This window comes from Carya illinoinensis, chromosome 5, assembly GCF_018687715.1.
Source record: "Carya illinoinensis cultivar Pawnee chromosome 5, C.illinoinensisPawnee_v1, whole genome shotgun sequence".
In the NCBI taxonomy this organism is placed as follows: domain Eukaryota; kingdom Viridiplantae; phylum Streptophyta; class Magnoliopsida; order Fagales; family Juglandaceae; genus Carya; species Carya illinoinensis.
Genome location: NC_056756.1, coordinates 27,443,679 through 27,515,767, shown reverse-complemented (window position 1 = coordinate 27,515,767; position 72,089 = coordinate 27,443,679). Strand labels below are relative to the sequence as shown.

General features: G+C 34.9%; 2 protein-coding genes across 2 annotated transcripts; both read left to right on the top strand.

The window, feature by feature from the left end:
- The first annotated feature begins 16,288 nt into the window (after positions 1 to 16,288).
- Positions 16,289 to 36,559, top strand: LOC122309969 (tRNA nucleotidyltransferase cca2). The gene is made up of 15 exons (XM_043123803.1): positions 16,289 to 16,631; positions 16,709 to 16,839; positions 19,778 to 19,895; positions 24,255 to 24,310; positions 24,489 to 24,538; positions 24,641 to 24,739; positions 25,551 to 25,660; positions 25,796 to 25,923; positions 33,471 to 33,537; positions 33,706 to 33,789; positions 34,390 to 34,452; positions 34,581 to 34,725; positions 35,188 to 35,355; positions 35,766 to 35,863; positions 36,027 to 36,559. The coding sequence occupies exons 1-15, from the start codon at positions 16,332 to 16,334 to the stop codon at positions 36,129 to 36,131; spliced, it is 1,722 nt and encodes a 573-aa protein (XP_042979737.1). The 5' UTR covers positions 16,289 to 16,331; the 3' UTR covers positions 36,132 to 36,559.
- A 20,124-nt stretch (positions 36,560 to 56,683) lies between these two features.
- LOC122310710 (inactive leucine-rich repeat receptor-like serine/threonine-protein kinase At1g60630) lies at positions 56,684 to 64,653 on the top strand. The gene is made up of 2 exons (XM_043124828.1): positions 56,684 to 59,267; positions 63,448 to 64,653. The coding sequence occupies exons 1-2, from the start codon at positions 57,953 to 57,955 to the stop codon at positions 64,104 to 64,106; spliced, it is 1,974 nt and encodes a 657-aa protein (XP_042980762.1). The 5' UTR covers positions 56,684 to 57,952; the 3' UTR covers positions 64,107 to 64,653.
- Positions 64,654 to 72,089: the final 7,436 nt, after the last annotated feature.

Here is a 72,089-nt window from a genome sequence, read left to right as displayed (position 1 = left end):
AGCATGTGTCATTGAATTAGAATAAGTAAGAAATACCAAATCAACCTTACCCTTAAACTACTATATATATAAGGAAAGAATGAAACATTTACAAGAACCACTTCAAAACTGGGTTTAAAACAAAAGCAAGCAATTATTCTATCACCAGAGGTATCCATCACTATTCACTGACCTAAAATAAGAAAACTAACACTCCCGTAAGGAAATTTCATTTCCAAGCTTGGTAGCAGCCTAAAGAGGGAAAGAGAGACTAGATTTAGCTAACTAACCAATTTCTAACACAAGTCAATAAATATCTACAACAACAAGAAGGATAACTATAACCCTTCCCTATAAATGGTTAAGAGTGTCACTTACTTACGTACATGTAGCCAGGCAAGAGACTTGCATAATTTGTGGAAACATTGTTTATTACTTACAAGAGTTTATAAAAAACACATAACTCAATTTCTCAAACTAACTGAATTGGAAATTCCTTTATATTCATGGTCTCTTCCTTCTAAACTTGGCTCGCTTGCTCGTACTGATCATCATCTTGACCTAGGCAGAGTTTTAAGAAAAACAGGAATAAACTAAAATGAGTCGAAGACTTAGTAAAAAACTCATCACAATGCAACATAATAACTATAGGATTTTTCATAAATCATTTCATTCATGTTGAGAATCTTTAAAACATGACTGATTATGCTTATGGTTATGTTGTACATGACTTGTTTTGATTATCTGAATTAACTGATTGTTCTAACATGACTGACTGATATGGTTTTACTAAGCTGATTGGCAACACATTTAACCATGTGTGCAAGATTATGCACTAAGTTTTCCTATTGCAGTACAAATGAAGCCGATTGTGCAGTACTCTAGCATACTATGGTGGACCACGCTTGAGTCTGTGACTTGCACATCCACCCTGATCTGAACTGCATTAGTATCATGCATTTGATTATTCATCTGATTTACTGATAAAATGATCTGATTTAATCTTGTACTTGAACTTAAAATAGTTTAAGTGTCCTATCCAACATGAGATGTGTGATATACATACTGATATAAATAATTGTAAATTATTGAATTTGAACATGATGCTGAATGATATGATCGTGTGCTATGCTGGATGACATGCTTGCATATGACATCAGTGGTACATAAAAAATGGTTGTCAATGAACTAGTCTTAATAATAACTTATTTAAGCTGAACTGTGATGATCCTAATTTGTAATCAAATTACTTACCTCGTTGCGTTGCTTCTTGAATTTCACTTCGTAGCTTGTCACCAATAAAGGCCAACGGGATGGAGGCTGGCTGAAACACTATTTAGTAACCTCCCAGAAGAGAGGGGTGGAGCACAGATGGTGCAAGAGTGCAGTGGTAACATGGCGAGAATATCGTGGTCTCAGCTTCCGTTATTGGTGGCTAAAAGGAACTACAACGACCGAGAATGGCCTCTGGTCGAGCAACACCTTGAGAGCCCAACATTCTCTATTTTAATCGGCAAAAACAAAGGTTTCAAACCATGAGATGTGGGTGGCTGGTCTCGTGGTGTTGGTGAAAGAGGTTTGTGGTTATGGGACAGTGGTGGTGACTTAAGATGGAGCTGGCAGTAAGGGCAACAACATACACTAGGGGTGACGAGGAGGTTGTCGTGCATGTGCAGTGCTTCCTTCTTGTTGGTTGTAGTAGTTTGGATTGGCCTCCATCAACTGCTTGGGCGGTGGCTTGCATGAGGTGGGTGCTACGTGAAGAGTCTATTGCCGTTTGTTGCTCACCTATGGAGGTGACATGGTGGCTTGCTGGGCATGCATGGAAGCTTGCGGTTTTTTCTCGTTCTTGTGCAATGACCAATGTGAAGGGTTGCTGGTCATCGTGACGTGCTATGGCTTGTTGGAGTGTGGGAGGAAATTCACGAGAAAGAGAGGATTTAAAGGTGGAGACTGCAACATGTAAGTCGGTTAAGAATTTAGGAAACCCTTCAACATAGGAAATCTTAATGGGGGAGAAAGACGTGCATGTTTGTGAGGCCATGGGCTTTGTGGGTATATGCTTCCATACGTGTGAGTCAGTAACCAAAAAGGGAAGGTGTTTCAACTTTCAACTCAGTCAAAACTGAAATACATGTGTAAGTCGGTTACCATTTAAGAAGTCTTCCGGACCAAGAAATTACCTTAAAGAAGATACAATACTGCTACAGGTACCCGCCGCTGGAATTTTTATCGCTCACGTAAGTCGATAAATTATTATTTAAAAAAATGAAAATCGATTAAAACAAATTTCAAATTTGATGAAATTTACAGATCGAGCTGCAAGGGAGCAAAAAAAAAAAAAAAATCCCTCTCTGAAGAACTGCATAAAAATCATCGTCGAACCTCCATCCCAGTGATTGTTCAGCTACCAACCAAATTATTCTTCTGCTTTTGCATTTCTACCATCCCAGTAGGTTTTTGAACTCCTGTTTGAGCTATAAAATGCAAGTCTTGTATATGGGTACGCAGTTTTGTTGAACGCCTGCTCCTCTTTGCTTGATCTATTGTTGAAACAGTGAGTTTGGGGCTCTTTTATTTATTTACTGCAATATTTTTATTTTTCCATTCATAAAACTATGTATGCACATTGTTTATAATTTCTAGTTCGAATTTAACACTAGTTGGTATATAGAAAACCTGTGAGGTTGATACTGCTTCATAAAGTATGTTAACATATGTTAAACACAATGTTTTATGTTCTCATAAGTAGTTGTTTGTACTGGTAGTGATGCATTTGTTAGTAACTAGAGCCTGCTCTTTTTGAGAAGCTAATGTGTTAACATGAGCAAGAAGATGAAAGATACAAAATTAGAGTAAGAAAAAAGATACATGTGGTGGATAATAACGTAAAAAAAGAACAGAGCACTCAATGTGCTTATTAAAATGCCTCAAAGGACTGCTTTCATGTTAGATTATTTTCACTACTGTTCTGTACAATATTTTAACTACTCAATACATAACAACCTATTCAATTGGTCAAACTAAGGCCCAGTCTTCATTACGTTGTTTGTTGATAATAAATTCACTAGGAAAAACAAGTCAAAGTAGACCATGTTGCCTCCCTTAACTCGAACATTCCTTTGTAGCCTTTAAACAAAAATGTTATTAATTTGTTTGAGATGACATGTAATAAAATAGCAAAGAAATATTAGTCATGCTATCTTTCATTGTTGACTGCCCTTCTTTGTTTGAAGCTAGTTGGCAAGAAAAAGGAATTTTCTTGTTTATGTGGAGTAGTAGCTGTATTGAGGTCCCTATAAAAATAAAAATTAAAAATTAAAAATTAAAAAAAAAGGTAGTTGTATTGAGGTTCTTAGAATCCATGTCAAGTGCAAGTAAGTTACTGATTTAATTGTTCTTTTTCTTCTCTTTCCTTGCCTTTTCTTTTATTCGTTTTTCTATCTACTTGTTCTTCTCTTTTGTTGGCATTTGAAGGGGGTGAGTTTCTCTTCTTTTTTTTTTTTTTCATTGCCTTCATGTTTTGGATAGTAGTTCTACACCTATTTTAGTAAAACTAGGCTCATATTTTCTTGGAAACTTTCTGGATTATGGCATATGATATAAGAAATTACATAATATATACATCCATCTAAGATAATAAGAGCAAACTATTTTCCAGAAAATAGTTGCATTAAATAATATATACATCCATCTATATAAGTTTTAGAGAAAATGTCTAGAGACATTGTCTCATTTTAATAAGCTCCTAATTAAAGCTCTCACGGGTGAACATTGAACATGATTCCCTCTTTGATCTTAAACTCTAATATAAATAATGACCTATTTCCTTACCCACAAAAGCTTTTGCATTATTGTATCTACACCATGTCTCCTTTAACAAAGCACAAGAAAGTAGCATACACGAGATCAAATGTACGAGAAGAATAAACAATGAAGCTGTCGTATAATTCCATATCTAAATATTGATTTATTGGCCCCTTTCTTCTTTAATGAAAAGGGAAAATATATTATGAAGAAGAAGAAACTCTGAGAGGAAGATGTCGATTAAAATGTATATATATATATATATGGCCTAGAAAGAAATGATATTGTATTGTGTGTGGTAATCATTGAAAAGGCTCATGCAAAGGTGAGTTTGCACCCGCGAGGATTTGATAGTTAATGCTGAAAGCATCAAGGCATCAAAATGTGTTGTCAATCATCCAAGGAAATGTGGTTTGTTTTGTATTTTGTGTGGGTGTTGCTGGGTTTGAGAAAATGATTTTGTTGCTTAATGGATGAATAGTTCAGTTTCGTTTATTTTCAAGTTTTTCATTCAGGATGTACTACTTGTAAGGCCAGTTTTAATTACTCTTGTGAAATTATGCAGTTCATCTTGGAAAAAGTGGAAGAACACCCATCTCCACTAACACCATCTAGCTCAAATCTCTCAACTACAGTGTGTTATATTTTTTAAAAATTTGTAGAACTGTTTTGGTTGATATCTATGGATTTTGTACATTAATAACTTGTGTAATAACATATTAGGGCATATTATCAACTTCTATAAACTTCGAAAATTACATACACATGCACAGTTAATATGGAGAACTTCCTGCATGGTCACCAGCTCTTCTGCAATATCCAGATGACTACCAATATCCAAGCAACATTCAAGAGGCGATACAACTGTGTTCTTGAATTTTTTTATAAGTTGGTTTTTTTTAAAAAAAAAAGATTAATGTCATCGATTTTTTGTTCTTTTAGCACAATGTTGGTTACCCAACTTCTCTCATGACTATTGGATTCGCCGCAAGCGAAAGAGTTGATATAGAAGAAATAGCCGATTATAGGAAAACTGATATTTCATGTACCTCCGCTAGAGTTGAAGAAAGCAACAAAGATAGACCAGATTCATTGGAAATCGAGAATGGAATTGCCATGACACCTCAGTTAGAGGATGAAATTGGCGGTGATACGATTGAGGAGCCAAAGTCAAAGATGAATGTGACGCTCCCAAATTCCGTTTGGGATCGGACGGACATTTGAAGCGTCGAGACATGCAACACAAGGTTACCTGCCCCCGTTCATGACATATAAGATGCAATATTCCTAACATGCATCTAACAATATGCAATATTCGCAGCGGATAAATTTTTTCTTTAGCAATACTATGCACCAAATTGAAAATATCCCAAATGTTTAAAACATATTTCATACATAAAAATCCATTGAACAACTAAGATCACAACACTAGTCCAAAATGGTTATGATCCAAAAAGTAATAGAGATACAACTCAATCGTACAAGTAGTAATTTACGTTAATTACTATATCAACATTTATGTCGCACCGTCACTTAGTCAACTGTGTCTAGTTGATCAGCTCCTGATTCTCCTTTAGGTCCTGTAACAAGATCTACCATTCGGGGGAAATGGTAGTTGGGACTACCAAAGTGAGATTTGATTACAAATCTCAGTAAGTTAACAAAAAACTTCCACACAAGCTAATGATGCATGGATGACAGTAAAAGCATAAATGCATAATCAAATTCATAAGTAATTAAAGCATAACTTGGAGTACAACATAGCATAATTGACATAACTTAAATTGAAACATGAACTGAACTTGATCTGAAACTTGACTTAGCATGAACTTGCTTTGAAACTTGAATTAACATGAAAAATACATACTCCACAGTTGTTGTGGCCCCATGTATTCTACGCAAACTTGAATTAACATGAAAAATACATACTCCACAGTTGTTGTGGCCCCATGTATTCTACACAAACTTGACTTAACATGAAAAATACATACTTCACAGTTGTTGTGGTCCCATGTATTCTACGTGTAAATATATACTCCACAGTTGTTGTGGCCCCATGTATTCTACGCATCACAATTGTAGTTAAATACATACTCCACAGTTGTTGTGGCCCCATGTATTCTACACAAATATAATATACTCAAGATGAAACCTGACTGGAATACAAAAGGACTGAAGCCCTGACGTAACATAACGTGACTTGAACATAACTTGAAATACATGACCAACTTGAGATAGAAACATTTCGTAACATGGCATAACATATAATAGACAACATATTTAACATGACATATTTGCAACAGTGAATATTACATGACTTGACATACATGTAATAGATGGCATACTTAGCATGACGTACTTGTAATGTACAGTAATACATAACAGAATATATTATGTAATAGATAAAAATTGATGACAGAATAAATTCTGTATAATAGACAATTACGTGATAACTTGGCATGGCATGACATATATGATAACACACATACATACACTGTAGTTCTTTTACTTAGCACACATACACAGTAGACTGCTAGTAAGTTAAAAGCTAACTTACCTCGATCTCCGCGTTTCTTATAAAACTTCAAGTGCGATCACGAGGAACTGTAATTAGTGATTCTAAAAGTTAGAACTAAATCACTAATAATTTGAAATATGGAAAATACTAACTTAAAGAGTAAAATTTTCATTTTACTCTCTACATGTGGGAAAATGACCGTTTTACCCATAACTTAAGGATTTTGCATACTAACTCCAAAAGTTTCTAAAATTTACATTCCTCATGTAAATTTTGTCCTAAACTTAAATATCAACTCAGAAAAATTTAAAACAAAACACAACTATGGAAAACACACTATGGCCGAAACATCCATAGGCCATTTCCTTTGATTTTTTTGTTGCAATTCTTTTCAACTTCAAAACTCATGCTTAAACCAAAATTTTGCAACAAACATCTTCCAATCCTAAGTTCAAAACCATACTTAAAACATCCATTTAGAAAAAGCTAATAATCAACACCAAACTTTTTTATAAAAAGATCCAAGCACTTGAATCACAAGTTTTGACATTAAATCAAAACATCTCCAAGAGTTTCAAAAAATCAAATCTTACTTCTAACATATTCATAATATCATCCTAACATCAACCATGCTTTAAATCATCAAACCAAAGTCACCAAAATCACAAAATAACATTTGGAGTTTTTGGTTTTACACTTAGTCCAAAAACAGAAACTTTTTCCTCAACTAGTTTTGATAAATCTCTTGATCTATGACTTATAAATATATGATCTTCAAACCAAACCATCACATGGTTTAAAAAGATGTCCTAAAACATATATAAGCTTCTAATTCAAGATTACATGGTTAGAAATTAACCAAAACATAAATTTAGCCAAGAATATCCACACTTTGGCTTGTTTGAATATCTCTTTGCATAAAATTTCATATCTTTGAAACTAACATCAAATATCTTCAAAATAATAATATAACATGTATATAAGATACTTAGGATCCTCCAATAAAATTATTAAAGTCATTAGAATAGGTTTAGACCACCAAAGAGTTAAACTTTCTCAAAACAGAAACTGTTTTTCTTCTTCCAGTTTCTAAGTTTCTAAATCTAAGTAAATCTTTCATCAAAACCTTTAATCATGCAAAAATCCTCAACCAGTAGTCACATATATATGTTAACAATACTCCATAAAAATTTCGGACCAATATCTATCCATTAGCTTGGTCAAAAACTCCAAACTATAACATATTCTCCAGTTTATCTCCCAGAATGACCTTTTTATAGTTTACACAATATTTGACTGACCAAATAATCTTCAAATGGGGCAAATAAGATATCCATGTAAACTAGACTAAAAAAGGAACAACTTATATGAAGGAGACTTTATGATAAAACACTTACAAAAGCTTCGAAATGGGTGTACAAAAGACCTCCTAAAAGCTGTCCGAGAGAGAGTGTTTGATATTATTTCAAGGGAAAGTGTAAATGAAGATAATTTCGTGGGAAAAGGTGGCTGAAGATACTTATGGATGAGATATGGAAGAGATAAGGCTGGAGTTGAGAGTTGAGTGTAGTTTTCTCCTACCCAAAAAAAATCTATAAATGATTATCTTATAATATTCTATCCAATAATATCTAAAAAAAAATCAACTTAAGATATTTTTATCTAATAATATCTATCAACTCAAAATATTTTTACCCAATAATATTCACGAAAATTACCTCAAGATATTTCTTTTTATCCAATAATATCTACAGTTTTGAACAGACGTTTTGTCCGAAAATATGAAAAAAAGTTATTGCGCCATAAGACTTTAAATAATCCTCCGAGTCTAATGGCACAAACTATAATACATTTTGACACTTCTAACTATCTCCAATAATCAAAAATACACTTATGATACCATAATAAATAATAACACTAACTATATAGTTAGACAAAAACCTATACGATTAATGGATTCGTGAAAACTTATGAGGTTTTCACGAGGTTCCTAAAGTTAATAGAAATTTCACAATTGAATTTCTAGCGGGCTGTTACAATGAAATTTATTTCTTTTGAAGAATTAATGACTTATTATAAGTAGTATGCTAAGAAATGCGAATTCGGGGTGATGACAAGAATGACTGAGAAGGGAAATATGGGACCATCATATATGCCACTCTCGGTTGTGCCCGTGGTGGGAAGGCCTGTAATAGGACGTTGAATGTCGTCAGACCACGTCTGGCAATAAATACAGAATGTAAGGTAAAGATTAATATTTTAAAAGTTGACGGAAAGTTTTAGTTGATAACAGTTCATAATATTTATAATTACGGCCTCAGTCCAAAAAAATCTCACTTCTTTCAATGTAATAAACAAGTGAGTGATTTCGTAAAACGATTTGGCTGGAATCTGAATGAATAAGAGTTTTGGATCTCTTGTCATTGGCGGGGAAGGTTTCAAGAATCTCCAATTCTTGAAAAATGATTGTCGCAATTACATCAATAAGGTAAGACATCTATGACTTGGCATTGGTGGTGCTGGAGCCCTTTGAGAATATTTTTTACAGATGCAGTATAAAAATCTTGGGTTATTTGCATTGATGGATTTAGATGATGATGAGAGGTTAAAGAATGTCTTCTGGGCAAACCCTTATAGTAGGGCAGACTACCAAGATTTTTGTGATGTGGTTACTTTTGACACCACATATCTGATGAATAAATATGAGATGCCCTTTGCATCATTTATTGGTATAAACCACCACAGCTAGTCAATTTTTTTAGGAGCAAGATTGATATCTAGTAAGGATACGGCGACATTTGTATGATTATTCAAAACCTGATTGTAGTGTATGGATGGTATAGCTACAAAAGCTATTATCACAAATCAGGATAGAGCAATGAAGAATGATATTGCTATTGTCTTTCTAGAACGTCGACATCGATTTTGTTTGTGGCATATATTGAAGAAAGTCCCTGAAAAGCTTGCCTCCTATATTGCCTACAAAAGTGGGATGAAGAATGCATTGATGAAATGTGTGTATGACACCCAAAGTGTTGAAAAGTCTGAAAGCTCTTGGAATAAGTTAATCACCACTTACAACTTGCAGGAGAATGCATGGCTACAAAGTTTATGTACTAAGTGTGAGCATTGGGTACCGACGTTCTTGAAAGAATTTTTTTGGGCGGGGATGAATACACCGCAACGGAGCGAGAGTATAAATGCTTTTTTTAATAATTATGTTCATGCTAAGACAAACTTGAAAGAGTCCATCAACCAATTTGACAATGCATTGAAAAAGAAAATTGAAAATGAAAATAGTGCTGATTTCCACTCATTTAGCGTCATCATTCCCTACATATCTAGATCTCTGATTGAAAATAGGTTTTAAGAATTGTAACAGAATTCAAAAATTCAAGGAAGTTCAGTGAAAACTTACCTGCCTTGTAGATCTGGCTCTAGAGTTATTTAAGAGAGATGGTGCAGTAAAGAAGTATCTAGTAGATGATGAAATTCATGTGGAAGACTTCACTAAGCTAGTTACATATTCAGTGGACTTTAGTGAGGTGGATACAGCTACAAAGTGTTCATGTGGGTTATTTCAGATGAGGGGTATATTGTGCAGGCATATTTGGGTTGTATTTAAATGTAACGGTATAAAATCTTTGCCAGACAAGTATATTTTAAAGAGATGAAGGAAGAACATCAAGAGGAGGTACATGTTAATCGGCAGCAGCTATGATGTAGGGGCTCAGCGGGTAGATGCTAACTGATATTCAACTCTATTGAATATCCATTATAAGATGATTACTCACGTAGTGAGTTCGAGAAAACATACTGAGGATGCAACACAAAAGTTGTATATAATGATTGAGTTGTGTAGTGACAACCAAGAATTCCCATCAGGAACATGCACGGGTTCCAATGTTGTTACTTGTATGACACATGAGCTAGCTATAAGTGGTGGTTCACATAAAGTACTCAATCCACTAATAGTAAGAGGGAAAGCTAGACCACCATCTCTGATGAGAGCATCCATGATGGAGAAAGAGGTGCGAAAAGTTAAAGCGAAGGCAAAGAAAACACCAGTCAAGGGAAAATATAAACAGGTACGTCATTAAGCTAGTTACAACTAAAATAGATGGTGTTGCAGTTTTATAAGTTATTAATGCATACACTTACAAATGGGTTTTGTTACTCGTATATTTTAGAGAGATGGGGGAGATACACTATTGCTGAACAGGTGCAGGAATTTATTTGGCCCATCAGAAAAAGATATATCTAATGTTGGATTCTTGCAGGTATATTAATTTCCTAATATTTATATTGGAGCATGTTCTAGATATTTTGACATTTACTGATTGTTGCCTAATTTTTTTTTTTTTTTGTTATCACCAACATGTTGAAGACAACTCAGCTGTTGACATTAGTCGAACCTAGCGCCGAGAATCAATGATTGGGAGTCAAGAAAGTGTAATATTTTTGCATTTTTCAGAAACAGTAATATTGACATTACACTAAGATTTGCACATTACTCATTGCAGATGCTATTTGGGTTAGATGGATCACAACTGATTGAAGATTTTTGAGGTGGATGGATCACAACCAATGCAACCTCAATGACTTTTAAGTTCAATATTGGTAAAGTAGTTATTCAAGCAACCATGGGGTGATGCTTTGGTAATATTGGCAAAGTAATGGATATCCCATTGGGTTTTGTCGTGTCCATGTTTTAGTTGTATTTTCTTTTTTGGTTGTTGGATATGTATGGTAATGTAGTTGTACAGAAGAGGTTATAAGATGATTTAGTTGTGTATCTTGTGGCTTGTAGTCTTGTAGAACATCTGTGACTTTAGAGTTGTTGAATTATTAATGGTTGTAGTCTTGTAGTGTTGTGTAGGTACTAAAAAATGATGAAGCAAATGTATATGTCCTTGTACAGCATGCTCTCTTGCATGAAAGTATGGAGAAGTACAACTTCAAGAAGTACCATTCATCGCTTGGCTAAGTTGGCAATGCTAGAATATTGGGTTTTATGTTGATGTTGAATGAAGTATACCTTCTATGTGGAACATTCTCATGAAGAAATCAGTGTTTTGCAATATTTTTGTATGTTTTGATACTTCATTCATAGGTCATAAAATTTTTGGTTCTAATTTGGTGCTAATTCTTTATCTTTGCTGACCCTCAGAGAAGTTCTAATATTCCCTCGATAATCATTCTTCTTAATTTCTATCTATGCTAGGTTAGTAATATTTACCAGATACAGGTTAGGTTGACAAGTAAATGCCAAAAAAACCATTGAAGTTGATGTTGTATTTTCAATATCTAGCAGGCCGCATGCATGGAGCTTGTAAATCTAGAGAAATTTGAAATTGGATTGCCAATTACTGTGTGCAACTTTTATGCAAAAGCCCAAAACACATGGAGTAGTGTGCATGAATGTCTTATTTTAGCTTCACATACAACATCACCAACTTCTTCAGTAACTCCTCATTTCTATTAGATAGCACCAACTCGATCTCATCCACTCTCTTATGCAAATCAATAATGATCGTTGAGTATCTTCTTTAGCTCTTTCTCCTTTCTTAATGGTTCATTGTGAGTTTTTGGACGATCCGACATCTTGTATTCATCCCCCTCTGCCCACTTGAAATACTTACAATAGGGTAATTCTTGTGATTTTATACTCATTTTTTGCAAAAATGTTAAATGAACATAATATTAATAATTTAAATAAACATGAATTTAGTTACCTTTTTGTTGTACTTTGGACAACCTAAGAAGGGTCGTCTTGGATTTTTTCGAATATTTGAGTATCTCAATTGGGTTTCAATCTCACATAAGCATAATGGATGACCCAGAGTTCGTTTAGCAAAAGAGGAAGACAATGTCGTCGACAATGTCGTCATGGATGATGACATATTCTTATATTAATCCAATGCTACAAAAAATGTTGTCAAAAAAATAGAACAACCATTGCCCTTTGATTGAATGTTAAAATACTATGGTTTTGAATACTTGATTGAGATCATGCATCTACGAAAGGAAGTTTCCTAATATGTATCTCTTTAACAATGCAGTCTCACCCTAGTTCGGTATCAAAATAAGTTTAGAATCTTTTAGGAAAAAAATATTGAATTTCAATCCAAACATTGTTCACACATATACACAAATTTTCATTTTTCAAAATGAAAACCAAATCAGATAAGCATTAGTCTGAATGCTCATGAGAGAAAATAGAAAAACCAAAACATCTTTATCAGGAACCAAAAAAATGACATCTCACAAAACTTATACTAAAAAATGTACAAATTTCTCAACATATGAATGGAAACCAGGATGAAGTTACTCTTAACACTTTCTCTGTTAGAATTCTAGGTCTCATCTCATATACCCAAGGATGGTGACCAAGGAATTATAGGTCTCGTATGAATCCTTGGTTTTAAATTTTGTAACGGGTAAGAATTGTAATAATTATGAGATATTATCATCTTCTTAAAAATAATTATGAGTAATGAAGACAAGGACTCTGCCTCATCACCATCATTATCCTTGTCTTCATTCTCGTATATATGTTGTACATAGTGACACCAATTCTTTTATTTTATTTGTTTTCTAGTTTTTGCACATTGTAATTGCAGCCACTCACTACTTTAAAAGTTGAAATTCTGTGCATGCCCATCAGTACTTATCAAGGCTGCTGAGATATAGCTAGGCAGACCCACAATGAAATAATATTGTGTATATAATTTAGCATTTGTTTAGCTTTATGAATTGCCATGATTATGGATTAGTTCCCCCTATTGTTACTTCTACATTTGAGCTGCAGATTCTTCCGTTATTGAAATGAGAAAATAAGATTATACATTAATAAAGAAATTAAAAGGTATGCTTACCTAAAAGAAAGCATGCACATTATAAGTAGTTATTTACATCATGTACAAGTGGCCACCACACTTTTACACCAATTAAATCTAAAATCAGGTTTTTTCTACATGAAACATCCATCATGCATAACCTTCATATAAGAGTCCCAAATCTTTTCCATTGTTTAGATTTACGATTAGGGTTAGGGTTAGGGTTTCCAAATTTCGAAATCTGGTTCAATTTTGATGCACCTATATTTTGGGCATTGGGGCATTTCAAAATCGTGTGTTCAAGAAACACTACAAATGAGAGATTCGGGTTTATGGCATGTGAATAAATTGTTGGTTGAATAAACACTAATAATGGTGCACGGCTTGGTCATAAATATTTTCCAAGACGAAGAATATGAGAAGAAGATGCAAACCAGTAGATCAGAATAACCTATCTTCGTGGTCGTGTGTGGGGAAGCTTGCTCTTGAAGCCTAATCTGTTCCGTGGGTATACGAAAGGGAGTGCTGCATTTCAAATGAGAAGTAGATGAGGGAAAGATTAGAAGAAGATGAAAACGATTTCAAATGCGAAGAATGGGAAGATTTTGGATTACCTGCGTCTCAGTCGTGGTCTTCTCTACCTTCGTATTCGATTTTTCCTTCTTCTTAAGATGCAATGCTTGTACCCTAATCTTAGCTACCTTCTATATGCAAGCACGAATAAGGAGAATGAATAAGGGGATGGCTTCTGTTAAATGAAACGCCCCGTTTCATTAATTATTACACGTGGACACGTGTATGCGGGGGTTCCCCAACGATGTGTGGAAATAGAGTTTTCCAAGAAGATTAGGGCATGAAGGGGAAATTAATTTGAAGAAATAGAGGTATAAAAATGGCGAGAATTTCGGCCCTTGCATTCTATTTAATACTTAATGCTCAAATTAACGTTGAACGTTCGAGAAGGTGAAGATGTGAAGGACGACTGAAATCCAAGAATATTTAAATTAATTAGGAAAGATTATTATTAATAAAAATGAAAATATTAATAATTAAAATTAAAATACTAGCTATAATAAAACTCCATATTTAAAATTTAAATTACTTATTAATCCTCTAGAATCCAATAAAATTAATCGTACTAATAATAACAATAAGAAATCTTAAAATAATATGAAAAATTGAAAGACAAAATTATTCGCATTCAATTCCAAATAATATTTGAGTCTAGTTGTTACAATAACAACATGTCTAAGCATGATTTGACAATTTTGTATACTAAGGCCCCGTTTGGTTACACAGATGAGATGAGATGAGATGAAATGTTTTAAATAGTAATAAATAAAATATTGTTATAATATAATTTTTGAATTTTAATTTTGTATTGGGATTTGAAAAAGTAAGATTATTTATTATATTTTGTATTGGAATTTAAAAAAGGTATAATGATGAGTTGAGATGAGATGAGATGAGATTTTTGATTTTAGTTAACCAAACAAGACCTAAGAGTTTAAAAGTGGTTATGTAAGCCAATATGAAGCTATAAAATACTAAATCAGCTTAAAAGATGTGTAAGTTCTACACAGGCTTATGGTATCCACCAACCTGCCACTCAAACAATGTTATCTATATTGCCATAAAATCGCTAAAAAAAATGAATGTGTTTTAAATAGTCATGCACATTGGACTGGCTTTTAATCATCTTGCATATTAGCATGATTTGTTTTCCAAAATAATAATTATCAGACAGCTGCATGCATTGGTTTGGGCATTTTGTGTATATGAATGGGGACACATTGGTCCTTACTCGTTTTCTAACATTTCTTTCCTTCTATTATGAACAATAATCTAACCTTACGAAGAGATTTTTTCATAAACTTTATGAAGCATAGTATAAAACAATCTAAGCAAGAATCTTAGAAAAGAAAATCGTAGAGAGGAAAATTGTGGGGCTTACCTAGCAGGTCAGGAGGGTGGTCAACTGTGTGAGGGTGACGGCAAACCTGGTGTGATTTTGCCCAAACCTGCCAAATGAGAGAGAGAGAGAGAGAGAGAGAGAGAGAGAGAGAGTTAGATAGTAACCTCACCTTCGAAGGGGCCGTTGAACGGTGGCCACCACAAGAGGCGTGACCCCAAGAGTAGAGGAGGCTCGGCCAGAGAGATAGAGAGAGAGAGAGAGAGAGATTGGTTTTGGGAGTGGGTATGTGGATGGGTATCTCACCTTCGACGGTGTCATTGTTCCCACACTAGGAGAGTAGGCTCTGCCTTGTTGGTTTGAAATGGAGAGAAGCAGAAAAAGGAGCTTGGCCTAGTGGGTTTTGGAGAGGAGAAAAAGGAGTTCAGGTGGGTTCTAAAGAGGGGCTTGGTTGGTTCTGGAGAGAAACAAGATTAAAATTTTTGTTTTTGAATTTCAAAATGAAAACGAAAATGAAAGTTGAAACATTGGTATAAGGGAGAGTACTGTAGCGCTCAGCTGCCATAAGAAGCATGATCGAAATTTTAGAAGAGATAAGGGTTCACTACTATAGCGTTCAGTTGTTGTCAAAAGAATATGAAAAGAATGTCCACGTAGGACAAGTAGTAAATCGGTAGTGAATAAACTGCAAGGGTGTTATTACCATTACTAATAACAGGCTTACTATCCTTGTACCACCATTTTGTTATTTTAGTGTATTTGAAATTTTTATTTATTTTTTTTATTTTTTTTAAATATTTTTTTAACATTCTTAATGATTAAGAAAAAAATTAAAAAAATATATGTAATTTCAGTAATAGTCACTTCTTTAAATATCAATTAAAAGAAAAAAAGAAGAATAAAAAAATAGTAAAAAGACGATAGGAAGGTAGTAAGTCTATTATTATTTATTTTTGTTACTAACAAACAGCTAGAAGTGGGCCGGTTTGATTACAATAAATTAAATTATCTCATCATTATAATTTTTTTAAATTTTAATATACAATATAATAAATAATTTAATATTTTAAAATTTTAAAATAAAAATAATATTAAAAAATAATATTATAATAATATTTTATTTTACATTATTTTTAAAAAATGAGAGAATTTGGATAAACTGGAAACTTCTTTTTAAAACTCTATTTATTTTTCAATAATTTTAAATCTTATTATTAATGCATTGCCAGAATGTATTCTTGGAGTCGAGTCCGCTCCAAGACTCGAATAAAGAAGCATGAGAAGTGTATTGGGAGCGGGAGTCGGAGGAGTGCAGCATTTTCTTCTCCCTTTCCCAACTTTTCGAATCGCCAACTATTCTTTCAACTTTTGCACTCCCCACAAGCGAACCCCAACCGTAGGGTTTCTGCGTTGCACATCCATGGCGACTGTCATCCCTGCGCCAGTCGTTCAAGTCAAGGAGAGGATTGAACTGACCGTCACCGAGAGGAACATCTTTGACAGGCTTCTCGGCACTCTTCGCCACTTCGGTCTTAGCAATCAACTCCGAGTTGCCGGCGGCTGGGTCCGCGACAAGGTCAGTGGTTAAGTTCTTTGGCTCTGTTTGTTTTGAAGATTGGTTTCGAAGTTGATGGGTTTTGAATTGTCTTGCAGCTTTTAGGAAAAGAGTGTTACGATATTGATATCGCGCTGGACAATATGTTGGGAAGTGAATTTGTTGAGAAGGTGAGGGAGTACCTGTTGTCTACTGGGGAACAAGTACAAGGGGTTGCTGTTATTCCAAGGTACGTGAATTCGAATTACATTTCGATTTTTTCACTTCGTTTCAGGATAAATAGTTTTGAAGGGCTTCTTCGTTACCAAACCCCCTTTACCTCGAGGGAGAAAATTTATCGGAAAATACTCTCAGGCCCTGGTCCCCCAAAATTTATTTTAGATAATTGAAACTCGAGGAAGCATTGACCTGGAAGAAGTAAAAGATACTAAAATAAGAGGTTTTTTTCCTCTCTATTTTCTCTATAGAAACGAACAATCGAAAATTATTTAGTTATCCATTATTTTATTTTCTTCACTTTATTCTCTCTTCTAAACAGTGAACCATTAAGTTATAACATTGAAGCTAGGGAGCGTACATTAGATGAACTTAGAAATCTTTTTGTGCACACCTTATGTAACAACCCTTCCCGTAGGTCAAGAATGTTATGTACATTTGTAACCTTACACCCGGCAAAGAGATTTAACATCATAATAGTACCTCATTTATTAAAATGAAGACAAAAACATAAGCATGTAAGCATAAACTAGTCCTATGCGACAATAACACACTTATTCGAAGGTCTAAGACTTCGAAAAAAATAAGTCTACTCCTGGTCATGAGTTCAAATTTCAATTGGTGAAATGGGCCAAAATTTGCTCTCCCATTCAAGAAGGAGGTTTGAGTATTCGGAACTTGCAGTTTTTCAGCAAAGCATTGCATGGTACGTGGCTATGGAGATATCACAATGAGAGGGAGGCTTTGTGGAGAAGCGTCATTGAATTGAAGCATGGGGAATATGTTGCACTAAGGAGGTGATTGGGCATCACGGCGTGGGGCTATGGAAGCATATAAGAAGAGGTTGGGACTATTCAAGATATGCTTGCTTTAAAGTGGGTGATGGATTAAAACTAAATTTTGGCATGATTTATGGTGTGGTGATATGGCACTCAAGGAAACTTTTCCACAAGTTTATGGCATAGCAAGCATGAAAGAAGCCTTGATTGCAGACCTCTTCATACTCTCTAACGGCACTCCACAATGGAATGTCACATACCTTAGAGATGCACAATATTGGAAAATTGAGGCTTTTTCAGATTTCTATAACCTAGTATACTACACCCGGTTGTTGGCGGCAGTTGAAGATACGATCTTTTGGTGCCCTTCTAAGATAGGGAAGTTCTCAGTCCGCTCCTTCTACAAAGCCATGACAATGCATGGTACAAATTCATTCACATGGAAGAGTATTTGGAAGACAAAGGCGCCCCAAAAGGCAAAATTTTTTGTATGGACGGCTTCCTTGGGGAAGATCCTCACTCTAGACCGTCTAAGGAGATGTCGAATCATAGTCTTGGATTGTTATTGTATGTGTAAAAAAGAGTGGAGAGTTGGTTGAACATCTACTACTTCATTGTGAGAATTTCAGGACATTGTGGAATGAAGTTTTTGCTTGGGTGGGATTAGCTTGAGTGATGTCGAGACGAGTAGTGGACCTCCTAGCTTCTTGGAAAGCCATTAAGAGTAACTCTCAAATTGCCTCTATTTTGAAGATGGTTCCAATATGTTTATGGTGGTGTATTTGGAGAGAGAGGAACGAAAGTAGTTTTGAAGATCAAGCTTGGTCAATGGAAGAGCTTAGAATTCTATTTTTCAATACTTTGCTCCATTGGTTGATTGTAATTGATTTTCATGACTTGTCATTTCATAAATTCCTTGTTTCTCTAAACTAAGCACGCATAGGTGTTGATCTTGTATATGTCTTGTATACTTGGGCTTTCTTTTCCCTATTCTTTTGATTAATAAAATTTTGTTTACGGATCAAAAGAACAAGATGAAATTTGGATTCCTTATCCAGCCCATCCCGCAAAAATCTCTTTACAGCTTCTACAACTGATTAGCAACACCAGGTTGGGGTAGGTATTTTTAAAAATATAAGAAGGGGCTGAATGGTACACGAATATGATTTTGGCATGCTGGGTGGTATGAAGATCACTCTCTCAGGGAAGCTGTTCAAGAATTGTTTGGTATTGCTTGTTTTAAGGATGCTTCTATGGTAGAGCTTATACAATTGTTTGATAATTCTTGTTAGTGATGCCTGTTTTTCGTCGAAAACATATGATCAGGAGGTCGATCTCTTCACTACATTCTTTCATTTATTATACTGCAACAGGTTGAGACTGGGTGGCATTAACAACCTTTTGTGGGGCTCTTTAAAGTGAGGGGTCTTTGAAGTAAGATTGTACTACAATGCCTTATAACCCCCCCTGTCCCTCTCTTTTCCCTTAGAATAGTATTTGGCAAACTAGGGCCCCTAGAGTGGATTGTTTGTTTTGTTTGGACGATCATTTTAGGGAAGATACTCTTGATGGATAGGAAGCAGCATATAATAGTAATCGATTGAAGCTGTATGCATTGGAAAGGTGAGGAGTCAGTTGACCATGTCTTGCTTCATTTTGAGATAGCTAGTGACTTGTGGAACTTTATTTTTAGTCTTTTCGTGGTAGCTTAGGTCATGCATCGATGATGGTGGACCTCCTAGCATGCTGGATAGGGTAGTTTCACAATCATCGTAAGGAAGTTTGTGGAAATTGATTCTGTCTTGCTTGTTGTAGGGAATATGGAGGGAGAGAGAAATTATCAGAGGTTCGAAGATTGTTAGATATCATTGGTGGAGCATAAGGCCACTTTCTTCAAAACCCTTTACAGCTTTACCTCTGGGTGGCTGCTCATAATTGCTTCTTTGTTACTAGTTTTGAATATTTTCTATTCTTTTAGCCTTTTCTACTTAGGCGTTGCTCTTGTATACTTTATGTGTACCGGTGTAATGCCCTATTCTTTTTCTGTTTCTAGCTAAGTGACTTTCTTGTACACATCTTGTTGTATGGCGGCTTTGTGCTTATAATGAAATTCTTATTCCTTATTAAAAAAGGATTAGTGTAGCCTTTATTTGTTTTAACTTTCATTTTCAGCAATCCTGAGCAGTCCAAGCATCTAGAAACAGCACGAATGCGCCTGTTTGATATGTGGATTGACTTTGTAAACTTACGGTGTGAAGAGTACAGTGATAATAGTCGCATTCCTACAAAGGTATACACTTATCTTAGCGATTGGTCTATAGTTTGGTGTTGTATGCATTCATCTATTTTTTTTGTTCTAAAGGTCTAAGCTTATGATTAGCAGTATAATCAATAGAAAAAAAAGGTTTTATGACTGCAGAAAACTCTTGGGTCCAATACAGGTTATGATCTTTCTTTTTCGTTCCTCCTAGATTAAAAATATATTGTTCCCCTTCCTTTCTCATAACTTTTTTGTAGTTACCTTATCAAAAGAAAATTGATTTTGTAGTTACATGCTTTATGGTTATTGCTAAACAAGTTATCTTCTAGAGGATAAGAGAATGTATATGAAATAAATTGGGTTTTGTTTGATATAGTATTTCCTTGTTGTGTCTTGTCAATTTCAATAAAAAGTTCTAATGGGTGCATCATGTTTATAAATCATATGATGGGTTCATTTGGTTAGAATATAAATTATATGATTAAATTCACCTCTTCCTGTCAATTTAAACTTTTGGGACAAACGATAATTTAACATGGTATTAAAGCAGAAGTTTTGAATTCAAATCCTAACTCCAAATTTCACCCAATTTGGTTAAAGTATTCCATGTTTTGGGGCCACTTATTAAGAGTGAGTTTGACACACATCACATGTAAGGGAGAGTGTTAAAATATAAACATATGTCTTCTAATCCACTAAAGCTTTTGGGATCAATGGTGATTTAACACATTATTTGTTTTGCTAATTTCTTGGTCTCCGCTAAGGGATTATGTGGGAACTTTAGTAGTCATGTTATGCTTGATTTTTTTTTTTTATAAGTCATGCTATGCTTGATTGATGTTCTATCATCTTGCTTTCCACAAGACAGGGTTGGCATAGGTTTTTATTCCTCTCTTTTTCTAAGCTTTTGTTGCTTTAATTCTTAGTGCTTGTGTTGTGTTGCGACTAAACTTTGACTCAAATTAATGAATCAAAAATCTAGTGCAGTTTTACCTGCAAGTATACAGGCGTTGTAGTATCTTACAGGATCGAATCCACAGGGAAAGGTTACTTAAAATTAAACTTGTTGAAAAATGTGAAAAACTTCACAAAGAGAAAATAAGAGGATGATATGTACAATGGATGGAAAAGTGCAATGAAAATCAAAATTTACTGGTCGTGAACCAGATTCATGTTTGTTTGTTGGATTTAAGTGCAGCGATGAAATGTAAGGAATTAAAATGCAAGAAAGTAAATTAAAATTGCTGAAATTAATAGACTGAAATTTAAAGGAGAAAGAAAAATAAATGACATTGATTTAAATAGAGGAATTAAAGGTGCAAGGAAAACTAAATGACAGTAATTTAAATAGACAGAAATTAAAGGTGAAAGGAAAAATAAAAGATATTAAACTGAAATTAAATAAAAACGGGAATTGTAAGGAATAAACTTGATGTTTGGAAATCGAGACTGCGTTCTCCAATCCAAAAATCTGAACTTCCAGATAAAATGATTTCTCAAATAAAATGAACTCTCCAAATAAAATGAATCCTAAAATAAATTGAACTTTCAAATAAAATACACACCAAATTGAAGTAAAACAAGTAAAAGAAACTAAATGAAGTAAACAAGTAAAAGAAACTACCCCTCCCGTGCTGCTGTTTCTTGCTTCTAAATGAAAGTAAACCAATTAAAGAAACTGAAATTAAAACTGCCCTCGTGATGCTTCTACTTCTTCTAAACAGAAATAAAACAAGTAAAGAACAAAAAAAACTGCCCGAGCACCAATGTTTTTCCCCCTGGTTTGAATGAAAAGCATAAGAAACTTTAAACTATGGCTGCTGCTTCCAGCTTCTAAAAATGGAAGGAAAATAGGTAAAAACTAAACTAAAAACTGCTGCTCCTTCTAAACAGAAAACAAAATAAGAAAACAACTGAAATAAACTGCTCCTTCTAAACAGAAAACAAAATAAGAAAACAACTGAAATAAACTGCTCCTTCTAAACAGAAAACAAGATAAGAAAACAACTGAAATAAACTGCTCGAACCCACAACTGCAAAGTCTGAATGAAAAGCATAAAAACTTTAAACTAAGCTACTGCTCCCGAAAATCCCTAGAAGAAAAACTAACTACTGCCCGAGAAGAAGGCGTGGTCCCTCTAGAAGAAAAACTAACTACTGCCCGACTCCCCCCTCCGAACGAAGACAACTTCCCCTTTTATATCCGTGTGATTGGCTGCTGCATGTGTGTTGCTATTGATTTTTTTGCTGTCCATATGATGTTGTCGAATTGATCCTGCTGTCATGCTTGTGTGAGCTGCTGTGTTCCTGCATGTCCGAATGATTACTGCACTTTTCTGCATGTGTTTTGTGTCCAACGTGATGATGCTTGTGTGCTCCTGCTGTTGGCTGTCCGAGTGCTTGGTTCTGCTGCTGTGTTCCTGCTGTTGGCTGTCCATGTGTCCAGGCACGTTCAGGTTGCTGTCTTGGTGATGCTTTTCTGCATGTGCTGTGTCCGAATGGTCTGTCCATGTGAGCTTCTGTGTTCTGCATGTGGTGAATGGTCTAAGTATGTCCGAGTGAGTGCTTTGCTGCTGTGTTGCATCGTGTGAGTCCTGCTTGGTGTTTGGCATGTGAGCTGCATGTGTAATTGTCAAAGTATGTCCGAATGAGTGCTTTGCTGCTGTGTGAGCTGGTGTCCAAGCATCTCGGCTGCATCTTTAATGAGGGCCCACGTTCATTCCACTCATTACTCTTCCACTCATTACTCTCCCACGTTCAAACCCTCTCTACTTTCCTTTTATACTTTGTCGTCCAGCACTATATATGATGAATACTTTAAATGTTGACAGGTTTGAAATGTGCCTCATGTGCCTCTCGGCTGGCTGGCTGTCTTCTTTTCTTTTACTTTCCGAATTCTCCTTCACACCCCTCTACGTTTCCACCAGCTCCTGCTTTCATTTCTCTTCTTTCTTCCAGCTCTTCTACTTTTAATCTCTCCTTCAATCACGGCACAACACACTAATCAATCAATCTCCATCTAATTCCACAATTGCTTTCCACCTCCATCTCCCACGTAAATTTTATTCAAGCTGAAAATAATTAGATGAAAATAACACTCAAACATAAATTAAAATAAAAAAAATAGATTATCACAAATATGTTATATATGTGAGGAAATATTGCCCAATTACATTATAGTTATAAAATTAAGCATAAACATGATATTAATCAATTAAAAATCACAACTCGTATTTATGCTTATTAACTATTTTTCCATCTAAAACCAATAATAATGTCATGATGAATTTAAAAAACATTGGTTTTAAATAGCTAAAATATGCAATATTTCAGTTCAATCATGTTGATCTTGAACTAGTGTTGTTTCAGAAAAATTTCAGAAAAGCTGCTGCATCATATTGATAAATCATTTAGGCTTTCCTCAAGGGTTGACTTGGTTGATGAATTTGTCATTACAAAAGGTGGTGGGGCTTAGTGGTTCATATGTAAAGCATTTCTTGAGTAACCAAGCTTCTTTTACTTTGTCAAGTAGTCAAATTCCCTTAGGTGATACCTTTCTAAGAAGGAATATGGTTTATGCTGTTCATAAGGCATTTCCAAACGCTAGTTGATTGTTCATAACAGTACGCTATATTACAGCTCTGACAAAAACAACACAGATTATTCGTTTTGACTGACATTTAGAACACTATAACCCCTAGGGGTTGGCTCAAGTGGTAAAGACCTTGGTCTTGGTGGTATGCTCCCTCCAAGGTCTAAGGTTCAAATCCTCTTGGCCCTTGGGTGCAAAAAGTCTCTAGGTGCCATTGGATTGGAAGACTTTCCCCTTGAATTACCCAAGGTGCACTTGTGGGAAACTCCTTTTCCAAGGGCTGTGCACCCAAGGGATTAGTCGGGATGCTGTCCTCGGACACCCGATGTCAATAAAAAAAAGAACATTTAGAACACTATTATCGTAAAAAATTATTTCTAAGGGCAGTTCAAATCCTTGCACATAGGTGTCATTTATTTACAGGAAATGGTTAATGAGCTTTGTCAATTTCTTTGTGACATGTATGCTTATGACTCGTGCTTGTGTAAGATATCCATTTCCTCTAGGTGTTTCATATGGAGTCTCTCTCTCTCTCTCTCTCTCTCTCTCTCTCTCTGTGCTGTTTACATGCATGCATATGCCCAGACATATTTATGGAGCTCTTTCTGCTGAACCTGTTGGAAGAAGTGTTAGTTTGCATAAACCGGTACATGAATATAAGGATACTTTTCTAATTATATGTATTGTCCAATGATGTGGTATGTGTGCTCTCACTTGGGCAATATCTTCTTCTCTGGCTTCCAATTCTCCTTTCTTTTTATTTTTATTTTAAAAGAAAATTTACTTATGGCCTACAGCAAAAATTTGGCACACCAGAAGAGGATGCTTACAGAAGGGATCTAACCATCAACAGGTAACTCTCTAGGCCATGTGCACTTTACTGTAACAGGCATGCCATCATGATGGTAACTATGCTGCTTCAGGATGATCTGTTATTCTATTCTCTCTTTGCATGCATAATCCTTAAATTAACTTTATATTGTTAATCAAGAAATTGTATTCTTATTCGGCAATATCACTTCATTATGCAGCTTGTTCTACAATATTAACACTAATACAGTAGAAGATTGTACTAAGAGAGGTAGTGTACAGTTTATTTGTGTCTACGCCTTTCTTCTTTTGAACTGCTCTGCCCACAGTATTATATGTGACTTTTGTGTTATGGCCTTTGCTTCCATTACAGGCATTGCAGACCTAAAATCTGGAAAGATAGTGACGCCATTACCTCCAAAGGCTACTTTTTTGGATGATCCATTACGAGTTCTTCGAGCTATCCGTTTTGGTACTTGCTTATATTTTCTAATGCATTTATTGTAGCTAAATTGACATGGCTTGATATCAATACTTTCCTGCCATCTTATTCTTAAACTATTCAGCTCTCTTTATAGGAACAAATTTTTGGTTAATTATGGTCATTTATCTTTCCTTGTAGGCTTAATTTACCTCCTCCTCCTCCTCCTCCTCCTTCTTCTTCCTTTTTTTTTTTTTTTTTTCCCTTTTGTGTGTGTGTATATATATAGATTCCTCATAGCACCTATGTTTCATTTTGTTTTCCTCCTACCTTGTAGCACATTTGTCTTTATTCGAATAATTTTTTGGTTGAAAACCTCAAGTTGATCTTTTTTTCCTTTCATTTTTGTACTGGGTAACTTTGTTTCTTCCAAATATTTAAGATGTACAACCTTTTTGATTAATTTCATAATTGACATGTACATGCTCATTTGACTACATAGAAAGTTGAGCTAGGTGCATACCAAGTAAGCAAGATAACTCCGCTCAAAGTAACAAATGCTTATAATGTTGAATAATAAGTTCACAGCATTGACAATTTTTAACGGCGAAAAAATGAGTTTAATAGCAAGGCATTTTTTTTTTTTTGGTGGGGGAGAAGGAAGAAGCATTAGGCATACCTACGTTCATGAGAAGCCAGGGGGGACTCGAAGACAACGAATTTTTTCTAGGATTATCCCTTGTTCCCCTGGTCAATTGTCCAGGTGTAGATTTGGCACTATTGCTACCAAATTTATGTTGTTATACCTCTATATCTGCACTTTGATTTTTGCAACACTATTGTCTCATTTTTGGTCATTTAGGAGCAAGATTTGGATTCATATTAGATGAAGAACTAAAGGAAGCTGCTTCCTGTGATGAAGTGAAAGATGCTCTTGCAGCTAAAATCAGCAGAGAGAGGATTGGAGTTGAAGTATGTGTATTATTTTGCCTGCTTTAGCATTCTTGAATATTTATGATCTCATGGAATACAAATTCGGCTTTTTTTTGAGGGAAGAACTCTTATGCTCATAACACAAATTATATCACATTTTGCTCCTTGATGCAGATTGATCTCATGATCTCTGGAAATCAGCCAGTTAAAGCAATGACCTACATTTGTGATTTGATGTTATTTCCAATTGTCTTCAGCTTTCCTCCCGAGTTTGAGCCTTCCAAATCAGAAAGCTGTGATAGGTATTTTCTAATTATATTTCTCAAGGCCATTTTCTGTAATTGTCTTGACAACAATTAAATTTTGGCTAGTAAAAAAGAAAGGCTTGTAAACAGAAAAATAGTAATTTTTTACAAAAATTTCCACTTAGATCCTTTTTTAGTATTCCATCCTCATACCTAGAGACTTCGTAGATTAATAATAATGAAATATTATTTTTGAAAACCAGTAAAAAATACCTGCAAACTCTAGGTATGTCAATGAGATATCAAAATGACTATCTTTGACACATTTTTCTTACAGTAGTTGTTTAATTATATTTTCTTACAAGTAGATCAAAACATTTTCTTCCTAATGCTTTGTTGATGAACACTTTTAAAGTCAGTATGACATTTGGCCTTGCATTTTTTTAAATCTCTTTCTCAAGAGAAAGGTAGAACCCTGCTGAGGGTATCCAATTGTTGTGAGTTCAATTGTCTTATCTGAGAACCAACAAACTAATACTTTTCATTCTCTCTCAAGACAATAGAAACTTGCTACCAGTTGTACACTTCTGAATTTGTTAAATTATCTTTTTTGAGAAACTGATGATGCAATTTGTTTCTATATTAGCATTTCTAAATTCAGTATCATCGGACTTTCAATCCCTTTTTCTCTTTCTTGCAATACATTTTGAAACTTGCTAATTGGTGTCCAATATGGGGTCTCATTTTTTTATATGAGCAAATATGTCATTAATTTAAAAAAGAGAAATACAAAAGGAGGGGTACACCTTTACAAATATAATGCATAGAAAGAAGAATAAAAAAGGGAAATGGTACAAAAAATATGGTCTGGGCCCATATTCCTCGACGAAGTGAAGGAAATGACCATTATAAAAGGCAATTTGTTATGCAATCTCACTAGATTGAGATATTGTGGCTTTCACCCGCATTAGGTGATGATGCACTCAACTTTTTTGGAAAATTCAGTAGAGCTTCCCATGACCTCATCCCCTCATCCTTCATATTGCTGGGAAAAAAAGTAGGGGTGAGCGCCAACATTGTTGAAGTCAGAATCCAAAATTCTGACTCCAACTTTGACTTAATCAGAGGCCGAATCCGGCCTCTGATACTCCTACAATCCGCTCCGCCTCCCACTCTGTAAAACGGAGTGGATGTCAGAGTTAGACTCCGACATTTTTAGTTAAAAAAACTGACTCCGACTTATTAGAGTTGGAGCAAAGTTTGTGCAGAGTCGGATTTTTGAATTTTTGCTCATCCCTATGGTAGACCCTACATCTCCCTCAAGCCTCGGTGATACACCATTTACCTTCAGCTCCAATGAGGGTGCCATCGTTTCTTCGGGGTGAATGCTGACCCATGGCAGAAGGCATTCCATTTTGGCTGTCTTTATGCTGATACCTGACATAGAACCCACATCAAATGACCCTGTTTTCCTTTTGACCCTCCACACTCTTCTGGATTTGGTTATAGGGACTGGGCCGAACCCGACTTTCTATATTTTCCTTTATCTGATTTTAATGGATTTGAGCCTATCTTAGACTCCCTCTTATTGGGCCTTACAATCCTGTTACCTCCAGCTGAAGCAAGTCTATTTTCGTAGATAAAAAAGCAACTGCTGCCTCCAACTCGACAAGTTGGTTTTTCTTCTCCTTTAATGTACTGAGCATCTCTCTTTCAGCCATATTGCCATAGTTAGACTCCTATTGCTGGTTCTGACCTTGTGTGGCCTGCAGTCTTTCAGCCACTTTCACAATTCCCCTTCAAATTGAGTAACCAAAGGGTGGCCCGCCTTTAGAGCTGCCGCACACGATTGTCTCGCCACCACGGTTGTGCTTGGGTCTGTTTGTTTCACCTCCAAATTAATGTTATGATGACTGGATGTCTTCTTTTGGCTTTCTCACCATGACCCATCATCAGGAATGGATAAAAACATAGCAACGGCTTTGGTAACTTGACAGAAAATTTCTCCCAACCTAGCCCTTCATACCCTTCTGGAATGACTAGATCACTCTGCTTGCCTCCACCATATTCGGTAACTGTCTGGTATTTACCATGTACGTTGGAGCCTCATTGAGCCACGAAGGCTCTATTACCTTCGTGCAAGTGTTTTGTGAATTCCAAATTTCTCTCCGCCTGTAACACTGCTTCCACTGTAGCCACCAGCCACCCTATATTACAACGATGCATAACTATGGACCTCCAAACCCTTTTGCTCTTTTCCACAATTTTTATTGAGGACCTCCATGTTTATGCTGAAAGCTCAAAAGCCATCAATTCCACCCAAAAGCGTACAATCTGACCCATCTCAATCATACCTTCGATTTCAAATGCAGAGGCTTCCAAAGCTCCATTCCTCCTTGTTGCCTCGACGAGGAGAGAGAGAGAGCACTCCAGATCTGAACTTCCAGTGATGCAGAAGCTTTGTCGGCGTAGATCTTCACTATGTTCTCTGTCTGAGTGTGGAGAGCTTCAACGACGAGAGAGATAGCTACGGATCTGAACTCCTAGCGACACAGTAAGCTTTGTTGGCTCAGATCTGTGATTTACCTCCACGAAAGGACTGACGATAGATAGATCTTGTCACCGGAGAAGATCTCGGTGCCGGAGCACTCCCAGAAGAGTCACTGGACACCATCAACTCTTTCTGTGTCAACAATGTGCCAATAGAGCTGTCGGTTGTTTGGGATGTGACACCATGCACTTAGGGCTAATGGGACAGACAGATCTTGATGCCGGAGTACTCCCAGTAGAGTCACTGGATGCTGTTGACTTTCTATGTCGACGACACGGCCAATGGCGCCGCCGGTTGTTTGCGCCACCAGTGTACTTAAGGCTCACGGGGCTAGTACATGACTCATATTTAACAAGTGCTACCCCTATATATGTATTAATACATATACTTATTTTTTGCTAAGTAAGAAAATTTATTGATCTTCATAATTAGGCATAGCTCAAGTATGCAGGTAAAGTTAACCCCCTCCAATACAATAGCCTTAGCCCAAAGTAATAAAGAATTGAAAAATAAGTCTCTAATCCCCCCAACGGACGTTCCCTATTTTATGTCCATTCCTCTCATTCCATATGCACCACATAAGACATAATGGCACCATCTTCCAAACAGCCACTGTATGATGATTGCCATGAATTCCACTCTAAGAAGCCAAAAGATCCACCACCCTCCCAGGCATCACCCATGCAATATCCAGCCTAACAAAGATCTCAGCCCATAAAGCCTTCACCACATCACAATGGAGAAGAAGATGATCTGCCGATTCACCATTCCTTTTTCACATAAAGCACCAATCCATAATAAAAATACCGCGCTTCCTCAACTTATCGATAGTAAGAATTTTCCTATGAGAGGCCAACCAACAGAAAAAAAAAAAAAAAAAAAAAAAAAAAAACAACCTTTAGAGGCACTTTACTTTTCCAAATGCACTTTCAAGGGACAACAGTAGATGAATGGGTCGCCTGTACAGGGATCTGACTGAGAATTTCTTATTCCCAGGGTGAATCCACAGCAATTTATCCTCCCCACCACACTCTAAGTTCAATGCATACAAGGTGCTGTAAGAATCAGAAATGTCCACTTTCCAATCCTCAACAGCTCTAATGAACCTCACATTCCACTGCACCAAGCCATTCGAATTGTCCATGTAATCTGCTAATAAGCTTCCTTATTCAATGCATGCCTGAAAAAAAAAGGAAAGGCATCCTTTAAAGCAACATCTCCGCACCAAACATGATGCCAAAATCTGACCCTGGTTCCTTGACCCACCATACCACATACTCAGCTTCTTACCCCCAAACCTCCACTAGATAAAGGTGTTCAAATCTTCTCCCATTTAATCAAAGGAAAGTTTTTCTCATCCCCCAAGCTTCCCCACAAGAAAGCACGAAAGATCCTTTCCATTCTATTAGCTAAACCTGCAGGCACCAGGAATAAATTTATAAAATAAGTAGGGTGATTAGATAACGTACTCTAAATTAAAGTGATTCTTCCCCCTTTAGACAAATACATCATTTTCCAACCGGTCAATCTATTCTCTTATCTTTTTAATAACACCATCCCATATTGCCTTGGATTTACGAGGGGTCCCTAATGGAAGACCAAGATACTTAATCAGCAAAGACGACACCTTACAATCCAAGATTTCAGCCAAGTCTTCAATATTATTTACCAAACCAACTGGAACCATTTTAGATTACACAAATTCACCTTAAGGCTTGACACAGCTTCAAAGCAAAGCAAAAGAGCTCTCAACAAACGAATCTGATTAGGATCTGGCTCACAAAGAATTAAGATACCATCAGCAAAGAGAATATGAGAGACATTTACGCTCCCAAGTGAAGAACCACCCACTGAAAAACCAGACAAAGAAGACACATCCACCATCTTCTGCTCAACACATCCATGACTAAAACAAAGAGAAAGGGAGATAAAGGATCTCCTTGTCTTAAACCACGGGAATTGTTAAAGAAACTCACAAGAGTGCCATTAACCAACACTTAGAATCTAACAGTAGTACGACAATGCTTCATCCAATTGCACCACCTCTCCCCAAAACCATACCTACCAAGGATATACACCAAAAGTCCCAATTTACATGATCAAAGGTCTTCTCCATATCCACTTTATAGATAATACTAAGAACACCGGATCCGATTCTACTATCGAAACATTTATTTGCAATGAGAACTGAATTGAGAATTTGGCTCCCCTTAACAAAAACATTTTTTGGCTTCAAAATAATCTTTTACATAACCAAGCTCATATGATTGGCAATGTACACTCCACTCACAAGACTGATGGGACAAAAGTCTTTCACCTCCACAGACTTGGCCTTCTTCGGGATAAGAGCTATGAAAATTGCATTACTAGTATGACATAAATATGAATATTGACATACATGAGTGATACTTGAATATATTATGACATAATTATTAACACTTGTACTAGTATAGTATTGAATATGAGTATAGACTTTAATATAATTGTATGCTATATATATGATTATAAAATAATTGTATAGAGTTAATATATATTTTATTACACATGGTTAATGATGTTGGAAGTCGGAGTTGGAGTTGGTACTTCAATCGGATTTAACAGGAAAAATCTTACTCTGACTCCGTTTTGTCGGAGCTCCAACTATGATTGTGCGGAGTTGGACTTGGAGTCAATGGGTTGGATTTTTGTACACCCCTAAAAAAAGTAAGGATGAGTGTTTGCTTTTGGAAAAAGAGGGAGCGAAGATCTGTCCCTTGGCATCACCACATAGGTGTACGGGGGAGAGGCATGTGGCCCCACATGCAGTCATAGAGGCACTGTGTGGGTCTCACTTGCTTCGGACTTTGAGTTGGCAGTGTCAAATGCCTGATGGGCATGTGACCAGATAGCAGCAGATCAAGGTTTTAAACTTTTGGGCAAAATGGAGGGAAAAAGATCGGAAAATAAACTGAAAGCTACCCAGCAGAGGCTGGAAACAAAAAAGCCGGTGAAAGGTCCAGAAACTACAGCTTTGTGGTAGCGCATAGTGGCCATGCACCGATGGTTTGGGGACGCTAATGGCTGGACGTGGTGGAGAGAAGGATGGCGGCTCTAATGGTAGTGGGTGTGGTATTTTGGTAGTGTTTTTTATGGATGGCATTTTTGTAGGGGATGATGGTTCTAATATGTACTCTCATTTGAAGTTTTGGTAATCACATATGCTTTTAACTCCATCCTCCTTACCCAGCTGGTGTAGATCTAGTGACATGGCGAGTTCATATTGCTTTCCTCAATGCAATGCACTAGAGCTTAAGGTTAGATTTATTGGGATATATTTATAAGATGGACAGTTTCAAAATATAGCAAACAATCCTGAATTGGACCACTTCAATTCTGTCTAATATATAACACATAAAAGAGACAGCCTGAATTGATCGTCCTTTGTGTTAAAAAATTATTTAGTTATTTGAAGCAAGTTGATCTTAAGGATGAATTGATTAGGGACATAGGATAAGATTGGATATGCATAGTTTTTGTCAGTTTTATGAAAAGGTAAGTGCTGTTTTTTTACTTTTATAATAAGTGCTAAAGAAATGCCAAATGTAGTGAGGCACAAGGCAAAACATTCTTAGCTGCACCCTTAAGTGCAAAGTAAAACACAACATTCCATTATGCTCTTTCAAAAATGTTGAGATAACTTTGAATGGGTGTTTGCGGGCATGTACTGGCCGAATGTGGACGGTGAGAGGGGACGCTTATGGGATGAGTTGGTTTGGTTGAGGGTTGGTGGACAACCCCAACCCCTTGGTGCATCAGGTTGATTTTAATATTACATGGTTTCCACTCTCTAGTCATCAACAACTTAGTCTCTTCAGACCATACGGAAGTAAGTGTTCATGTTGTACAATGTTATAAGTTTCTTTACTTGGAATAGTTCGGTTGGTGTCCAAAATTAGAGGTTTTAATTTGATGCTACGGGAGAGAAGGAAGCTAGGTGGATGGAATGACAATTCAAAGAAATTGAGATTTTTGATGTCTTGCAAACACTAAATGGGGTGAAGGCTTTGGGTCCAAATGGCTTCTCAATTGCCTTTTTCCATAAGTCCTGGGAGTTAATCAAGATAGATTTAGTGGAGGTTTCTCTCAAATTCTATCTCGAGGGAATATTTGATTGATGTTTTAATGCGACCTTTATTGTGTACATTTCTTAAACATCTGGGGCTATGGAGATAAAGAACTTCCCCCTCCCATTTTTCTTGTGTGTGGTGTTTACGAGACAATGTCTGAAGTCTTAGCGAGCAGGATGATGAATGCGTGGACAGCAGAATCCACTCAAGAATCCCAGGTCTTCTCCTCCAACTTCTCCAAGTAGGTATCTGCACAGAGAACCCTTTTACTGCAGGAAGCGGCAGAGTGAAGATCATGCTAGAGAAGTCCCTTGTGGTTTCTGGCATATCACATTAATTATGAGGTTAATATTGATTGGATTGCAAGTTTGATTCCACCAACCTTATTCCGACTTCTCACTTCACACAGATTTCAGTTGGGTCTTCCGTTACCTGAGATCAGAAGCCCTGGAAATTTGAACACCTTAGCCATACATGTTAGGCATGCCCCACATTCTGTTACAGCTTGCACCTTCACCTTGGCAGTCGGAGTCTACACCACCTTTAATGTACCCTTTAGCTTCAAATGGTTATGGCCATTCCGAATGAAATGCATGGACACACAATTTTCCAGCACATAATCAATCGTTTTCTTTTTGTTTTCTTTCAGCTTTTGCTGTGTTGTTTTACTTTCTCTTCTGTGGTACTCAAATATTTTTTAATGGTTATGGCCATACCTTAGGAAAAGCAAAGGCATTTTTGTTTGTCATACTTGCAATGAAAAAACAAAAGTTATTTTCTGTGTCATGCTCAGTTTGTTTTTTTTTTTTTTTCTGTGCCATACTGTTTTTTAGTAATCGAATGTTATATTGTTAAAAAAAGGCACAGGCATGTTTTTCTGTGCCAGAATTGAATTAAAAAGAAGTTCGTCTATTTCTGCTCATTTTTTTTCATATTCCTTTATTTAGGCTTTGCAATGCCTACTTGGATGCTACATGGAACCTTATTCAATTAATTGGAGGCTCTGTTTTCAGTGTAAGTGTCTAGCATATTAACCTTACGTTTATCTTCCCAATTTGCTTCTGTTACCCTCATTTCGTTGGAAGTTGTGTGGTAATGTTGGTTCTAGTTCATCCCCTACTCTTTTAAGTTTATTTTCTAATGCAATATTTGGTTATCATCTTCTGTAACATTTATTCTTAGGATGAACAACGAAGACTTTCATTGTATGCTACCTTGTTTCTCCCATTTAGAAAGACCATATATAAAGACCACAAGGCGAAAAAGGTACCTTCTATATCCCTTTTGTTATTTATCACGTCTATGGCTTCCATGTTATGTGTTAAATCATACAATCGTACTAGCATTGTCCCCTGTGCATATTATTGCACATGGGGCATTGTGCTTTTTTCTGCTGGTATTGTCAATTATTTTGTTTTGACTACAGAGATCATTTGCCTCCTTTTTTTTGTTTGATGTCATGTTCTTGTTTTCCATTACTCCCCTATCTTTTATGGGTGTAGGAAGACCCTGTGTCCAACTCTCTTGGGTGATATTGCATAGCAGAAATGATTCACTTTGTCTCCCTTATAGGAGGTTGAATGTTGTTTGTCCACAAAGTGGCCATATTTTCTGCTGTCACTGCAGCAACTCTCAATCTGCTTGAACTGTTAATAGCTATGCCTTATTGGTTGCATATATTCTTATGTGTCCTAATTGGTGCACTTTGTTATGATACTGAAGGAGTGAGAGTTTGTTCCTTCACAACTTCAGGACCCAAGCAGTTGCTTATGCTTTTAAGTAGTTGATATTGATTGTTGTACATGATCTCTGTGCTTACATCTTCTTATGCGTGTCTTCAAAGCTATTTACATTCCTGAACTGCAGATGCCTGTTGTCAACTACATTTTCCGGGAGTCTCTTAAACGAAAAGCCAGTGATTCTGAAACAGTGAGCTTAAACCACTTTTAACAGTACATTTGTTATTTTAACATACTATGTTTGAATGTCATTTCTTTCTGGACTTCCATAGTCTGCAGAGATTTAAGAGTTCAGTCACAATTTCTTCTTCATCGTAGGTTATAAATATACATAGTGCAGTGGACAAATTCTTATCTCTGATTCCTTTCCTTGTGTCTGATGGGGACATTGAACTCATTGAAGTTGACTGGGGAAGGGGATTGGATGATGTCCCTCCTACTTCAAAACTTCGGGTACTAACAGGTGTGGTGTTCAATTTGCTGCATTGTACATTCTCTGTGATTATCTGCATAATGAAGATACAGTTTGTACCTTTTTTTGGTACAACGCTTCATGCATTCCCTGTTGTTAGTTCATTACCTAAGATTACATCTTTCCTCAGCTCCGCTTGCAGAATGGAAGTTTAGAAAATTTATTTTGAATGAATGATCTCTGGCTAACAACAATGACAAGGAGGTCTGTGGCATCTAAAAATTGTGAAAACATCAAGGTCCTCTACACCTCATTCCATCCATGACATCCCACCCTTATGAACAACCAACATTGTTTTCCTGTTCTGCATCATATTTTTCATAATTTGTTTAAACAGCGCTCATATAACGGTTTTTTTTTTTTTAATTTTTTTTTTTATCATTCTTTTCACTTTGTATAAAATATTTTAACTTGCGTTACTTTATCATGTCTAAAACTTTCATCTCTATTCAGGTTTACTTCTACGAGAAATCAAAGATTTTTGGCGTGTGGCCTTGTTGTTGTCTACACTGTTATATCCCACCAATGTTGATCATACTGAAGATTTTTTAAAGCAGCACTTTCAATTGGACAAGAGAAAAGATCTATTTAAGGCAGTTGAAAATGCCATTACTGAATTAGGTACGGGGCAGTACTTTTTTAGTCTGTCAAGATGGTGAATTTCCATCCTTCTTAGTGTGAGTTGACTATGTAATGTCGAAGAAACTGTTTGGTTTCAGAACCATAGAAGTATCCACCTGTGCTCTCAAGTCTTTCAGTCTAGCCTTTAATTTGCATATATTTGTGGCTGGCAGTGCTGACGAGGGGAGTTTTTGATTTCCCAATTGTCAGTCACTGCCTTTTAATCGGATATCATACCTAACCTTGCAAAGGGCCAGTACCATGTATTGATAGCAAAGTCCAGAGGGGGCATAGAAATCACCGTTTAAAAGTGAACCTTGTTAGGAAGCATGAGTTCCCGCCAACCCAGAGTCTGGTCAAGTGTTGGGAAAGATTATTGGCAATCTTTTTATTTATTTATTTTAGTGCAGGTCTTGAGAAAGTGTGGGATGTAAAACCATTGCTGAATGGGAAGGGTATTATGAGTGTCTTGGAGCTTAAAGCTGGAGGACCACTTGTTAGGGAGTGGGTAAGTCATTCTTAATCATTGCTATTATTACTACTACTATGAATTCCCTTTCCCCATGATGAATGAGTTTAGCCATAAGGAAGGGGGAGAGGGAAGGGTTATATTACAGAACTTAACAAATCTGAGTTGGTAGAAGCTCTGATTGTTTCATTAAAAATGGCAGCAAGATAGACAGCTAGCATGGCAACTTGCCCATCCCTCTGGAGCTGTGGACGAATGCCTTGATTGGATGAAGCAGACCCATTCTAAGCGTTTAAAGATGGAGTAACCATTGACTCTCTGTGGTCCACATCCACTCATGGCGAATCTCTCGGCTGCCCCAAATTGGTTACACACTTCTGGTTTCCACTGAGAGATCAGCTGCTAGTTGCCCCAAGTTGCTGAGACATTGTGTGGTTAGGAGAGAGAGAGAGAGAGAGAGAGAGAGAGAGAGAGAGAGAGGAAAGGGGGGGGGGGGGTCGTTCTTGGGTTCTTTTCCATGATTTTTGGTAGGGAAATGCATTTATTTTTCACCTTCTTTTTATCACTTGTAGAGGACATTCCAACAGAAATATTGTGAATGCTCCATTCCCTGTATATGGTGCACTTTTTTTATAGGGTTGGGATCCAACTTGGACGGGGTTTATTCTATCTCCGCTCTGCCTACTCGGTGTTTGAAGTATAATAGTGAAGCAATGCATATGGTGAGAATAGCTATTGGAATGTCTAAAAATTCAAAATCAAGTGAACATTTTATGCATTACATAGAAACCTGGGTCTTTTCCATCTTGGGTTTTGTTGCTGTGCAGTCCAAAATCATTTTTGCATATACCCCCTAAAGAAAAGACAACCAGCGTGCCTGTTCCGTTATTTAGTTTTATTTAGGACTCGTTTGTAAATTTGGAGTAGAATTTTGTGAATAGTGAAATGGTATGTAAATGTAGTGAAATAATTTGAGTTAAGATGCTTTATTAGATTTTGAAAAAGAAAAGAAAAAGTTGAATACAAATATTATAAAATTAAAAAAAAAATTATTTGAATATAATTTTTTAATATATTTTTTGTTTTGAAGTTTGAAAAAGTTGTATTGATTTTTTTATTTTGTTTGGAAGTATGCAAAAGTTGTAATGATTAGGTAATGATTAAATGAAAAATTTAAAAATTTGAAATTATAAGGTGTTTTGTGTTTGAGTATTGGGAAGTAAATTGCGAGAAGTTTTGATAAATTTTTATCTCATTAAATTTAATTTGCCAAACGTACCCTAAATATTGGGTAGTTGGCGTAGCTATAGTAGATTTAAGGAGAGATGCTTGGTTTATAAAGAAATTTTACAAAAATAAATTGACAAATTGACGTTGCTAGATGTGATATTTAGATTGTAAAACTCATTTTATTATAAAGTAGATATGATATCTCAAATTGAGCTAAATCAATTTGTATATTTGTTGTTTATTTAGATCTTTTTGTTGACACAGCATCTCTCTTTAAAAATTACCAAGTAAAAAATTTATCAATAGAATAATAATAATTTCTTTAAAAATTACCAAGTATTCAAGTAAAAAAAAATCAATAGAATAATAATAATTGCGCGAACCTCTAATATAAAGAATATTTCTATTTAGCATCCTTACATATCAAATACTACATTTCTTTTATTTTTATTTTTCTTTTTCTCCCTAACAAGTATATGTTATATGAATGATAAGTAGAACAACTCAATTAATTTAATAAAAAAAATAAAAAATAAAAATATATATGATATGTGGTGTGAAATGATGAGTAACATAACATTATAAAGAAACCATATAGTCAGCAATGGTTTCAATATTCTATGCAGTAGTGGCATTAAAAAATGTGAGTACCTCTACACATTTGCCTGATTTCGCAGAGAGACCAAAGTCTTGATCCACAAACTTGCCTGCTACCTTTGAAATCGCAATACCAAAAATCAAGTGGTTAAATATCATGATCAGATTGCATGAGTTACAAAATTGTCAATTGATCTGAGTATAAATATGGCTTTTGTTAATTTTGTTGAGCAGGCCCTCAATCTTCGTAATTGCAACCTCATTCTCTTCTGTTGTGCAAAACAATGAAATATATTCATATAGAGTTAGGCCTGGTTTAGAGAATGGGATAAGATGATAAATCTGTAAATAATAGTGAAATGATTTGTAAATAGTAGTAAAATAGTTTAAGTTAATATATTTGATTAGATTTTAGGAAATGAGAGTGTGTAGGGGTAGGGGTGTGCAACCGGATCGGGTTTTTTTCTGGTCCGGTCAAGTCTAAAACTTAAAAATTTGGATGAATCTGAGTAGTTATTCGCTTGGATTGGATCCAGGCAGGTATGATGTAACCGAATCCAGTATGGACCAGGTTACGGATCCGGTTATGTAACTGGTTATCCGTAACTGGGTTTTATCTAAACAAACATAAAAAAATAATTTAATTTTTTCAAATTTCAAAAAATAAAAATAATATACAAATATTGTATTCTAATAATATTTTAACTTTATAATATTTTTATTCAGATTTTTATCTCTCATTTCTCAAAACTCTATAAAATATATTAACTCAGATCATTTATTACTATGCACAAATTATTTTACTACTTTTAACAAATCATCTCATCTCATTTTACTATCCAAATCAGATAATTTCATCTCAACATCCAAAACCACGACTTAAGAGAAAGGTTTTGCTAAAATCTTAACATTAATCATGCATTCATGGAGTACTTTTCTGTTTTTTCTTTTTCTTTGAAGTCGCCTTAGATTTTGTTACGTAAATATACTGTCTTCAGAAGACGCATTTTCAGAAACTTCTTGAGTACTTATTTTGACACGTCGAAGTCATCAACATTAATTAACATGCATGCATGAGCGATTGTCCCATGCAAGACTATTGGAAATTTATGGCATATTTTTCACTAGTTTTGTGATACATTAATGCTTGGAGTAGTTTATATTGGAGTTACTAAGTAATTACTAAGTAGACTGAAACAATCAGTTTGGATAAGTTTATATTGGAGTTAGATAGCATTGAGTGTTATATCTTGATATTGTTGTGATGTATTATTATTTATTTTGTTATTTGCAGATTGATGTTTTATATTGTGATGTAAACAACAATGTAATATGTAGATACATTGTGTGTGTTGATGTATTATTATTGATTTTGTACAAAAAACCAAAAAACATATAGGCCTACAAGAAAAGCCATACGAATTTTTAAAAAGAATTTTTTTAAAAATACATTTTAAAAAGTGTTTAAAATATTTTTAAAAAAAAAATTAGGTATTAAACATAATATCCAAATTTAAAAAAGAAAAGTACTATAAAAATATTTTTAGAAGTTTTAAAAAGTTTTTAGAAAAAAATAAAATAAAAAAGGTAATAAACCCGGATATCTGGTTACAACCTGAATATCCAAGTTAACATCTGGTTATCGCCCGGATTTTTATAGGCTTATCCAGGCCGTCTAGTTTTTAAAACCTGGATCCGAATTTATACACTTTAAAATTGTATGTATCATTTCACAATTTTGTATGGTGGTACAATTTGGGTTAATAACAACAATAGTGCTACTACCATGGCGCTCAGTTTTGACTATTTGGTGTGTCCTTAGTACAAATTGCATCTTTCTTTTTTTTTTTTAATTTTCAAACAGATTTTAAACATTTTAAAAAACAATAAAAAAAAAACCAATACACTGATAGTAAAATCCTTAACTATTAAGCCAAATATAAAAAAAAAATTAAAGAGATAAACTCAAGCGGCATAGTATCGTTTTCTTAACAACAAATGGAACCAAGAGCACAATTCACTACAGCACAACTGCCTCAAACCGATTTAAATTGACAAAATATAAAAAATAAAAAGAACTCGATGATCTTGTGGACAGTTAAGTTGCATTTGGGTAGTGAGGTAATTTTGAATATTTTGTAAATAATAATAATAAAAGTAATAAAATATTAAATAATAATAAAAAGTAAAAAAAAAATAATAAAATATAGAAGAAAAGTAATAATAAGACAATAAATAGTAATAAAATATTCTGAAAATAATCTAATATCCGAACTAATACTTATACGTATGGCAAGCATGCTATTTCAGTGAGTGGGCTTTATAAGCGCTCCAAATTTCCGAAAGATTGGGGGAAAAGCGGAGAGCATTATAGGATTATAGGACGTGACCCTCAATCATTTCATCGCGACTATGGACATGATGTTTATAATGTCAATATTGTCTCGAGTTCATTTCCAAAAAACTGGTCTAAATCGTTAGAGACAAAGGGATAAAGCTATAACAAACAAAAAAAACCATTAGCTGTTTTAATTATTAATGCAAACATAGGGTTGAGTAACAGTGAAAGATAATGTTATAATTGGTCGACAATGGTCAACTGCTCGCTCGGGTCATTATCGTGCCACTTTTGGTTTGCACTTGCCTTCCAGCCTGCACGTCAATTTCAATAGTAATAACAACTAGGAAAATATTAGTATGACTTTTAAATGTGTGGATTCAAATATTTAATTTTTTTAATAGTTAAGGTAGGGGTGAAAACCGATCCATTTGGCGTGATTTTTGGGCAAAATCGAAGTAGACCGACAAGAGGGAAAACGATAAAGTAACCGATCATAATCAATTGATAGGGAGGAGAAAAACCGGCCGTATTGAGTCTAGCGGTTCTCTGACAGTTCACAATTGGTTTTTGATTTTTTCCTAGCAGTGATGGTCATCTGAGAGAGTAGAGAGAGAGAGGGAGTTGTAGAGGAGAGAGAGAGGGTGAGAAACGAAGCAACGAAACGAGAAAGAAGAAAGGAAGGTAGAAGACGATATATTATTGAAACGACATCGTTTGATTTCATACCAAACGGCGTCGTTCTATTTTTTTTTTCATACCTTATAAATGAAACGATGTCGTTTGGTTTAATACAAAATGACGTCATTTAATTTGAGTTTAAAACACAAATACAGGAGTAAAACGCCATCATTCTACTTAAGTTTAAGTGGAATGGTGGCGTTTCAGATTGATATAATTTTTAAAAAATAATGTATTAGTGCATAAGCCGGTTTAGAAACCGCGACCAAACTGACGACAATCGGTTTTGTTAAAACGCCATTGCTCGCCGACCGGTTTCTTGACGGTTCCTGCCAGTTTCAACCTCCAACGGTCGGTCTGTGTCAATTACAGCTAGTTCCACGGTTTTTTGTACACTCATAAGCCAAAGAAATGACTGTTAGTAATAAGTTTAACTTCGAACAAACAAGATTTATACCTTCTAATGAAATTTTGACACGTCTGCATTCGAAGTAGGAAATAATGAACTACACACCCGATAAGCAAGTTCTACGCAATCAAACCCTCTCTCTTTCTACCCCCCCTCCCCCACTCTCTCTCTCTCTTTGCTTGCTCGTGCTCTTTCTCTCTCTTCTCAATTTCCCCTCAGGCTCTCTCCTTGCAACGAATATTATTGCTTCATCATTGATTGCTCTGTATTATTTATTCTGTTGATTATAGAGTGCATGCCATGGTAGTGCAATGATTTTGTTGTTTGGGTGTGTGAAGAACCCTATGCAAGCACTAGGGCTTAATTCCTGGTTTGAATATTTTGCTGAGGAACTGGGTGGGTATTAATTGAAGGCTTTTGCGCTGAATTACTTGCACTTTGTTTGGTTATTGCTGAGGCATTCTCTCTCTCTCTCTATCTCTCTCTCTCTCTCCCTCTCCTGTCAAGAATCTCCAAAGCTTGTTATAGCTTTCCATCCTTACAGTCATGAATTAAGGTAGGTGGGTATCATACAAAATCTTGCTTCCTTAGGTTGTTTATTATCTAAGAAAAGTAATAGATTTGAGCTTTATGAGAGTTGTATGATGATGAAAGGGAGAGGGAAGGAAGAGCCAGAGCGACTAGGGGGTTTGTTTGTATGAGAGTTGTTCAACTTATGTGCGGTTTTATTGTTTCCTTCTTAGAATGTAAACGTGTCAAAATTTCATTAGAGGGTATAAATCTCCTTTTCACCCGTTCAGCCCTAGCCTCACTCTCAGTGAATTTGCATTTTTTTTTTAATTTTTCTTAATAATTAAGGATGTTTAAAAAATATTTAAAAAAAAAAAAATTACACTGGTCAACACCTCAATCATAGTTTGGCCACTGATCGTCCATTGGCAAGGGTAGTCATAAAAGTCTATATTCACAACATAGTAATAGGCTACTCTCAATGATTTGTAAATAATAATAATAAATAATAATAAAATAATATGAAATGATATTAGATCATCCCTCTAACCAAACAAGTTCATGGTATTGTACCATTGACTTTGAGATACATTAAGGACCTAAGGTAAGCTTTTAGCAGCTTTTAAATGTCCCTACCAAATACGATTGCCTGCACTTTCACTCCCTTGATACAAAACAATTATTCTTAATCCACAATTGACACAGGTTCAAGCATACGTTGATCATATTATAAATTTGGTAAACTTGCCAACTTAAAATTATGTCTGTTTAACGACTCTTTTTTATTTATTTATTAAAATACCACCATATGGTATGATTTATTTATTTATTTTATTAATTTTAAAAGAGTTTTTATTTTTTTAAAAATGAAGGTTCATATGTGTCACGTGCTTTCAAATAAAGTTGATAGACAGAAGAAATTCATAGATTGACCAAATTTACCTTTTAAACTTTTGCCACTGCACTGCAAGTTGGTTTCCGGCAGCCATTTTCGTACTCACCAGGTAATTTTTTTTGTGCTTTGTTGAAATTTCAAAATTTGATCCCATTACGACAGTGCCCTAACCCACAACAATTTGGATCCTTTTTGTGCATTTCCATCTCAATGGAAATGTGCAATATGGTTGTGTTAGGTTCAATTTTGTTTGGTTGTGTTAAATAGGATTAATTCGAATTATCTCAAGGAGTAGAATTCCTACAAGACCGGATTTTTGTTTATCTTATAGCCTACGTCATTTTGTTGTTTGTACTTCTACATTGCTTAAGTCTTTTAGAAAATTTTACATACGCTTCAAGATCAAGAGATCTAGATGGCTTTCTAGGAAATATAGAGAGAGATGAGAGTTTTTTCTTTTTTATGTAGACTTTTCCACACAATTTAATATACGTAAATTTTTATTTAAAGAGTTTTCACATGATAAGTTAATCAACTTTCATGAAGTTGTAGTAATGGTGAGGAGTTAATTAATAACTTTCCACTCATGTGGACACAACATGGCTCATGGGGAGGGAGTTATCTACTACCAACATCTCCCACTTGTTTACTATGGGTGCTATGCTGATTAACAATCTCTTCCTGATCTCTCAATCAATTATCTCTAATATAGAAAATGAAGCGTGCAACCTAACGAGAAGGCAAAGGGTAATAATATTATATTAAGTCACCATCATAATAACATAGTACATCACTCATAACATCTCGTCTATGCCCTAGACTATTTGATCTCACTAGGTTAAGAGTCCTTAATCCCTCATGAGTTTATAATTCAAAGCAATTGATCTTGATCTTATATTATATAATATGCTCATGATTATATCGAGTCAAAATGACACAATCGCTCGGGTTATGAGACATAAAATAACAAGTAAGAATCCAAACTATCTTCCCTAGACACTCATGTCAATTCAATTAGACCTAACTGCTTTCCTAGACATGTTCCATGAAACCGTATCATTCGTGGCCCTAAAAAAACATTTTAAAGTAGCAACATCAAGTTTTTCATTTCATGACATAGTTCTAGGTTCAAGGGCATATGAATAGATCATTTAGGCTCACATAGTGATGGAGTAAGGACACATCCAATCATTCCTTCATATGGCCGTTTACAGCACATACAGTGTGAAATGTATGTTACGAAGAAACTCTCATTTAATTGGGCTTGTCACATTCAAAAGCTGTAGGAATTTTAGTCTTGTCACCACAAAGGCGCTCTAAGTTAAGTTTCTTAACACAATCACTCATCTAGCGCTTGTCTAAGATTTCATATTCCACTTTAATCAGGCTTTATGAAATTGTGCAAATACTTCATATGCGGCTCTTGTAAGTCTCATTTTAGCAAAGCTAAGGTGACATTCTTTAAATTTATCCTAAATACTCTGAAAGCATTAAGATATTGCATTTCAAGTGTCAAGGTGATCATCCATGTGAGTGGACTGATTTCTGTCTAGTGACATCTTTATTATGTGTACTTTTCACTTAGTATCAAATAATTAATAATATGAGATAAATACAATAATCTCACTGCAATAGATACTAATAATGTTAAATATACAATAAAGTTTAAGCTATCCTCAATACAACATATATCAAATCCAATAAAGTTCCAAACTCCTTACATGGGTTTAGAAAACATTTCTACTAGTAGCCTTAATAAGAGGATTAACTACCATCTTGCTAGTAGAGATATGTTATAGGATCACCTTACCTCACGGAACAACATATTGAATGTAGTGAAAAATGAATATCTATGTGTTTGGCTCTGCCATGGTATTTGGAATCCTTGGCATATGCCAAAGCTGCCATATTATCACTGTATATCTTAACGGTTTCATCTGCAAGAGTCATAACCTCTAGGCATTGGAATAATCTCCTCAACCAAATAGCCTCTTGTACAGTTGTTGAACAAGCAACGTACTTTGACTCATTCGTGGACAAAGCAATGCATAATTGTTTCTTGTTATACCAAGAAATAGCTCTACCACTAAACATAAACGCGTAACTCGTCATAGATTTTTGCTCATCTTTGTCACTAGCTAAATCAGTATCGCTATAACCCTTTAGTCTCATGTCTCCACCTTGGTAGCAAAGAACAAGGTCTGCTGTCCCACAAAATATCGAAAAATCCTCTTAACCTGCTTGCCAATAATAGGTCCTAGATTACTTTGATAACGACTAACCAATCTAACCGCAAAGCAAATGTCAGGTCGTGTATACAACATAGCATACATTAGACTTCCAATTATACTTGCATAAGGAATTTTGGTCATTTCTTTCTTTTCCTCATCATTCTTAAGGCAATGTTTTAGATTTAAAGTATAACCTTTCTCAATTGAATTTTCTATGAGTTTGGAGCTATACATACAAAATCGTTCAGGAACTTTCTTAATGTGAATCTCTTGAGACAAACTAAGAAGCTTCCTGGATCGATCTCTTGAAATTTTAATTCCTAGCACATAATTTGCTTCACCCATGTCCTTCATCTCAAAAGAAAATGACAACTACTCTTTTGTGATGACAATTATCTCCATATCATTTCCAGCTAATAAGATGTCATCCACATACAAAGATAAAATTAAAAATTTTTTTCCTATACATTTAACATACACAATGGTCTTATTCTATTATCTAAAAGCTAATTGAAGTAATGGTCTCATGAAATCTGAAGTATCATTGTTTAGACAATTGTTTAAAGTCATAAATAAAATGTTTCAGCTGGCATACTTTATGCTCTTGTCCCTTAACCTTAAAACCAATAAGTTGATCCATATAGATCTTATCGTTTAGTTCTCCAAAAAAAATGTAATTTTCACATTCATTTGAAAAAGTTCCAAATCTAGATGTGCAATTATAGCTAGAATGAGGTGAAATGAAGCAAATCTCACCACAGGGAAGAATGTTTCTTCATAATCTATACCATCTCTTTGAGTATAGCCCTTTGCCACGAGTCAGACCTTATACTTATCAATTGATCTATCTGCCTGATGTTTAATTCTTAAAACCTATTTGTTTCCAATAGATTTGCATCCAGGTGAAGGATCAACTAATTCCCAAACTTGGTTCTTTGCCATATAACTCATCTCATCTCTCATAGCAGCGAGCCATTTATTTGAAGCAGGTGAACTTATTGCTTCCTCATAAAAAAAAGGTTCATCAAAGTCATATGGAGCACACATGACAAATTCTCCTTCAATCTCAAAACAATGATAAGGAATGGTTCTATGTTCGCTTCTACGTAACTGAGACTCTTGTGAGTTACTTCCTAGTGGTATACTCCCACTTGGAGGCAAGTCACTCGCACTATCTTTTATGATGCCAGGATGTGATAATTCGATACCCCCGCCATAAGATGGTGTAACTCCCTCAAGTTCTCGCAACTCAAAAAGTTCAAAATCATTCTTTACTTTACCAATATTGGAAAAATCATTATCAATAAACGTGACATCACGTGACTCTATTTCTGTCATCCCTTCATTAGGATGTTCACCAAACATTCTATAACCCTTTGAGCTCTCTGAATATCTTATAAAGATATACTCATTTGCTCTAGAGCCAAGTTTTCCATATTTATTGGAAGTAGTGTAAACATAACCCATAGAACCCCAAGGCCACAATGTTCCAAATTTGGTATGCGTCATTCCATAATTCATAAGGGGTTGAAGGAATGGACTTAGAAAGCACAAGGTTCAAAATGTAGGCAGCAACTAGAAGAGCATCCCCCAAAAAGATATTGGCAGATTAGTTTGCACCATCATTGATTGAACCATTTCTAATAAGGTTTGATTTCTTCTTTCTGCAACACCATTTTATTGTTATGTGCTAGGACTCGTTGATTATCTGCGTATCCCTTTTTGCTCGCATAGTCATTGAAACTCTTTAGAGAAGTACTCTCAACCTGGATAAGTTCGTAGAATTTTTAAATTCCTTTCTTTCTAATTCTCAACCATAGCCACAAAGCCTTTGGAGCAGTTTAATGTTTCAAAGCAATGAGAGATCAAATAGACATGATTGAAACGTGAGTTGTCATGTATAAATGTGAGAAAATAAGAGAAGTCATGGCATGCCTTCACATTCATAGGTCCACAAATATCAAGATTGACTATCTCTAAAGGGTAAGATGCCTTAGGAGCTTTTTCAAAAGACTTCCTACAAGCCTTACCAGCTAAATAAGGCTCACACATAGGTAGGCTTACATTATGAAGAGACTCTAATAGGCGTTTTCTAACTAGTCTAGCCATTTTATCTTTTCCTATGTAGCCTAGTCTAGCATGTCATTTCAATGAATTAGAAACAACATCATCATCATTTGAAGCCATAAAAGAAAATGAGGAATTATCTAAATCCAACATAAAGAAACTATTCGAAAGAAAACCATGTTCATACAAAACCCTATCCAAATAAAATTCCAGTTGAGGGCCATCAAAGTGAAAAGTAAAACCAAGTTTCAACATAGATATAACTAAAAATAGATTACGTTGAATACCAGGTTCATATAGCACATCATGAAGAAGTAACAAGCGCTCTAGATGCATCATGAGTTGGTAGGTGCCAACTTCAAGCATTTCCTCCTGAGTTTCATTACCCAATATAATGTACTATCTGTCAACTGGCATTCTTCTATAACCTATGAACCTAACTCAATGTTGAACTACATGTTTGGTTGCTCTTGTGTCTACAATCCATTCAAGAATTGAGTGAACAACAAAAATATGTGAACAAACATAAGTAATAAGAGAGTTATGTTTAGGGGATACCTTCTTTGCCTCAATACACTCATGAGCAAAGTGTCCCACTTTTTCACAGTTGTAGCACTTCAATTTAGGCTTGTCCTTACCAGCACGCTTGCCTCTACGACGCTTTGCTACTTTTCCATCTCTTGGCCAAAACTATTTGCCGCTCTAGCAAATCTCACATGTTGCTTGCGCTTAGGCTTGAATGCCTTACGCTTCCTAGCTTGGGAGATTATTAGAATATTACGGTACGCATTTATGCGCTCCATTTGCCCACAAGTTGACTTGGGCAAAGATCGTATCACAATAGTAACTTGCTATTCATTAATGAGATTATTGTCAGAATCCTTTAGATTACGAATCAAGGCAGACATCGACCTCAAATGCTCAGTCATATGTTTAGGGTCCATAACATACTACACAAACTTCAAAGTGAGAGTACGGAGCCTAGTAGCTGATGTTCCCCTATAGGCGATTTTTATTTGGTTCCACATATCTTGGGCAGTTGAGCAGTTCTCAAACTCCCCAATAAAATCATTTTGCATGCTGTTAAGCATGGTAAAGCTCCCACATCGATATTTCTTTACCCAAGCCTGATAGGCTTCCATATCACAACGATATTGGGAATTATTCCCTTCCTCAAGTTGCATCATAAGGTAGGACATATTTTTAAGGATCTCTTATTTATTAAGCAGATATTGGATTTTCTTATGCCACATGTCATAGTTGGTCCTATCCATTTTCTCTCATTTAGTAAGGTCAACATCTACGTTCTTAGTGGCCATGATCACTACATTCATTGTATGAGATTGACCTCAGCACACATTTAATTTTATTCCAAAATCTAATTAGACTATAAAATTCCTTCATACATAGTGAGATTGAAAATTTCGCAAAAAGCTAGTAACCATCTCCCACTATATAAGTCAAAATACCATATCTAACTAATTTTGAATAAAATTTATAGAGGAGTTAAAAAAAAAAAAAAATACTCAAAACACATGCACATATACTCCATTCATCAAATATGAAAAATCCATAATTATTATGTTAAACACATTGTGCATAGGCTCTACCTGAAGTCTTATTGATAATTTGATACGTCATGTTAAGGTGACCTTAAAGTATATCGATAGAAATGAACACATCCCTTTACATATCTTCAATAATAAAATTACATTTCCAATATCACATTTCTAAAGAAACTCCTACTACAAATTTTCTAGGAAAACAATAAATAAATAGGGATGTCATATCATCAATATACTTATAAGCTACACCTTATGCATTTACATAAAAAATAAATATATACATTACACATGAGCCCAAAAAATTACCAAGGTCAACTCTATCCATTTTATAAAAATATTAATGAACTCAAACATTCAATCACAATGGTATGCATGATGGTTTAATAGATAGAGGGCCCACATTCTTAATTAATGAGAAGGGTTTAATAGGTCATTTAATTTAGGGACACATACTCAATATGGATATGCATTTAATAATTATTCAATAGATCTATCCATAACTAATCTATATAAATATTCACATAACACAGAAAATTAGACTTGAGGGAGTATGATAAATGTCTCAAAAATAATTTTTAGTATTATCAAAATTGTTATTATATATAATTAAATAATTTAAAAATATTTTCGGCTCTTTGTTTCAACAAATAAATATATAAAACAACTTTAGACACCAACAAATGCGTACATGTGCCGAGAGTTCGCTTGACATGACACTTGAGCGAAGCTTAGGTAGAGAGTTTGCTTGAGTAGCACTCGACAGTTGACTTGAGTGAAGCTCAGTCAGAAAATTCGCTCAAAGTGCGCTCGATGGTTGGCTAAAGTGAACGTCAAACAAAAAGTTCACTCAAGTCTTACTTGATAGGCCGCTCAAGCGAATGTTGGATTAAAAGTTCGCTCGATATGCACTTGACTCTCTGCTTGAGCAAATAATTTGAAAGTGATATTTGTAAAAATAATATTAAAAAACTATATTTTAATAATATTTTATTCAACTTTCAAGTTTCATTTCATCTTATCTCAACTCAACTCACTATTCAAACATTTAATTTTGTTTTGCAAGTGGGTTGGAAGATCGCCCAAAGTCTAATACCCAGTACATGGCATTGTTTAATAACATACACCATCGAATGAGGTTTTCCAAATTTTTAGAGATCGTAGCTTGTGAATTTAATGATAAAGTTAATTTAAATTATTATAGTTTTGCTTGATGTTTTACCAAGTTTTTGAACTGGGTAAGTTATGTGAGATTTACTTGTGAGCTTATTTTCTTTTTTAACTCATGTTTAGTTTGTTGATGTATTTGACTCTATCGTGCAGACAATTTGAGTTTGAAACTCTTTTATATTTGAATTCATTTGTTATTATCAAAATTTATATGTAGTATAATTATATAAAATTTGAAACTTTGGGTACGACAGTGTATATTCTTGTAGTTTGTCTTTACCCTGGACAAAAGCACTATATAATTGTCCATAAGAAAACGTTAGCTGATAGAGATGTATCCCAACATAATCAGGAATTGATCTTGAGTCTTATTTATTCTCATGGAAAAGGTTAGTTAGGTTGGAAATTAGGTCATCTTAAATGGAAAATGAATCCTCTAGTCATCTTCATTGGGTAAGGTGGTATTAAAATAATTAAAAATGAAATTAGAAAATTCTATTATTCTAAAGTTAATCTGGTTAAAATAAGAATAAGAACAAGATAATAATAGTTTACAAATAATCTAATAAAAATATTTAATTTAATAATTGAAATAGTCTAAGAAACAGTCAATCATTGTTCAATTATTATTTCCATTTCCTAAGTTGTGATTAAAAAATATTATTTTTAATATTAGTTTTTACTCTTTAAAAAATTATATTATTTTCTTTAAATATAAAACAAATAACTATCAATTTTTTTTTAAAAAAAAAAAGAAAATTCAATTGTGGTTTTGGAAATATAAAAAAAAGTTTTATTTTTAATTTTCCAATTTTAATTTTTATAGAAAAAATAATATCATTTTTTAAGTCTTATTATAAAAAATACTCTTATATTTGTATTTATTCCTGAAAAAACATATATTACTGTTTTGGAATTGAAAGACAATCAATAGTAATATTAAAACAATATCTTCATTCTTTTTAAGTAAGATCCACTATTTACAATCATATAGTCTGCAAACGTCGCACATTCATTTAAAAAAAAAAGAGTAAATATGAAACTTATATAAAAAATAAACTTTTTAATAGTGAACTCTACTTTTTATTAAAGGAAGTGCGCAGCTTTTGTGTAACCTATTACTATAAATATCATTTCTCTTAAAAATAATAGTATTGTTTGTGTACAATAATATTTAAAAAAAAGAAAAGAAATTGTCTTCATATTATTTTCCATAATCAGAAAACTAAATAATACCTTTTAGACTAATATTATAACATTTAAAAAATGAAATTACTATTTTTGGAGTTAAAAACAATTATCTATTTTTAGATTTTATTATTCTAATAATAATTTATTTCTACATTTTCTATGATAATGCATTCGGAGATTAATTTGTACTGTAGTTTTGTTTGGTTTGAATGATTTTTTTTTTTTTTTTGATAATAGACTAAATTTCATTCACTGAAATCGAAGTTACATCTGTGACTAATCAATACAGGAAAATCCAGATTATCAGCCAAACTACTCAACTGTTAGGGGCTCCCCTGCCAACAAATCTCTTTGTGACAGACATTGTCTAAACTTCTATACCTTCTCTCCTGACAGCAGTCAGTAGAGAAAGCGCTCTGTTAAAACAGAACTAAAACGACCTTACTTCCAAAGAAATAAGGTACACCCACGCTCCATCCTCTTAAAAGAGGAGGAGTACTATCACACTCACTCCTCCCAAGGAGGAAGAGTACCATCACCTACCTTCCTCCAAAAGAGGAGTAGGACAAAAACCCACATTCCTCCAAAAGAGGAGTGGGACACTAACATATTTCCTTTTTATTTATAAAAACTAAAACAAACTAATACAGAAAAAAACAAATCAAAAAACTGGTGGGCTGTAAAAACAAAAGACCCATCCTAAGCCAAAAGCCCATCATATGTGTACGTGGGGGCCCAACCCGATTAGGGTTCCATCTCTTCCTTCTGCCGCCGCCACCCACTAACACTGATTAGTTTCCTTTTTGTTAATGTTTTTAGAGATAAGCCATCAAAGACTAGATTGGCAGTTTGTTTGTTTGCAAACAACCAAACTATCAACTAAAAAATGTATGTTTTTCATCATTTTACAGCATCTATTTTTCATCATTTGTGTTATTGTTTTTTTAAGATAAGCTTCAATTTGACAGTTCTAGTACATGCAATTTTAACAATATCAACTATTTAAAATGTTTAAAGTTCATTATCCAATTACAATTATCTTTTCTTGTATTGTTACAAATAGTCATGGAATGCATAAGAATGTGGTCCATTTTTTAAAAATTAATATTTTTTCATATAGTCCCTGTATTTACTCACTTTTTTTAAAGGATCGCACGGTGCCTATACACTCAATGACTGCAGATATCATTTCTATTTTCAATATCAAAAGCATGATGACGCTTTGAAGTTTGATCAGGCACATTGAATCCTACCTAGTGATCTTATGATAAAGAAGGAATTAAGACATGCAACATCAATAAATGGTTCAATTTATTTCTCATATTTCAATTTTTCCAGTTTTATTTTCTTCAACAAATCAGACTCAAGCTTTCTTGATGATTGTTTTGAATGCATAGCTTGTATATAGACTTTTGAGAAAATGATATGATCAATCAATGATCAGGGTGTTGGTTTTATGCTTAATTGGGATTAGTACATCTCCTTCATAAAATAGTATGAAGAATCCTTTTAAAATTGGCTTCTTTTTTTTAATAGTTTGAACAGTTTCGAGTACCAACTCTTAAGAAAAAAAGAAATCTACATTACTAATTGATCAAAAAAGCTACATTTAAATGTAAATAAATCCCAAAAAATATAAGATCAATTGAAATAAGAAAATTCAGCAATACTATAGACTTCAATTATCTTCTATATTAGTTTCAGCTTATAGAGAATAAATTTAGTAGAACTGTAGAAAAAGAAAAATGCAATGTGTGAGCGAGCAAATAAATGGTATCTTAGCTATGCACACAAAATCAGTCCAACAACAAACCTATTTGAAAATTAAAAAATAAAAATAGATTCTAATACATAGACAAGAAAACAAATGCAAGCAGTAAAAAGCACATTACAATGCAGTGCTCATTTCCAAAAATAGATCATATCATACTTTGTTTTGATAAAATCTACTTGGCATATCTAAATACACAACATACTGTTTTGAATTTAAGTTTCCATAAAATATTGACATTTGTACGTATCCAAATATCATCTTAAACCCAACAAAACGAACATCCCCAAATTAGTTATTTATGTGTTGATTTTATCTAAGGCATCTTATGTTATGCATATTTTGAAAAAATAGAGGAGCAAACTAATCTAGTTCTATCTAAACCCAAAGTCTTAAAGCTATCCAAACACCCTATATATACGTGTTAATTAAGTTCTTCCCCTAAAGCAATGCTAGTAAAATCCTTACCCATTTACATCATAGATCTCATTAATTTTAGCTGAAAATTAGGACTCATTTGAACTTTCATAAAAAAACATTCGTAAAGTTTGACTATGTGAAAGAGTTATGAATTAAGATAAATGCGTAAGATCACCCAAGACTACTTGCATATGATCAAAGAACTCATCATAACTCTTACTTGATCTAAGGTGATCAACAGAACATGGTGGCAGTGGTGTAGAACTAACATTTTTTTTTTTTTACTTGATCTAATATCCTACATTTTCACAACAGCCAAACCAAGCTTTAAATAAATAAACAACATTTTCGAATTGACCACCACCTGTTAAAGTTATATCCTTTGTTGATATATACTTAAATACAAACTTATATTAAAATGAAGTTATGAAAAATGGTTTTATCCATTTGGTTACTTTGGTTGTGTCAAGTAGGATCAGGATTAGTCTTAGTACTAATTAGTTTTATCCATTAGTGCATATTAATAATAAAAATCACAACCACAACCTTTATAATTGTCCCCACAATTTTTATTCCCCCCCCCCCCCCCCACAAAAAAAAAAAAAAAAACCGAAATGAAGGTCTAATTTCAGTATTTATTTACAGTATTTATAACCCAAAGAACCAAAAAAATATAAAAAATAAAAAAATAAACTCTCTTCTATTGGGTTTCCAAAGAGGTTCTGCAATGTAAACGCTCCCTCCAACTATTAGTGCATCCATTACATTACATGGAATTCTTTTATAACTTAATAATGAGAACTACTTAGCCAGATAATTTACCTATTTGAACAAGATTAAAGAGTAGACAAAAAATTACCAATAAAAATTTTCACGCCATTACAGAGAGAACAAACATACTTATAAAAAGATTACAGATCTAACCCATAAAAACACTCCTCAAACATTCAAACATACTTGTAAAAATATTACAGATCTAACTCATAAAAATACTCATGAAACATTCAAACAAAAGAAACCCAAAATCAACAATGAGAGAACAAAACTCATTCACATTTCATATGCACTTGTTAGAGGAAGGCTAGGGTCTTGGCACTTAATAGTCCAACCCTCATCTTCCCTAACTCAAAACTCAAAACCCATCATAAAACTCAAAACATGATAGAAATTTGCTCTATTTTAAAAAAAATGAGCAGATCTAGAAAATCATGTTTATAAGTACTCAAAGATCCCGGGGGGGGGGGGGGGAGAGAGAGAGAGAGAGAGAGAGAGAGAGAGAGGCTTACTGAAATGCTAGCGGTAAGAGCATCGAGAGAAACGGTAGCAGAAACTTCAGGTTTCAACATTCAGCATGTGCACTAGAGAGAGAGAGAGAGAGAGAGAGAGAGAGAGAGAGAGAGAGAGAGTTGGGGGGCTAGGACATCACGATTCACAATATTATTTTTTTTGTTACTATTAAACCTGGGTACCTAGATGTTTTAAATAGTATTTGGGCCTAATAGGCCCAGATCTGAAGATGCGGGTTTCGGATCAGTCCAAAACTCATAACTGGAACCAAGGTTATCTAGGTTCCAGATTGGACCGAGTAAAACTCGGCCTGAATGAACCGTCTTAATAATGTTATTTGGAGTATGGTACCAATAATAATATTGAATACTATATGTTTAAATGCAGATTTGGTCAAATAAATAAGTAAAGAGAATGGTATCAATTTTGTTGTTGTGTCTTCCCACAATACTAAAATTTAGGTAATCATAAGGCGTGGGTGAAAATAAAAGAATATAGAAGGCAGGCAGACTTCATTGGGCTAATACAACATCCACAATAAATAAATAAAACAAATTCAGCATCAGAAATAAACAATCACATGCTCCTCCTTTAGACCTAACTTCCCTCATGTTGATTCTGTAAGGTCAGGAAGTAATTTTAATGCCCACAATCTAACCCAAATTTGGCATCCCATTACTGCTCACTGCTGGCATGTTTTTTTTTTTTTTTTTTAATTTTTAAGTAACGTCAGAAGTTTGAAATAGACGAATTTCATGTAAACCCTTTGTCAAAAAGATGGATTTTACTAAATTTTTTTAATATTTTTTTAAGGTGGAATCATTTTTTTACAAAAAACTTACACGAGACTTACCTATTTGAGACTTGTATAAATTATTTCTTTTCTTATTTTTTTTTATTTTCTTTCATTTTAAAAGATAAATTGTAAATGACAATGTTAGGCGACTGGGAATGGTGCCCCAGCATTCTAACGATAAGTGCAAATGTATTTTTTATTCATTTTATTTTTGTTTTTATTTCAACCATTTTAAAAATATCTTTAAACATTTTTAAGAAAAAAATATTAATTCACGATTAGTTATTTCTTTAATTATTAAATAACAAAAAGAAAGAAAGAAAGAAGCACGATCAGTCAATTTTATCTGTCACTTTTGTGGATTTCAAATAATTTGTAATAAGCACCTCTATTACTCTCCTTATTAAAAACTAACGAAAGATTGTGATGTGGCGTATTTATATCACGTTTGGTTTTTGATTGGTTGTGACATGTTGGGGGTAATAATGCAACTTGATAACATTACTTCATTAAAAAATTATAAATTTTCAAATTTTATAAATTCAAAATAAATTGTAAGTTAAAGGGTAAAAGAATTTTACTTCAAAAGTATTGGCCAAATGCTAGTGCCTAGTCAAATATTAGCTAATTTAAGCAAAAATGATCTGTATTGGAGGAGCCAAAACTCCATGATTTCAATTTTGAGCTACAGTAATTTTGTTTTTGTTTTTGTTTTTTTTCAAATTTTGCTAGTAACTATTCATCTCTTAAATAATATTTTATTCTAAAAATATTTACAAATGTGTTTGTTGGATGATTAGGTTGAAAAAAAAAATAGTTGAAAAATAATAATTTTAAGTAAAAATTAAATTATTAATTAATACATGGAATGTATTTGTAAAATATAAAAAAATTCAAAATTATTATTAAAATATATAATATTATATTATTATTTTAATTTTAAGATGAATAGTTCAATGTTGATTAATATCTCTATGGATATTGGCTAAGGCCAAAATCTCAACTTTTATGGCTGGTTTGAACTTAGAAATGAGATGAGATGGTTTAAGATAAAAGTTAAAAGTGGAATAAAATATTGTTAAAATATTATTTTTTAATATTATTATTGTTTTAAAATTTGAAAAAGTTGAATTGTTTATTATATTTTGTGTGATAATTTGAAAAAATTATAATAATGAAATAAGATGAGATAGAATACTCTCTAAATTCAAACCAACTATTAGTCAAATTTTAGATTTGACAATGGCTAGGATTCTTCCATATTTAAACTTTGAGAAAAATTTACAAATAATGATGCAAACACAATTCTTTTTATAATTACATTTTAAAATGAGAAAATTTCTATTTCTCTAAATTTATTTTTATACAATTTTTTGGTAGTTAAGATTTTTCTCTCTTGCAAAATGAGTCTATTTTACAAAATTGTTTTATAAAAAAGAAATGATGTCTTAAGTACGCGAACGTTATGTAATTAATTTAAAAAAAATATAAAATTTATATTAAAAAAAAAATTAACATTTTAATAATAATTTTTTTCTTTTAAAGCAAATTCATGACAATGATGACATTTACGTATTATATAAGCAACGTTACTTTTTATAAAAATGTTATTAGTTTAAAACTTAATTATATAAAAGAAAATTCTGAAAAGAGGTTTAGAGATGTTTGTAGAGCCAGGTACTGAGGTACAACTGCCATTACATGTGCACACGGGTTCCAAACCCTGTTTCCTCTCCTGGAGCTCTCTTGGGAGGTTGGAAAGGAAACTCATTTATGACTGATCCCTCTTTGTCTTGAATTCCATCACCCATTTCCTCTGAGTGAAAGAAACACCTCCTTTCTTCTCTTTTCCAACTCTCTCCCTCTCTTTCTTTCCCTCTCTCTCTCTCTCTTGAATTATTAGGGCATACTGACAGTACAGATAGATCTATTCACACCATTCACTTTAATTTCATTAGAGGGTCCTTTCTTTCCGAGCAGGAACTCTGTTATTTCATTTATGATTCTTTTTTTATTTCCTCTTCTCCTCTCCAGAAAAGAAAATTTTGGTAAAGAAATCTCAACTTCTGGTTCTGTAAACGCGAGTTTCATGGATTGGATTTGGAGGTGAAAATAATGCACCAGAAGTAACAAAGTTTTCTGGGCAAATTATTGGGATCCCACGCGTCATTGCCTCTGAAGTTCAGAAAGCTGCTTACTTAGTTTTGAGCAGCCCAAGAAGCTCACAAATTGAATATATGGAGTAACAGTACCTTGCTTTATATTTTTCTAAAATTTATTTAAGTTAATTTTGTTTGTTTTTTGGTTTTCAATAATGCCTGCAGTTTGAGAATATAGAAATCATAGAAAGAGGAGAAAAGAATGGTTATATATATATGTATAGTCTGCAAGTTCTGAGAAATGAGCGCTACACGTGAAGGAAACACTGCAATGTCCGTGAGTTTGTGAGCAAAGTTTCCGAGAAACGATGCCCACCTCAGAGTCTTCTCCATTTGGCGACTTTGAAAAGCTTTTCTCACCAATGGAGCTTCTTTCACCTTCATTTAATGCTGTTAGTGCAGCTTCTCTGTTTCTTTCACTTGCATCCTGGTTGAAGTAGATGACCTTCCTTCAGTGCGTGTTTCTCCTCCTCCTCAACTTTTTGTTGTTTCAACCAGTTGTCTTCGCCTCATATATGTAGTTTTAATCAACAAGAAAAACGAGAAAAAGGCGTTGAAAATGACACTCATTGGCGCGGTCTGAGAGGACTTTGGAGTGGATGGATAGTAGATCTCGACTTATTATGTTTTGGAAAGTGTTTGGTTGAGAAGAAAAAGCGCCAAAAAAGAGCAAGAAAAGGTAGGGGGTTTAGAGATTCCCAGAATCGCCTGTTCCAATGTCGCTGTTTATGGAAACAAAATCAAACAATCATCTCAGGGTAAAAATATTTCGTTTTTACATTTAACCAAAGGTTGTGTTCTTTGGTTGAGTTTCATGGAACCCCTCGTTTCAAGGTGCTTGGCGCTGTTGTTTCTCTCCTCACTGCTTTCCCTTCCCTGTTGGGTCAGATCAGGGGATGCCGAAGCACTTGTGACTCTGAAGTCATCCATCGACATCTCAAACTCGCTGCCATGGAAACTCGACGCCGCCGCCCATGTCTGCCGCTGGCAAGGTGTCAAAGAGTGCATCAATGGAAGGGTCACAAAGCTCGTGTTGGAGTTCCTCAACCTGACCGGGCTTTTGGATCAAAAGGCCTTCAACCAGTTGGACCAACTCCGCGTGCTTAGCTTCAAGGGAAACTCACTCTACTCCCAGATTCCCGACCTCTCCGGCCTCCACAACCTCAAATCTCTCTTCCTCAACCACAACAACTTCTCCGGCGACTTCCCCGCCTCCATCTCCGGCCTCCACCGCTTAAAAGTCATCGCCCTGGAGGGGAACCAAATATCCGGACAGATTCCGGTGTCTCTTCTCAGACTTAGGCGGCTCTACACGCTCCAGTTGCAGGACAATCAGTTGAGAGGGACAATCCCTCCGTTCAACCAAACAACTCTCCGATTCTTCAACGTGTCCAACAACCAACTGTCCGGAGAGATTCCACTGACCCCGGCTCTGGTCCGGTTCAATGCGTCGGCATTTGCGGGTAATTTGAATCTGTGCGGGGAACAGTTAGATAATCCATGCGAAAGTCACCCACCGGCAATGGGTCCTCTTCCCGACCATCCTCAGACGTCGTCGTCTTCCAACCGCGGGAAATCGATTAAGTTAATTGCGGGGAGTGTGGGTGGATTTGCGGCGCTGTTAATCTGTTTGATAATATGTTGGATGCTCTGTAGGAAGCGTAGGAAACAGGAGGAGGAGGCATCGAGGAGAAAAGAAGTGGGCGTGGGAGTAGAGGCTGGGGAGGAGAGGTCGGGAGGGACAGGTACAGGGACAGGGGCAGGGACAACCCGAGGAGGGTTTTCGTGGGAAGGAGAGGGACTGGGGAGCTTGGTGTTCTGCGGAGCAGGGGATCAGAGAATGAGCTACAGCTTGGAGGACTTGCTGAAAGCGTCGGCGGAGACGCTGGGAAGAGGTGCAATGGGGAGTACATACAAAGCTGTAATGGAGTCGGGTTACATAGTGACGGTGAAGAGGCTAAAGGACTCGGCATACCCGAGTCTGGAGGAGTTCAGAAGACATATGCACGTGCTTGGCAGCCTCTCCCACCCCAACCTCGTACCCCTCAGAGCCTATTTCCAGGCCAAGGAGGAACGCCTTCTCGTCTACGATTACTTCCCCAATGGCAGCCTTTTCTCTCTCATTCACGGTACATCATCTTCATCTTTTTCATCTTTTGTTAATCTAATCCAATTCCATTGTTCTGTTTACTTATGTGTTTTTAAAAATTGGATATGAAATTTATTTACTTGCTTTTTATTCTGAAGTTTGAACACCATATGATGCTTATCTAGCAGACACATTGAATAGTCTGAAAAGTTCACTCCTTTTGGTCGCATGCAAGCTGCATTATGGGAATGGGCCACCTCCTGATTAAAGCTTTTAATTCAATATTGGTGCACCAATCAATCAATCAATCGCCGTTGTTGAGATTTAGGCGAATAAAGACAACGTCTGCTCCTTTCCCTTTCCATTTGTTTAATCTTAATCTCGCTTATTGACAACTCATTCGAGTTTGACCCCTGCACTTCGGTTTTGTCCCACTGGGCCACTCTCACTTTGCTCACTCCACTTTTCACGTATTTTGACATTCAAAATTCGGACGGTCAATTTCTCATTGCTTGGACGCAATTTATTCAGAGGAAAAATTTAGTTATAAGTATAATTACGCACTAATATGTATATTAATCTCATGTAATTGATTAAAAAGTAGATTTTATTAAAAACAATATTAATTTAAATTTTGAATATGAAGGAATCAGTATTGATACATAGGTTAGTACGTGAACTCTTACTCAAATTTGTACTACCACTTGCGTGCTTCACATCCACATTTCTTATTACACATTTCTTATTACTTGGACGCAAGCTACCTAAATCTCTGACTTTCTCATTCAAGTTTCTAGGTAATTTGGAAACAAAAATTAGAAAGGAAAATCAATCCAGCCTCAACTCCTTTGGACATCTAGTCGGTCTTGCGCTTCATTCAATAAGCTTTACCCTGAGGAGTTCAACCAGTACAACTACATTCATCCCATCGAATATTATTTCTCTTCTAATATCTGTTGATAATTTTTACTTGTTTTTTCATTTTAACCTTGATGCACATTTTTAGTTATAATCAATGATGGTGTCCATGTTTTGCCCAACTGGGCCGTGGAATAATCAAAAGATTTTTTGGCTTTTAAGTTTCATTATTTTGAAGTTTAACCCCAAGGGTGGTGAAGTGGTCCTGACACGAGCTGAATAAACTGGATGTCCTAGGTTCAAAACTCCTCATTCACATTCTTAAGGCCATCAGACTGGTAGAATTTTCTCTTGAATTACTTGAGGCACACTTGCAGAAAACTCTTTATTGAGTCTGTGCACCTCTAGGATCAGTTGGAAGCTTGTCCTGGACACCCGATGCCAAGAAAAAAAGTTATTTTGAAGCTTTTACCAAAACTGCTTTCAATTATTGTGAAGCTTTGCAAATGTTAAAAACCTTGAAATGAAACCTTCTCTCACTTCTCCTCACGTGTTTCTTTGCCATCAATCCGTCCCCGCCCAATCACGTTCACCTAAAGAAGATGCACTGTTAACTCGGTAGCAGACACCTGCACATGAGAAAATAGCAATAATTAGAATCATCTCACTCTTGCAAAGGCCCATTGACTGATTTTTCTGCTTTTTGTTTCTTTTGGAATTTAAATTTCCCAGTTTTCAATATCTGATGCTTGTATACCGATGTTATTTGAAGCTTGTCATCACTTTCTGCTGATTATACTACACATTTCCTTTGTCTTGACAACTGCAGCACTTGAGTCCACTATCTACGATTAGTGCCATTCACAACCTTCCTCAACTCAGCTAGTTGTTTTGCATTGATGTTTTTCTTCTAATGGTGTAATTTTTTAATGGTGTAATAACTGCAGCACTTCAGCTAGTTGTCCATGATTTCCTAAAAGATTTTAATTTTTAATGGCTACCTTCAGTTAAACATAAGGGTCCTTGTGATGAATTATTATTGCATTTTCAAAAGTCAATGTCTTTCTCACTCGGTAGCTGCTGATTTGATATGCTGGTCTTCTCATATTTCAGAATCTCTCAGATTTTCTAGATTGAAGCGTTTAAATGATCATAATTCATGATTCCAAAAAATAAAAATAGAAAAGAAGATTTGGAGAGCATGTGAATGTGCATCAGTTAGAACTGTTTGCATTTTTCCTCTTAAGATATTTAACTGTTCCCCTGGTTAATATGCTCGCTCACTTTTTATCACTCCCGCCTCAGGTTACCTCTGTGCACATGTTGTATGGTGATTTGTACAGTTTACTCCTATGTGCATGTTGTAAGGTGGTTTGTTTAGATTTTAGATCTGAAAAAGAAGCACCTTTAAGCCGATTTTGTACACATATGAGGTGCTTTAAGCTCTCTGAATATCCTCAATGGAACTGGCAGACGATTGATTTCTTTTTTCTCTTTTTGAGTCCAAGCAAGTCTTTAATGAGTTCTATTGGTTTTCTTGTTTACGATCTTATCTACTTGTCAATTTAGCAGTCCTGGTCCTAGTGCGTGTTTGTGTTGGGTAATATTTAAGTTAGACTTGGTGCAACTTCTTAACAAATTTTACCCTAAATAATGTTTGCATTAGATCAATATTTATGAGCCCATGGTTGCATTATATGTCCCCTCAATTTATTATGCTCACAAAATATGATTATGATCAGAAATCCATAACTGTCATTTTAAAAGGTGCAAGGTTATGATTTTTTTATCGTTTGAAAAACCATTAAATACTTAAGTTTCTGGTTGGATAGTAAATAGCATTCAACTAATGTAAACTTTGGCATGGAGAACATGTACTTTGTCACATCTGACCAAATATTTATTCACGTAGTATTACTGAGCAGTCTAATATTTTTTTATTCATATATGCATATATGCTCATCTATTTAAAGGAGGTTCAGTGTTGAGTGGTGGGATTGCGAATTGTTATTGAAGCCATGCTTGCCTTTGTTCTCTCATTCATGGCTGTTCAAGGGTTACTGTTCACAGCTCTGAAACAACCTCTAGTTTCTCTTCTCTCTTTCTACCTTTAAGCTTGGCCTTTTTTGGTTGTATATATGGAAAACCTAAAACACCATAAACATTCCATAACTAATAGCCACCGAATAACCTATTAAAATCAGCTTGAGGTTCTGTTACTCGCTGCAACCTAGAAAATCCTGCTGCTTGTGCTTGAAAAATCAGATTGGTTTGCCTGCTATTGTTGGTATTCTCCTCCTAAGTACAGCATTAACATATAAAGGAACTTCATGTCATTTGGTGTACAGTGAGGCCACTAACTCCTTTGCACTTGAAGGTAAGGAATCAAAATTACCATTATGCCCTCGGTCAACTTTTTTAGGGGGTGACCAAAGGGACATCACTTTTTTTAACCCCTCCAGATCCCTCGTCTCTGTCGACTGATCTGCCTAGTTTTGGGAGATTTCTTTGGGTAACCCAAATGGGTTTTGCTTCTGCACTCCTTCCTATCCCATCTCCCTCCAAACAAATGTGGTGTTGCCGTCACCTAGGCTGTTATCTTTTTGAACATTAGTCTTTTCAAATTACTTTGATGAGAAGTTAGTTTTTCGTTTCACCTGTATGTATACTTTGTGTGCATGGGTGTTCCCTTTTTCATCCTTAAAATATACTCTTAGGGTAAATTCCACCAACTTCCACAGGTCAGTGATACAGTGATACACTCTTATGACTGTCATATGCCATTACAAATTGTGACAACATATTCCTTCTTCCAATTAGTTTTCCTTTGGTAATAACCTTAGGTAATGATTATTAGCTAGATCAGTTAGATAATAAGAAGAATCAAGGGGGGAAAAAGAAGAATAGAAGCTTCAAATGGTCGAAACTCCTTGACATTTTTACTTATCAAAAAGGAAGTCTTTGACATTTACTAATGCTCAAGGGAAGTTGGCATAACTTACCACATTTCAAACTCATCATTAAGAAAGAAAAGTTCCAAGAATGAGATGATGTTGACAACAATATTTTTGAGAGCTAAGATCATATTTGAATAGCTAACAAATATAATGTGAATATGAAACAAAGTATGAAACAAAGCTTCCATAATTGAGGAATGGGGAGTCGTTGTTGTTGGTACTGCAAAAAATGAAGTGGCTTCAACTCGATACAGATTTAATGAAATGGAGCATCCTGTTGATTCCTTTAAAACTGAACTTAAATATATTGGTGACAGATAAGTAAAAGACAGTGCCATCCTGTGATTTGAATGAAAGCAACATCAAGAGTGCTTGTCTCATGCATTAACATTTCTGTTGTTACAGGATCAAGAACTACCGGTGGTGGAAAGCCTCTTCACTGGACATCATGCCTTAAAATAGCTGAGGACCTAGCAACTGGTCTGCTCTACATTCACCAGAACCCTGGCCTGACCCATGGAAATTTAAAATCCTCTAATGTCTTGCTGGGTTCTGACTTTGAGTCCTGCCTCACAGATTACGGTCTCACTTCATTCCGTGATCCTGACTCACTTGAAGAACCCAGTGCCACTTCCCTATTTTATAGAGCACCTGAATGCCGGGACATTCGAAAGCCATCTACACAACAAGCTGATGTCTACAGCTTTGGCGTCCTTCTCCTGGAACTTCTAACTGGCAAAACACCTTTCCAGGACCTTGTTCAGGAACACGGTTCAGATATACCTAGGTGGGTCAGGGCAGTCCGTGAAGAAGAGACTGAGTCGGGGGATGAGCCTACCTCTGGTAATGAGACATCTGAGGAGAAACTCCAGGCTCTCTTGAACATTGCAATGGCTTGTGTCTCACTTGTTCCAGAGAACCGGCCTACCGTGAAAGATGTTTTAAAGATGATCAGAGATGCCAGGGCAGAGGCTCAAGTGTCATCCAACGGTAGTGATCACTCGCCCGGAAGATGGTCAGATACTGTTCAGAGCTTGCCTAGAGAAGGACATTTGAGCATTTGATTGCATACCAAACTAAGAGATGCAAGGGCAGAGGCTCAAGTATCATCCAATAGTAGTGATTATTGAGTGCGAAGATGGCTGGTTACTGTTCTGAGCCCGCATAGGGAGGAACATTCGAGCATCTGAATATGATACCAAACCCGAATTATGATTTGCTTATTCTGATTCTTTTTATGATTTGAACTGCGATTCTTCAACTAGGCATTGTAGAATGTACTGGTGTAAAGGTGTTCTTTTGATCTTTTGGGCTAAGTCATGAGCTGATATTTAAAGATTCTATTGCTGATCGAGTTAGAAGTTTTGAAGATTGGATTACTTAAACCCCAATTTTACATTTGGGGGCTTGATCTGGTAGGGGTACTTGAACTCCTCTTTGGAAAAAGGTTCTTCACCCTGTCTTCAGATCCGAACACGGTGTTAGCTCAGGTTCTGTAATGAATCATTCGTACTGTTCCGTCTCCGACAGGGAGAAAAAGAAAGGGTGCACTTTTTTGTATTTAATTGTTGTAATGTTCTTTTTCTATAGATTTCTTTCAATCTTGTGTCAGATCTTTCCTTTTTCATATTGATAGTCTAAAGGGGTGTTCATCCGGACCGGATTTTTTCCGGTCCGGTCTGGAAATCTTGAATCTGGATGGTTATTCGCCCGGATTACACCCTAGCAGTTGAGGAAAACTCGAATCCGATTTTGTAACCCGGTTATCGATAACCAAGTTATACACTTTTTTTTTTTTTTTTTTTAATTTCTTCTTCTCTCTCAAACGACACCGTAGTGAAGAGTAGTGACATTTTTTTTTTAATTTTTTTATCGGTTAAAAGTAATGACATTGTATTAGTTTAATTAGTTGTGATGTATTATTATTTATTTTTTTCTTTGTAAATTTATATTTTGCATTGTGATGTAACAACAATATTACCTATGTTGCATTTTTTAAATTTTGTTCTTCAATTTATTTTTTAAAAAAGCTTTTTAAAAGTATTTAAATTATTATTATTTTTTAAATCTAGGCAATTTGAACATGATATCAATTTTATTTATTTTTTAAAATTTTTTTTAAAGTGCTATTCTTTTAAAGTGCTATAATTCTTTTTTAAAATTTATAAAGTTTTTTTTAAAATAAAATATTACAAAACCCGGATTGAATCCGGTTATAACCTTGATCCGGTTTTTATCCAAAAAAAAAGAGAGAGCAAACAATCCAAATATCTGGTTACAATCTCGGTATCCGGATTTAATCTAGTTATCCGCTCGGTTTTTTAAATACGGATCCGGATGAACATTCCTATCAATAGATACGATAGGGAGTTAAGCTGTCTCTGTCCAAACAAGAACAAGAAGAGAACTGCCCTAGTGAAGTTGCTGGTAATTGGCAACTACTTTGGATGCCTTATATTTTCAACTCGAACGTTAACGTCCATCCACAATTACTTTCTGCCCCCTCCTCAAATGCTATGGTATCAAATTTATCCTGAAGAGTGTAAATATACTATAATATTTTAACAATAATAACTAATGCCAAATCGTAGAGTGTGGAAGTGTCGTAAAATCGTTTTAAAAAAAAGTGTGATTTACTATTAAAAAATTATTATTTTTTCATGCAGATTACGTATTTATTCACTTTTTTTAAAATAATTAAATAGTGTTTATGCACTCACGACTATATCTATCATTTCTCTTTAACAAAATATATAACAAATTGTTTTCACAAAATATCCAAAAATAAAAAATACATCGTTTTGAACAAAAAAGAAAACATATATAGAACATAGAGTAATGGGAAAAGTACGCTTTGAATATAAAACAATTAGGTATTGCATCTCAACTATCAAAACTTACATATTGCACCATCAAACTATAAAAATGGATATTATGCATTCTTTCGTTGAGATATGATGGTCAAGATTTTGTTAACTCACCTATTTTTCTTTTACGTCAAAAGGCTGTATTTTAATTACGACGCAAAATGTCAATTTTTTGTAGTTTGAGGATATATACAATGTATCAATTTTTTTTGTGTAGGGTGTATTTTTTCATAGGTAGATTATAGATAAATTATATTGATGGATAATCTATCTACGGCTGGGCATTCAGGTATGGATTTGGGTTTCTCACAATATCCAGATTTTTAAAAGCAGACAGGTATCCACTTAGGTAGAACTGGTCAAAACTCTACGGGTATCCAAATTTGGATGCGGTTTTCCCGAATATCCAGATTACTTGTGGTTGTAACCGAATATCTTTTAGACGAGGTTTACAATTTTTAAAATGTATTTTTTTTTTCTTTATTTTTTTAATGTGCGCTTATTATCTCTTATATAATGAATATTTTGACGAGGAAGTTGAGCCTACGGGCATGGCTTGGAGATTTATACACAAATTCCGGATTGATTATATAAAATTAAAAAATTCATCTCATCTCATTTCTACTCATCGTTACAACTTTTTCAATTCCTTATATACAATATAATAAATAACTTTACCTTTTCAAATTCCAATACAAAATTAATATTACAAAATTATATTATAACAATATTTTATTTATTACTATTTAAAACATCTAATCTCATCTCATCTCATCTGTGTAACCAAACGGGACCAATTTTATGGGCTTGACCCATGGATCCTAGGGGTGTGCATCCGGACCGGATTTTTTCCGGATCCGGTCCGGAAATCCGGATCCGGATGAATCCGGGCGGTTATCCGCCCGGATTATTCCCGGGCGGATTTATAAAACACGGATCCGGTTACGGATCCGGTTGTAAAACCCGGTAATCCGTAACCGGGTTACGGATCCGCATGGTTTTATTTTAGCCGAAAACGATACCGTTTCGGTCTCTTTGATGTATTTTCCTCTCAACTCTCTCGAAGGCACGAACGGATTGCTAAGCCTCACTCAACTTCAGTCTTCTCTCAACCCTAGCCGTGCCGTCTCTCTAGCCGTGCCGTCTCTCATCGCTGTCTCTCAACTCTCTCGAAGCATACGGTATGTTAATCTCTCTTTCTCTATCTCTCTCTTGGTTTGGTTGGTTTTTTTTTCTGGGTTTGTATTGGATTTTTGCTTAGGTTTGTATTGGATTTTTTTTTTTTTTTTTTTTTTGGATTTGTATTGGATTTTTGCTTAGGTTTGTATTGGATTTTTTTTTTCTTTCTCGGTTTGGTTGGATTTCATTTTTCATGCTTTTTGGTATCTCTGTCTCTACCTCTCTCTCGGTTTAGTTAGATTTTTTTTATGGGTTTGTATTTGATTTTCGCTTCTGTTTGGGTTTGGGTTTGATTTTCTGGATTATGTACAAGAAAGTTGATTGATGTGGCTTCTTTCGGATTCATGATCCAGTGGTTGGATTTCATTTGCCTTCGACAAGGTTTGCTGAGCCCAATTATTTGTAATTTCTTTTTGGTGTTCCTAAATCTTTTTTTTTTTAATGGGACAGAAACAAAACTCACATAGTTGTCTCATGTGGTTCAAAACCACTTTCACTGGTATGTGGATATTCCATTAACTAAAGTAATTATTGGTAATGGTTTTCTAAGAACTGAAAACTGGATTTATTTTGTTTACCAATCAGTTCCTTGTACTTCTATTTGGGTTTGGGCTCAGTCTGTTAGAGATGGTGGGATGTGAATGGGGAGGGAAGCTTTCTAAGCCTGACATTCTGTTGGCGTTATGGGAATATTTTCAATCCTGGTTTTGTCTTTGGTTTTATTTTTGGTGTTAACCAGCGTTTAGAAAATGGCAAATTTTCTTTCTGGTATCACTCTGCTTTCTGTTTAAATTCTATGAGTAATGATGTTGAATCTTTGATCTTTGGGTGCTGCTGCATTTCAGCTCTTGTTTTAACATATATCAGGGCAAGACTTGTATATCTTATTCCCCTTCGAGAGTCAAAGAAAACTTCACCATACGCTCTAATCATTCATCAAATTGCACTTTATCTTTTAGCCTGACAAAGGAGATTCTTGCAACAATGAACTTTTATTAGGATTGGTTTTACCATGTTCTATTTTTTTTATTTTTTTTTTAACTTTATCCTACATGTTTTGCTATTGGTTTCACTACTACTCAATTTCTTTTGCCATCTGCTTGTCCCTTACCAACCTTTAAAATCTTGATTTGATGTTTGTTGTAGACTGCAAGCAAGATTCCACCTAAATTGGCCCTATTTTACCAACCTCACAAAAATCTATCTCCATTATCTACTGAAAAGCCTCCTTAATTATATATGCTGACAATAAACTTTCACTTTTGAAAAGGTTTAGAAAATGGTTAAGCTTTATGTGGTGGGCTAGATGTTTAATTAATAAATATGATTATAGATCAGCTGCATATATGGCCTCCAAATCACTAATTAACAGCTGGTTGGTGCTGCTTATTTTTTATTTTCTTTTCAGTGCTGCTTTTCTTTTTGCTGAATCAAAGTTTGCATAATATTTATTAAAGCGCTAAATTGACAAATATTTATTTATTAAAACAGATGGAAGGTAGTTTTAGTGATAGTGTTGGTGGTTCTAGTTCAGCTCATATTTCATTAGACATGGAGGAAGACACTAGTCCTTTAGTGCCTTCCTCCATGAATACCCCAAACCCCACGCCGGCACCATCTCTTCCCCCAAAGCCAAAAAGAGCCAAGAAGGCTACCAACCAATCTCATGTATGGGATCATTTTACAAGGATTGAACCTGTTGATCCTATTGCACCGAAAGCTCAATGCAATTATTGTTTCAAGATTTATGGATGCCATTATAAAAATGGTACTTCATCAATGTCGCACCACCTAGGATATTCTTGTCCTGAGTCTCCCATTAGACAGGATAAAAATCTTGAGAAGGATAAATCACCATCACACACTGGAGTTAGAATGGATGGTAGAGGATCTAGTCCTCAAATGTTAGGACAATATGATCGTGAAAAATTAAAGGCGATGATTTCTAATTTGTTTATCCAGTGTGAATTGCCATTCAAGGTTATAGAGCATCCGGCATTTGTTAAAATCTTGAGTTATTTAGAGCCTAGACACAACTTGCCATCCCGAACCACCTTCCAAAAAGAGTGTATTGGTTTATATAAGGAGGAGAAGCAAAAGTTGAAGGCTTTGTTGAGCAATCAAAGAGTTTGTTTGACCACCGATATATGGACATCGGTGCAAAACAAGAATTATATTTGTGTCACGTGTCATTATGTTGATCAAAATTGGGTACTACACAAGAAAATCATAATGTTTTTCAAGATTCATAATCATAGAGGTGAGACCATTGCTTGGATGTTAGAGTCTTGCTTGATGGATTGGGAGATTAACCGCCTTTGTACGATCACTGTGGATAATGCCACCTCTAATGATGTCGCTATTGATCATGTGAGGAGGAGCATAAGAGATAAGGAGTTTACAATTTTGGAAGGCGAGTTTATACATGTGCGATGTGCTGCACATATTTTAAACCTCATTGTTTGTGATGGTTTAAAAATTATATATGATGCTATAAATAATATTAGAGAAGCAGTAAGATTTGTGAGGTCCTCACCGGCAAGGCTTGATATGTTTAGAACATGTGCAAAGGAGCTGAATATTGTGTGTGGAAAAATGGTGTGTCTAGATGTTCCCACTAGATGGAACTCCACATACCTAATGCTTAGTATTGCTGAAAAATATGAAAAAGCTTTTGTGTTAATGAGAGTGAGGGAGTCACAGCTTGCGGCGCCTCCATTTGAAGATTGGCAAAGGGCTCGTGTTTTTATTAAGTTTCTTAAAGTTTTTTATGATGCCACTTTGAAAATCTCCAGCTCATTTTATGTGACATCTAATATGTTATTTCAACAAATTTCTACAATTGAGCACAATTTGAACAAAATGGGTCAGAGTGGGGATGATTTGTTGAGGAAGATGGCGTCTAATATGAAACTTAAATTTGATAAATATTGGGGGAACATGAATAAGATGAACATGATTGTTTATGTAGCTTTTGTCCTTGACCCTCGATATAAGATCACAGCCTTGTCATATTGGTTAAAAAAGTGCAAAGGGGATGAATGTGGAGATAGAATTGAGGCCAATGTAAGATTGCTCATGAATCGTTTGATTGAGCAATATCACAAGTTTTATGGGCAAGATAGTGGAAGATCAAATATGGCACAAGTTTCAAGTTCCTCAAGTATTATTGGTGACGACTTGGAATATGAAGATTTTGATACATCTCTAGATCAATATCTTGAGGGGCAAAACAATTCGGTGTTTAGCTCGGACTTAGAGAGGTATTTGTCGGATGTGATTGAACCAAAAGTATCCGAGTTTGATATTTTGGATTGGTGGAAGAGGAATTCATTTAGATATCCCATCCTTGCGGAGATCGCACGTGATATATTGGTCATCCCTATTTCGACCGTTGCATCCGAGTCCGCATTTAGCACCGGTGGACGTGTAATAGACCCATACCGAAGTTCATTAGCGCCGGAAACTGTCCAAGCACTAATCTGCACGCAAAATTGGTTGAGTTGTGAACCACTTAGTTCTTGGGTGGTGGAGGAGCATGTAGAAGACGTTGCCATCGAAGGTAAATGCTTTTGTTTGTTAATTTTGATTTTTTATTGCTAGTTTATTCATTTAACTTAACCTCTACATTTTTTTCTTCTTAAGGTAACCCTCTTCCTTCAACTTCAGCAACTTAATTTTTTGTTCTTGATGGTGTGAGCTTTGGAGCTTCTGACTTTGCATACACTGCATATTCAATCATATGGTATGAAGCTTTTGACTAACCCATTGCTCTGTTTATTTTTTATCACCATGGTTATTTACTGCCTTTGTCTAATTATTTATCATCCGCTGACCACAGGAAGCAGAATATTTTGGTGTTCCATTGCCAAACATATCAAAATATTCCATTGCCAAACATATTGACAATGGAATAGATAAAAACTCTGGTCAACAACTCTGGTCAACTCTCCATTGCTCTTTCATTCCTTTCAGATGGTAAATATCAACTGAATAGATAAAATAGTTGGGTTTATAAATATGGTAGATAGAAGGATAAGAACTCGTAAGATATGTTTAGATATTACATTAATTAGTTCATTCACAAAACACTCTTGTATTTTTCGGTTTCTTTTATTTAATGTGTTAATTAAACAGATGATCATGAAGGGTAGTTAACGATGTTAAGCTAGCCTCTATATACATTCAATTCATGTAAAATCTCTTTCTTGCGAAAGTGTTCAGTACTCATACGTCGAATCCTTAATTAATTTGAATATATTGTTCCAAATTTAATTATATATGTTTTTTTTAGGAGCAGTACTGCTATTTATATCCAAGTTTGAATTTTTTATGTTTTGATTTGTGATAGAGAATTCTGGAGCATTGGACTCTGCTTATGTTCTTGCTCAAGATCAGTATGGTTTTGTTTTTTTTACATGCAGGTTGGTTTTGTTTTTTTTACACGGTTCAATTTGTTTTTTTTTTCTCTTCCTTCGTTAATGGTGTTTGATGAATGTGGCTGCAGCCTAATATATAGGCATTGATTTCCAGGAACCATACCTTGAAGAAGCACATCTTGACGTTGTGAATGGAAGTATAAAGAGTTATCCAAGCAATGGGATCAACTTTGCTAGTGCTGGCAGTGGTGTTTTCCCACAAATTTTCCCCCAAATTCAAGATTCAAGATGTGAAGTTCTTATATTGTGTTGATTTAATTAAATGTGATGTATTATTATTTATTTTGTTTGTAAATTTATGTTTTGTAAATTTTGTTCTTATATTATGTTTTGCATTGTAAATTTATATTAATTTTTTTAGAAAATTCTTTTAAAGTGTTTTAATTATTTTTTTAAAACAAATATGGGCAATTTAAATATGAGATCAGAATTTTTTTTTAAAAAAAAAAGTGCTATCCTGGATTGATTTTTTTTCAAAACCCGGATTGAATCCGGGTATAATCCGGATTGAATCCGGTTATAACCCGGATATCCGGGATTAAAGCAAAAAGAAATAAAAAAT

Coding starts and splice junctions, on each gene's coding strand:
- LOC122309969 (XM_043123803.1), top strand. CDS start 16,332: ATGAGAAGTGTATTGGGAGCGGGAGTCGGAGGAGTGCAGCATTTTCTT. Junction 25,924..33,470: donor AAATCAGAAAGCTGTGATAG/GTATTTTCTAAT, acceptor TCCTTTATTTAG/GCTTTGCAATGCCTACTTGG. Junction 34,726..35,187: donor AAAACTTCGGGTACTAACAG/GTGTGGTGTTCA, acceptor ATCTCTATTCAG/GTTTACTTCTACGAGAAATC.
- LOC122310710 (XM_043124828.1), top strand. CDS start 57,953: ATGGAACCCCTCGTTTCAAGGTGCTTGGCGCTGTTGTTTCTCTCCTCA. Junction 59,268..63,447: donor CCTTTTCTCTCTCATTCACG/GTACATCATCTT, acceptor CTGTTGTTACAG/GATCAAGAACTACCGGTGGT.